Here is a 69,800-nt window from a genome sequence, read left to right as displayed (position 1 = left end):
GTCCCCTGTGATGAAAAGAACATCTTTTTTGGGTGTTAGTTCTAGAAGGTCTTGTAGGTCATCATAGAAACATTCAGCTTCAGCTTCTTCAGCAATAGTGGTTGGAGCATAGGGTTGGATTTCTGTGATACTGAATGGCTTGCCTTGGAAACAAATCGAGATCATTCTGTCATTTTTGAGATTGCACCCAAGTACTTAATTTTGGACTCTTTTGTTGATTATGAGGGCTAGTCCATTTCCTCTAAGGGATTCTTGCCCACAGTAGTAGATATAATGGTCATCTGAATTAAATTCACCCAATCCAGTCTACTTTAGTTCACTGATTCCTAAAATGTCGATGTTCACTCTTGCTATCACCTGTTCAACCACTTTCAATTTGCCTTGATTCGTGGACACAACATTCCAGTTTCCTGTGCAATATTGCTCTTTACCGCATTGGACTTCACCTTCACCACCAGACACATCCACAGCTGGGTGCTGTTTCTGCTTTGGCTCAGCCCCTTCGTTCTTTCTGGAGCTATTGCTCTGCTCTACTCCAACAGCATATTGGGCACCTACTGGCCTGGGGAGTTCATCTTTCATTGTCATATCGTTTTGCCTTTCCATACTGTTCATGGGGTTCTCAAGGCAAGACTACTGAAGCGGTGGATCATTCCCTTCTCCAGTGGACCATGTTTTGTCAGAACACTCCACCATGACCCGTCCGACTTGTGTGGCCCTACATGGCACGGCTCATAGTTTCACTGAGTTAGACAAGGCTGTGATCCTTGTGATCAGTTTGGTTAGTTTCCTGTGGTTTTAGAATACCACTCAGTCATAAAAAAGAATGACATAATGCAGCTTGTAGCAACAAGGATGGAGCTAGAGGTTTGTGCACCAAGTGAAGCAAGTCAGAAGGAGACAGACAAATATGATATCACTTATCCATGGAATCTGAAATACAATGCAGTAAACTTATCTATGAAACAGAAGCAGACTCACAGACAGAGAACAGACTGGTGGTTGCCAAGGGGGAGAGATATGGGGAGGGATGAGTCAGAGGTTTGGGGTTAGCAGATGCAAACAGTTACATGTAGAATGGAAAGAATCAGGTCCTACTGTAGAGCACAGGGAGCTATACTCAATATCCTGTGAAAAACCACAATGGCAAAATGATACAAAAAAGCATGTACGTATGCCTGAATCACTCTGCCGTACAACAGTGATTAGCACAGCATTATAAATCAACGATACTTCAATGAAAAAAAAAAAAAAAAAACCCAGGCTGAGACTCATTGTGAAGACTTCCCACAGAAGCTAATTCCAGGGCCTTGGCGATGGCACAGGACAAACTTAAGGAGGCCTGTAAATTAACAAACTTTCTTACTGCACCTATATAAATAATCAGGTCAAACTGAATGAGGCCATAGTTTTGTGATCAAGAGGAGCTGGGGGTGATGATTATGGTCCTAGAGGAGAAGACAAGACCATTTAAAAAATTGCCAGAAACTTTGTTGCACAAAGAAATAATTACTGATGGAATTATGGGTGTCTGCTTGTAAGGGGTACATGCCTGTGACTGACTGTGGCTGCTGTTCTGGGGAGACTGAGTCAGCTTGTGCTTGACAAACAGAGATACATGTGATTCCTGGTCCCAGGGCATGAGAATTTTGTCCAGGAGAGACTGAATCTCTGTGAATTTAGTGCCCATTGAAGCTACCTGGTAGCATCTCACCAGTTCCTTATTAACTGATTACATAAACTGCGTTGCTTTTTATTTGTTTGATATGAAGAGCTGACTCATTGGAAAAGACTCTGATGCTGGCAGGGATCGGGGGCAGGAGGAGAAGGGGACGACAGAGGATGAGACGGCTGGATGCCATCACGGACTCAATGGACGTGAGTCTGAGTGAACTCCAGGAGTTGGTGATGGACAGGGAGGCCTGGCGTGCTGCGATTTATGGGGTCACAAAGAGTCGGACACGACTGAGTGACTGAACTGAACTGAACTGATATGATTTTACCTCTTAAAAAATATTCTATAACACTTCTTATTTCATGCAACAATTCTGCCAATTAAGCATCGTCATCACTATTTCACAGGAAACAATCTGAGGCCCAAGGCGATGTCCTTCCATCAAGGCCACGGGCTTGGAGCCCAGAGCCAGGCTGGGAGCAGCCTGGCACCAGCTTGTGGGGGCCTGAATGCCGCCCAAACACCTGCCTTGTCAATGCCCTGGGCCCCTGCCCCTTCTGGAACCACCCTTTCCTTTGCTCCCAAGTGGAATGGCCCTCTGCTCCTTCCTACATATTTTGAACATTTCAGACCCTGCCTCACCTTCACAGGGCTGAGGACTTGAGGGGAGAGGGCCCTTTCCTCCAAGCGCTGTTCTCAGGATCTCTTGCACCTGGATTTCCTCAAAGCAGACTCGACACCCAAAAGGTTCAGAATGAAAGGCAGGATTTTCAGCCCAGCACACAGAACTAGAAGGGCTTCCAAAGTGGCTCAGTGGTAAAGAATCTGCAGGATGCTTGGGGCTGGTGCACTGGGGTAACCTAGAGGGATGGTATGGGGAGGGAGGTGGGAGGGGGGTTCAGGAGTGGGAACTTAAGTACACCCGTGGCGGATTCATGTTGATGTACGGCAAAACCAATACAGTATTGTAAAAAAAAAAAAAAAAAAGACCCCACGCAGCTAAACGAATAGCTATGTACTTTAAAGTAAAAAAATTTAAAAAAATAAAAATAAAAAAAGAATCTGCCTGCCAATGCAGAAGGCAAAGGAGATGCCGGTTTGATTCCTGGATCAGGAAGACCCCCTAAAGGAGGAAACGCCAACCCATTCCAGTGTTCCTGCTTGGGAAATTCCATGGACCGAGGAGCTGCAGTCCATTGGGGTGGCAAGAGCAGACGCGACTGAGAGCGCACGCAGAGTTAGAAACAAACAGAATGCCAGTTTCCAGTGTCACAGACGCAGGATTCGCTGCCAAGAATGTTCTTGCCGCTGGTTCTTGGGCCTGACTGCCCTCCGTCCTCAGGCCCCTCTCCCTGCACGCCCCTCCCCACCCCTCTCTCCACCATCCCCTCCTGAAGGGCCCACCCCCTCCCCTCCCCCACAAGCAGAGGAAAAGTACTCCCTTGTGCAGAACAATTCACCTCTTTGTCTCTTTCCTTCAGCCTGTGAGTGAGGGGAGAAACCGTGGTTAGACCCAAGCAAACCAAACAGGATCTAAAGATGCTTTTTCCAACAAGGGACCTTATTCCTCATTCGGAGGAACGTTTTGCTTTCTCTTAGTTGAATCCTTTCCAATTGCTGACTGTAGACGACTTTTCTGCTGGAAACTGTCTTCTCCCTATCACACAAAACCCGAAATTCCCCAACAGAAGAGGACCGTCTTCCAACACAGAAAACTTCCATTCACACTGCTGTGGTCTGAACACGCTCCCCGGGAGGAAATCCTAGAACGTGCTGAACAAGTGTAGTCTTTTGTTGGAATAAGGACCATACACCAAATACGCTGGTGTTTTTTCACTGCGGTTGTCCGCAATGTGCGTGAGTTTCTACTGTACAGCAGTGGTTCATTATACATATATACGTTACTTTCTACATTATTTTCCTTCATGGTTTACCACAGAATACTGAATATAGCTCCCTGTGCTCTACAGTAGGACCTTGTTGTGGATCTTTTCTATATATTATAGCTTGCATCTGCTAATCCCAACCTCCCAATCCATCCTTCCTCCCCCTCCCCCTTGGCAAAACCACAGGTCTGTTCTCTGCATCCGTGAGTCTGATTGATTCTGCAAAACGCCCTATTTTCAAAGATAAATGTTCACTTGGATGAACTGTTGGCTGAAAAAATTATGGACACTTAAAGTCAATCTTTGCCTAAGGATCTCATGAGCTCTCAAGAAATCCTTGTGAACAAAATAGAGAAAGATTAGCAGATGAAAGGGGGGTGTCAAAGAGGGGAAGCCAGCCTTCCAGAGGAGACCTGGAGCCACGCTTCCTGAGGAGCGTGGAGCTCTGCAGGTGGCTGGCTTTGTTTTTGCTGTTGGTCATTTGTTAAGTTGGTCTGACTTTCTGTGACCTCATGGACTGCAGCACGCCAGGCTTCCCTGTCCTTCACCAACTCCCGGAGCTTGCTCAAACTCATGCCCTTTGAGTGGGTGATGCCATCCAACCATCTCATCCTCTGTCATCCCCTTCTCCTGCCTTCAATCTTTCCCAGCATCAGGGTCTTTTCCAATGAGTCAGTTCTTTACATCAGGTGGCCAAAGTATTGGAGCTTCAGCTTCAGCATCAGTCCTTCCAGTGAATATTCAGGGTTGATTTCTTTGAGGATGGACTGGTGGGGTTCAGAAATTTTATTACAATCTCCTAACTTAAATACGGAGAAGCTGGCTTCAAAGCCTTTAAGCAGACGAGGGGAGGTCCCCTGAGGGGTCTGAGCAGATCGGGAGTTGCTTCCATCGCCCCAGGTGCCAGGCATCACTCACATTAGGACACAGGCTGACATGGACAAAAGTCAGCCGTGGCTAGGTCAGAGCCCACTGAGCGCTGAGACGCCTCAGGCAGGGTGACCGAGGCCACGGGGAAGTGTGGCCAAGAGGATCACCAGCCTGCTCTAGAGTTTTAAAAACCACAGATCAAAACAGGCAAAAATGAAGCAGGTGGCCGGGCCAGGAGGGTGAGAGTATGGCTCATCCATTCTGGGTTTACTAAACAATGAGCTGTGGCTTCTGCAATAGCAGACCTGGCAGGCGCTTGGCAGGCACTGAGCCGAGCGTGGGGAAGCCCAGCACTCTGAACGCCCCAGCCTAGACTTCAGGCGAAGCCTCGGGCAGAGGAGCGGACAGTTCCACCCCTACTCGTGGTGCAAGCGCCAAGGGTCCTGACAGACAGATGGACCGGCGGGGGGGGGGGGGGGGGGGGGGGGGGGGGGGGGGGGGGCGAAGCTCAGAGGAGGCAGCCAGCACCTAGGACTAGACACGCAGATGCTGCAGGCTCGGTGGCAGTGGAGGGGGACAGCACATCCCTGCAGGACACTAGGGCACAGCAGAGCGGGGCGGAGTCAACAGCCGGAGAGGCCAGGCAGTTTCCCTGTGTTCCAGGGACAGCAAATTCAAAGCAGGGAGCTGGAGAAGATGGGGTGGAGAGATAGCCAGGAACCAGACCCTTAGGGCCTGGGTGAGGGATTGGCTATGTGGGAAAAGCGGAGACCACCAGGGACTTTAAACAGGAGAGTGATTTGATCAGAAACGAGCTCCTGAAAAATCGCACTGGCAGCCCTGGTCTGTTTCAGGCATCAACTAAAGGCAGCAAGGTGGGCCAGGATGCTACGTGTCACATTCCTGCAGGAGGAGGCGACAGGCCTGAACTGGGGGCAGGGTAGGGAGGAATGGGGTTTAGGGCTCTTTAAGATGCCTGCAGAGGACTTGGTCACAGACATAGGAGCACCAAGCCACCAACACCATTCTAGTAACAGAAACCCCACCAACGTGATGGGCTTGCTTCATTCCAAGCAAGGAGAGAGGCAAGGGCCCTTCTTTAATTTTTTTTTTTTTTTTTTGGCTGTGCCTATAGCTTGCAGGACCCTCATTCCCTGACCAGGGATTGAGCCCAGTAAGATTGCCAAATTCTAACCACTGGCCCACCAGGGAATTCCCAAGCGTCCTTCTCTTAAGAAGGCTTTGACTTTGGGGAGAAAAGATGCCCTCCCTCATCTCGTTGGCCAAAACTATGTTGAAAGGCCACCCATAGCTGTGAGGAACACTTGAGTGACTTCAGGGGAGTTGACTGGTACCCTGAACACAATCAGAGTTCAGCTGGGGAGGAAGAGCAGCTGAGTATCTGGGGAGGACCCCGCAGCGTCTGGGGTTGGCCCAGCCCAGTTTAGAGATGCATGGCCATCGAGAAGATGGGCAGTTAGACATCCGCACCTGAAGTTTGGGTACGGAGTTGGGTTTGCCAGCTCACAGTGAAGGATGACTTTCTATAAGCTTCCCAGCCCATCCTGGCCTGTAGACCCACCAGAGTAAGAATCAGGCTATCATCCTATAGCCAGAGTAAGAATCATCCTATCAGGCTTCCAAAAGGGGAATCCCACTGCCTTGGCTCTCCGATGGTCTCTGTGCGTGAGCCTTGACCCGCCACAGGCTTATCACCTCCTTGTGGGAAGAGCTGGGCCCCTTTCCTCGTCACCCCAGCAGTTCACACAAGGCAAGGCACAGGGATGTGAGTTGACAGAGCCTCTGCCCACCCTGAGACTCCAAGGCCTGGCATCCACATCTGCCCAGGGTGAGCTGACCTTGGCCGGCCAGGTGCCAGGGAGGCCTCTCCCCACTTCTCCCTGCCAGCAGTCAGGATGTCCGTCTCTAATCAGGGGTGTCCAGGAAGGCGGCTTCCGGGCTCACTGTTAGTTACCCTTGCCAGTTTTACTGAGAAGGGCCTTCCTCAGTGATTGGAGTGTCTGCACAGCCAGAGCCAGGCCTGGAGAGGCAGCAGTGGCCCGCCTGTGCTCTCAGGCAGGCCCACAGCAGTCGCCCCCCGGGCCCCCAGGAATCCAAGGGCAGGCCAGGCCAGGCCAGCCCTCTTGCCTGCTCTTTCCATCGTCTCAGGCCTCACCAGCCACAAGCTTTCTTTTTAACTGGAGTAAAATTGCTTTACAATGTTGCATTAGTTTCTGCTGCACAAGGAAGCGAATCAGCCAGATGTATACACATATCCCCTCCCTCTAGCACCTCCCTCCCCCACATCCCCCTCATCCAGGTCATCCCAGAGCACCAAGCTGTGCTACACAGCACCTTCCCACTGTCTGTTCTACAGATAGTAGTGTATATATATGAAGGCAATGGCACCCCACTCCAGTACTCTTGCCTGGCAAACCCCATGGACGGAGGAGCCTGGTGGGCTGCAGCCCATGGGGTCGCTAAGAGTTGGACACGACTGAGCGACTTCACTTTCACTTTTCACTTTCATGCATTGGAGAAGGAAATGGCAACCCACTCCAGTGTTCTTGCCGGAGAATCCCAGGGACGGGGACGCCTGGTGGGCTGCCGTCTGTGGGGTCGCACAGGGTCGGACACGATTGAAGCGACTCAGCAGCAGCAGTGTATATGTCAATCCTAATCTCTCAATTCACCTCGCCCCCTCTTCCCCCCACCCCAAGTCCACAGGCCCACTCTACGTCTGCGTCTCTACTTCTGCCCTGCTAATAGGGACCTAGTTAAATTTAAGAGCTTCTGCACAGCAGAGGAAACCATAAACAAGACAAAAAGACAACCCTCAGAATGGGAGAAAATATTTGCAAATGAAGCAACTGACAAAGGATCAGTCTCTAAAATATACAAACAGCTCATGCAGCTCAGTATCAAAACAACAAATAGCCCCATCAAAAAAAAAAAGGGCATAAGACCTAAACAGGCATTCCTTCTTACAGGAAGGCATTTCCCAACTCCTCAGCATCCCACTCCCACACCTCCTCATCCCCCTCCACTGGGTGCTGTGGTTGGACCGCCCCGCCCCAGGGCTCACCCCTCTCCCAGGTGCCCTCTTCGCGTCCCTGGCCCATCTCCACCCCCTGCCCCTCAGTCTGGCCTCCCTCCTGGGCTCCAGGCCCCTCCAATCCCACTGACCTGACCCCCTAGACTCACCTACGCCTCCACCTGCTGCCGTCTGAAGTGGGCCTCAGGTGCCTCGGCTCCCAGGGACCTCCAACAAAGATGTCCCCTCCCACGTGAAGCCAGGTGGTGCAGACCCCCAGCCTCGTCTCCAAACGGCTGGCGAAGGTCTCAGTACACACTGTCTCCAGTGGTGGGACAGGTCCTATCTCTGGGGCTGCAGGGGAGGGTCGGGTGAACATTACACCTTAAATACGAAGAACAGCCTTTCATGGGTTGTTTGCCAGTCACATGCTGACCTCATTGAGATCAGCCCGAGACAGATTGGATGGGGTGAATAAAAGCCGGGATCTCCCAAGTGTCAATAACTCTCCCTCACACAAACACACACACACGTTCACACACACGCACACGTTCACACACACGCACATAGTCACACACAGATTTACACACACACACACATTCACACACACACACATAGCCACACACAGATTTACACACACACATACACACATTCACACACACAGAGTCACACACATTCACACACATACACATTCAGAGTCACACACATTCACACATACATACACACATTCACAACACTCACACGTACACTCACACACATTCTCACACACACATTCACACACACACAGAGTCACACAGATTTACACACATTCACACACACATTCTCACACACACACATTCACACACACACACCTGTGGCCTCCATCCAGGCACGTTTCCTGGGTCTCAGGGGAAGCCATCACAGAGCGCACAGTCAGTGGTTTGAGCTCCCCAAACCCATCCCTCTTCTTGGAAGCTATATCCAGATTTTTATTCAAGTGTCCTGTCTCCCCTAGCCCAGCCCCATTTCCATGTCCAGGCCATGGAAGTGGTCCACCCCAGAGGTCCCACCCCTGGTTCAGCACTGGGGACCTGACCCAATTCAGGCCAATGAGACAAAGGAGATTTGCTGGGGGCTTCAGGGAAGGAAGTTCCCCCAAGAGCATCTCAGAGGGCCTGAGCTGCAGCCCAAGTGCCACCCACCTCAGACACTGAAGACAGCCAGTCGAGGCTTGCTGAGCCAACAAACCCGAAGTTCGGTCACAACATCCCTGCATAGTTAGAGCCTGGTGTTAGTGGTGGGGGAGGCTTGAGGTGTGAATACTAAAAAGTTCCAGAGGGAGGGCCAAGGCTCTGCAGGCCACTGGAACCAAGGGGAGTAAGGCCAGTGTGGTTACCAAATCCAGCCAAGAATGAAGAGAAGGGGACCAGTAAGCTGGACAGTGTCCACGTCACTGCGGAAGGCCTGGGAGCTGGCTGGAGGGAAGTGTGGCTGGGGGAGGCCCTGAGATGGGCCAGGGGCATCTGCGGCCCTGGGAATGGAGAGAGAAGACCAACAAGTGTGGCCTGCAGACCTCTTAGCTCTCTCGGACTGACACACACCTGGAGATGCACCAGCTCCCAGACAGTGTAGCTCAGACCTCTAACCTGCTGCTCACTCAGTTGGGCGGGACCACCACACCAGGTCCTACCCCTGGAGCTCTCTCTGCAGAGCCGGCTCCCACCCTCCTCCCAGAAGAAGCTCCCCGCAGGCCCCACCTGACAGAGCAGGGCTCTTCCAGGCACAGTAGCCCACCAGCTGACACATCTTTGAATCTCATCTTGTGAGGAACCTAATGTGAATATTTCCTACTGAATAAAAATTTCTCATCACGACATAAAAGTGAAGACTCTCATGTTGGCACCTTGGAGGCAGATCCCCCACATACCCCAGGGCACGGCACCCCAGGTTTTTGGAAGCTCAGTGGAGATTGCTAGGTCCGGGCTTCAAGCTTGATTCCACCACCAATGAGCTGTGTGGCCTTGGGCAAGAAAATTACCCTGGCAACGTGGAAAGAAGGAAGGAAGGGAGGGAGGGAGGGAGGGAGGGAGGACGGGAAAAGCTAAGTTTTCTAACAGGGACACCTAGAAATGAGCTCCCCACGCCCCCTTTCCTCACTGCTCTGCTCCCAGGAATCCTGGCTGACAGTCAACACTGTCGGCCACAGGACAAGGCAGACCTCCAGCAGTGACAATGCTGCCACCCGAAACAAAGCTCAGGGGTTCTACCCAAAAATAAAACTAAGCTTCTGACAGGCATCCCCTTCACCTGCTTTTCCCATAGAACACATCTATGCAGACATAAATCCCTGCCACTGGAAGCCCAGGCTGGCCCCCAACTCCATGACCCCCAGAAAGGACCCAGGCCGCTGCTGTGTGTGTAGCCCAGGTGCCCCGATGGCGCTGGAGGCCCGGGCTACATGCAGCGCAGGCCCTGCTGCTGGAAAGGCAGGCAGGTGGGGAGAGAGGGAAGGCTGCCACCACGCCCAGGCCTCCTTGCGCCTGGGGGCCAACTGTCCAGGTTTACCCCCACCCCTCCTTGAGCCTGATACCACATCTGTGAAATGCAGTCCTGGGACTGCCTCCTGAGTTCTCCCTGTTAAATAATGTTACTAAGGACAGCACCCAACAGCCTCCTTGGCACCCTTATCTGCCCTTCCTGTCAGCTGGTCCCCATGCCCTGTACCCCAGCCAACCACCAGTGAAAACATCAGTGAATGGGGCCGAAGCCCAGGGGAACTCAAAAGGAAGTGGAGGTCACACGCCGGTTGGGGGCTGTGCAAGACAGGGCCTGCCGGGTGGGTGGGCCGTCCCAGGACAAAAGCACAGATAGTCACAGCTCCACTGCACAGCGGACGGAAAGTGAAAGTCGCTCAGTCGTGTCCGACTCTTTGTGACCCCCATGGACTATACAGTCCATGGAATTCTCTAGGCCAGAACACTGGAGTGGGTAGCCTTTCCCTTCTCCAGGGGATCTTCCCAACCCAGCGATCAAACCCAGGTCTCCCGCACTGCGGGTGGATTCTTTACCAGCTGAGCCACAAGGGAAGCCCAGGTGGTGGATGCCAATGGAGGGGAAAGAAAATAAACACACGCTTTCTGAGGGCTTCTGTCAGTTTCTGTTGGTTTCGTTTTGTTTTGAACACTAAGATTTATTTTCAAACAGCACACAGACACCTGTGGGGCTGGGCCGGGCCAGGCTGGTGACTGGGCCCGAAGTCTCTGGAGACCCTGCAACCCACCCACAGCAGCTGCCAGGAAAGGAGACCCTGGCCCAGGCAGCACGGCCCAAGCTTCAGGCAAGCGCGGTGGCGTGGTGCCCCCAGGCCCCGCCCCGTGGCCGGGTGCACACGCTGTGGCGGCCGTGACACCCCGTGGGCGAGGGCGGGGAGGCGGCCAGGAGCTCAACTAGGGAACACAGCAGCTTCAGGAACACTGGTGACTCTGCCGGACTCGCCGAAACCAGGCTCTTTGGAAAACAACCTCATCTTTGGGAGAACACCTCCTGGCTTAGGTCTCTCCTCTCAATTTCCCTTTACTTCTCAAATATTTAAAAACAAAAACAAAGAAAGAAAACACACGTTTTTCGGGAGAAGGTGCTGTTCTTCGCGCGCCCAGAGCTCCGCCAGCCGCGCTCTCACTGTACTCGCTCGGTGAAGTTCTCGGGGAAGACGCCCCGGCATTTCTCCAGCTCCTTGTGCTGGTTCCAGTCACTCTCCTTCACGCCCATGAGCCAGCCTTCATCCTAAGGGGGAGCGAGCAAGGTTGCATGGGGAGGAGGGCACTCACACCTACAGGCTGGGCCCTCCTTCAGCCGGCTCATTTCTCCTAGGCTGTCAGACCCGCCTTAGGACGCCTCTGCCAAGCAGCACTTCCTGCTTTTCCTCTCAGGACCCAAACTGACACCCCCTACCCCCAGGAGCCATCCCAGCCTTCAGCAGGCAGACTTAACCCTTTGTTGTTTGGTGAGTCCTCCTCACTGCAGAAAGATCGCTTGACTGTCGCACTGGTCCAAACACCTCTAAACAACTCCCTCAGTCCCCACCAAAGAGCTTCTCACTGGCTGGTGCCCACAGAGGACGGAGCGATCAGCTGTCCTCCCCGCCTTCTACAAACAGTGCATTGGCCGCTTAAAAGCTTCCAGAGTGACCTGAGTTGTTCCACCAAGCCCTCCAAGCTGAACCTGACCTTTGCCTTAATCCTGACCCCTCACAGGGATCATCCATTCAAGCCCTGACAAGCCTTGACCCTGGGCCTGCGGTGGCCACATACCCTGCCTGAAGCCAAGCCCATTGCTGCCCCTGGAGCTGGGCCATCCCTGGGACCTACGCACATGGTTACCTGCCTTGTCCTACACCCGACGTGGGTCCTATGTGAGCCGCGTCTACCCATCACAGACAGCTCTCGCTGTGTGCTGGGGGACCAGGACTCTGCTCTTGAGAACCCCACCCAGCCCAGGGCTGGCCCACCAGGGAGATCAGTGGAGACCTGGGGCTTTAGGAGAAGTAACTAATTCAGCACCAGGCCCAGGAAAGCCTTCTTATTCAAACCTCCCAGCCCAAGGTGGGCTCAAAAAGTACCCAGTAGCCTCAAGCTCCAGCCCAGGACGCCCCAGCCAGGTTGGCCTCACTCCACACCCGGCCCTCCTCCCCGACTCAGTCACTCTGATAACTAGATCACACAGACGTGTTGATGACTAAAAGCTCAGGAGTCCCGCCAGGTCTGCTCCGCACCATAGCTGCCACCTGGATATCCACATGGGCACCCCCACGCACCATCAATGCCCCACAATCAAGGGCTCCTGCTGAGGGGCCACGGCAATCTGAACTAAGCAGCCTGCCTGGAACCTAGCGGGGGCAATTCTGTCCCACGCTGAGCCTCCCAGGATCGCTGGGACCCACTCTGAGGACGTTCACTAACAAAGCAAGGCCGCAGGAGGAGAAGGGTCTGGGATGCTTCGGGGTGAGGACCAGCTGGGGACAGGGCCGGAGACTCAGGGGTCTCTCCCTGTGGGCAGGGACGTGTGCGGTCCTTGTGGACAGGGCAGGGGCAGCGGGAGGCTGCAGCGCAGGCTGGGCGGTGGGGGAGGCCCATGGAGAGGCAGCCAGGGGTCCTGTCCTGGAAGAGGGTGACCGCGGAGGGGCAGGGAAGGGAGACGATGACGAAGGAACTGAGATGCAGAGAGCCCAGAGGAAGGCAGACGGAGCCTGAGGAGAGGAGAAAGCAGGAGGCGAGAGACTGAGGTGGGAAGAGGGTCAACAGCCCAGGGGGGCTGGAAGGGAAGGAGATGCTCGGTGGTGGGCAGAGGCCACAGGTTGGCTGGCAGGGCTCTGCTGCCCCCTGCTGGCTGCCGTGCCTCCCGCAGAGCCAGCCTCACCTGCTCCTCTGGGTTCTGGAAGGGGATCACCAGCACCACATCCCCAGCCTTGAGCTGCAGCTCGTCCGTGTCAGTGGCCGTGTAGTCGTGCTGGGCCTGCACCTGCAGAGGGTGGGGGAGAGCTGACACCCCCTCCCTCGGCGACCTTTGTCCCCCCTGCAGTCCCATGGGCGCCGGGAGCAAGTGAACGCAGCAGGAACAGGGCTGGGGCACCACCTCACAACTGGGGAGCGGGGTGGCGGGGGGGGGGGGGGAGGCGTGGGATGGTTCTGGCCAGCCCCATAGCCGAGGGCCCAAGGAGATTGCAAGTCAGCAGGCCAGACTCACCTTGAACATGAACCCCGGGGGCAGGTCCAGACGTCCTGCCCCGCTGCCGCTCTCCACCGTGCCATTCACAGTTGCCGAGAAGGTCTCCACGACCACCGCAGGGAGAGAGCTCTGGCGGGGGAGGAGAGCAGGTCAGTGACAGCGGGGAGGGGGCCCCGGAGGGCGGGCCGCGCCGGCAGAGGAGGGGGGTGTCTGCGCCTGACGCCAGACCAGCGGGCCTCCAGGTTCCTCGACAGGAACTGTGACCTGGACCAGCACAGAGCAAGACACGGGCTAGGGAGCCGCGAGCGGCGGGGAGGAATCACAGGGCCTGGGTCCCTGGCATCTTACGGAGGCTGCTTCACTTGCGGTCGTCTCCCCGGGCTCCTGGGCTCCAGCCGCCTCCGAGGCCTCCGCTGGCTGCAACATAAATGCCACGTGGGGTCAGATGCAAGACAGGGCGAGCTGGCCAGAACAAGGAGACGTTGCAGAGGGCCAGTGCCTCTGTCCAGTACAGGGAGGCCCTGAAGGAAAGGCCCTGGGCATGGGAAGCAGCTGGAGAAGGCGCTGGCAGGCACACAGACCCCGGACCCCAAGTGACGAGCTGCTGAGAAGCCCAGCACAGGCCCCTGGGCCCCCTCACAGGCTCTGCCTTCTAAGCCCAAACCCTGGTCAAGCCTCGGCTTCCTTCTTCTCACCTGCCCAGCCCCACTGGCCCCTCACAGGTGGCCCCCATGGTGAAGGCCCAGGCAGGGCACCGTGGACGCTGCCTGGCTGCAGTCAGGCCGACCTGGGTCTGCCCTGAGACTCAGCCATGTCTGAGTTCTGGGAGCAATCACTCAACCCTCCTGGCCCCCAGGAGGAAATGTCTAGGTTAGGCTGAAGATTAAAGGAGAATTCTGTAAAGTGCCCACTGTAAACCAGGAGGCCATCTCAACATACCTCCTTCCCTCCGCGGGGGGCCTGAGCTAGGAGGCTGGTGCTGGCCAGCAGACGAGGGGCTGACCGGATCTGCACCCCTCCAGCACCAGTGACCGACAAGCCCTGTCCAGGGGCCTCCTCGCTAAAGGCTCACCCTCAGTCCCACCGTGGTCCCTCCTGTGCCCCTTCCTCCGGCCTCTTCCTCCATGCCACACCCCCAAGAGGCAGGGGAGGGGAGGCACGCTGACAAGGCACTTACTTGGGCAGGCCCCGGCTCGGCCGTCTGGCTGGGCCAGGCCACAGCAAAGGTGCCCTCGGCAGCGCTGGGCTCCTTGGAAGGCAGGCTGCCGGCTGGATTCTCTGTGGGCTAGTGCCGGGGCCAGCGGGGGGAACGGGGAGGGAGGGCCGGGGCCGGCAGGGGTGGCGGGTGTCAGGCGGGGTGGGAGACAAGAGAAGAAGGCGGTGAGCGGCCAGCGTGGGCCAGCTGAATGCCCAGAGGGCAGGGAGGTGTGGATGTGCCGCAGGAGCGCAGCCCCTGCCAGGCAAGCGGCACTGCCCGCCGGCACCAGACTTCCGCGGGCCTCCCCCAGCGAAGCTTCGCGAGCCCCGGGCCTGGGCTGCCGGCACCTTCACGCCAGCCCCTCCTGCTCCTGCAGGAGCTCCATCGCCGGCTGTGGGCATCCCCTGCCCCCCGAGCCTCCGTCCCTGAGCCCCCAGGTGACGGCGGGCCCCGTCCGGCCTCAGGCCGCCTGTCCTGCTCCTCGAGTTGCCTCCCCTCTCTCCTGTGTCCCACCAGCTCGCTAGTCCCACTGCCCTGTGGGGCCTCTGCGGACAGAAAACCCCTCCACCCCAAGACCCCCTGCACCCCAGACCTGGGCCCAGTACGGGGACACCCCATCCACCCTGGGGACCAGCTGGTGACTATCTAGGGCCATTCACAGCCCCTGAAAACTGGGCTGCACCCTGGGGAACTCTTCAGAGGCTGAACTGAGGGGCCCTTTCCCAAAGGGCCTGGCCGAAGGCGCAGGGTCCCTAAGGGCGGGCGGCGCGGCCGTGCGTGCACCTGTGAACAGTGCGGCACGAGGTGGCACGGGCCGCACACGGCGCAGCGGCTCCGCTGAGGGCGGGCACAGAGCCAGCACAGCTTACCTCCCAGAGGTCCCAGGGAATCGACTGAGCGCAGAGAGGGGAGAAGGACAGTTAGCATGGAGGTTAGAGACAGGCAGGCAAGCAGTCCCCGGGGGCCCCACCCCAGGCCCACCCCGGGGCCCTCGAGCCGGCAGGTGCGGGGCAGAGCAGCGCTAGGCTGAGGCCTCCGGAGGACCGAGGCCTCCAGAGGACCGAGGCCTGGACACCTTCAGGGAGACGGCGGCCACAGGCCAGGGCGCGCCCACACCCAGGGCTTGGACGGACTGTGTGAGCTGCTAGGCGGGTATGCAGCTGACCTCCTGAGGGGCCTCTTACTGACCTGTTGTCAGGACCAAGGGAGGTGACAAGAGCGGGGACCTCCAGGGGAAGACCTCCAGGGGAAGGGCAGTGAGTGGGAGGAGAGCCCAGGGACCCCAAAATCCCCAAAGGAGGTTGGTGGGCAGACGTGAACCCAGGCCCCGGTGCCCAGAGGCCAGCGGGCCCATGGGCGGTGGTGGGCTCGCACCAACCTGACCGGAGGGCGTGGGCGCTTTCACAGGGCTTGCCACAGGCGGGAGGGGGTCAAAGTCCAGGTCCAGCAGACTGGCCTGCTCCGAGAAAGGCCCCGGGGCCTCAAACTTGGCAGCAGCGGCAGAGAGGAAGGCAGTTAGTGACGGGCAGCAAGCGCTCAGCCGGGGCGCGCACAGCAGGCTCCTCTCCCAGACACACCCACCGACACACGGACAGGCCCGTCCCACACGCCTGGCACCAGCCCACCCTCACAAGGACACACCTGGGGCCAGCTCGCCCTCAGCTGGGCAGCTACCCCCAGACCAATGCCCACAGGCCGAGGAGATGTCCCAGTGCGCACGCCCAACAACTCCCCTGATCTCGTGCTCCTTCCAGAAGTGGCCCAGCCACACTCCGGCCTGGACAAGACCACGCAGCCCCTCTGGCTCAGAGGAGCTTTACACAGGCACGGGCTGTCCCAGATGGACAGGTGGTCCCCCAGTGACCCCTACCCCCAGCCCGTTCAGGGCCGACCGAGCCAGCACACAGTGCCCGGGAGCCCCATCGTAAACACGGGGGTCCCCAACACGGGAGCACCATGTTCACAGTGCAGGGCCCTCTCCAGCCACCCACAGTCCCTTCAGCAGGGCTGAGCACAGCCCAGGGATGTGCTTGGAGCAGGCACGGTCCCCAGGAGACCGCAGTGCGGTGGCACTACCCACACTGCGAGAAGCCAGCAGCTTAGTAAGCGGGGCCAGACGACCACGGAAGACGTCTTCCCAGAGCCGGCCCCAGTCCAGTGGACACACTGCCACCCTACGCGGATGGCTTGCTCAACTGCATCCCCGCCTCATACAAGGGGCTCCCGGGACCGGGAGTACTCTGCCTGCCCTGCCTTGGCCCAGGGTGCTATCCCTAAAGCAGAGCTGAGAGGGCCACAGCCCCACAAGCCCAGGGCAGCCAGCTCCCTCCCTACCCCCTTGATGGTGCCCAGAACTGATGGGACTCGCCCTCCAGCCCAAGGCACCCGAGATCCTCCATTTAGAAGGGCCCAAGACCTGGGAGCACGGGCAGGGCACTCCTGGAGGGCCTTCCCAGCTGAGCTGTGGCCTGTCCAGGGAGGCCAAGACCAGGGTCCTGAGAAGGACTGGAGTTGCCAACCCACAGCTCAGGGGACAAGGGGCTGAGCTCAGAAACCCCAGACCGAGCGGACTCACTCCCGCCCTGTGGTCACCCCCAGCCACAGACTCCCCTTTAGGTCAAGCCCTGTCCAGTGAGCCCGGGAGGAAGGTCAACACTGTCTCTCTGGCATCAGTCCAGGACTGTGGAGGCTGAGCTCTGAGTGCCCTCCAGCCAGGGACAGGTAGCATTTCTCTCCCCAAGGTCGCCCCACCGCACACCCTCTCTCAGAAGTCAGCCAAGCCCAGACAGATGGCCCCTCAGATTCCGAGTGGACAGGGTCACCAGGCCGAGGGCAGGCTGCGTCCTCTGCCCCACCTCCCAGCAGTTCAGCCTCCCCCCACTCAGGCCGGGAGCTGTCCCCTGAGCGTAAGGACACAGGCTACTCAGCCCTGGCCAGCAGAGCAGCCCCATCAGCACAGCGTCATGGACGGACCAGTCCACCCCCGCCCCAGGTAACAGAACCCATGGGGGCACTGCCCAACCCACCAGGCAGGGCCTCAGCTCCCAGGAGTGGGCAGAGAGACAGCAGGAGAGGCATGCAGGGAGCAGGGCAGGGCAGACCGCCTGGCTGCAGCTGAGGCCCGCAGTTCCTCACCAGTTCAGTGGGAACAACCCCTCCCAGGGAGGACTGAACACTGAGCCGGGCCAGAGGGTCAGCGGCTGGCTGCACTCCCCGTGCAGCGTCTACCAGCCCTTACGTGCCCCTGAGGCGGAGGCGGGCTCCAGGCAGTGAGCACCCCAGCTGCAGTCTGCCCGCAGGTCGTGGTTTCCCCAAGAGCCCAGGAGCACCTTGAGCCAGCCTCAGCTACGCTCTGCAGAGGGGCTCCCTCCCAGGTCCCCAAGCCAGGGCATCACCCGCCTGCCCCCAGCCATCTGTACCGAAAGTTCCAAGCTTAATCCGAAGCCCTCCTGCGGGGGCTTGAAGCCCACTCAGCCACGGCCCCTTATAGCAGGAAACGCTGTCCTGTGCTCCCAAAGGCCTCTTTGGCCACATGCACACACTCCAGTCCTGCCCCTCCCCTCCAGGCCTCTGAGCTTGTGCAGAGGAAGACCCCTGGCAGGGAAGGCCCACAGGAGCACCGCAACATGGGGCCCAGCGCAGCTTGGGACTGGCTGGCCTACACAAAAGGTGAGCGCGGCATAGACAGGGAGGCCTGGAAGCCAGGCTCAGAGAGGTCGGCGCACTGCGGCCTCTGTGAGCTGATCTGACCGCGGGCAGCCCACCTCCTCTGCCACCACAGCGACCTTCCCTGCTCCGCCCTCCCTTTGCCTTCTGGGAATGCACGTTGCACGCCTCCGAGGGCGGCTACAGCAGCCTCCCTGCTCTGTGACCCGGCCACCGCTGCACCCCTGTGCGGTGACGGCACTTCTGGAAGCTGGAGTCTTGGTGCCTTGGAGGGCTCCCGAGCTGTGCACTGGTCCGGTGGCCTCCTCACCTGACGCTGACCTCATGCCCTTCCTGAGCCTGCCTCCCACCCCTCCCAGCCTACATACGAGCGGCCACCTCTGGCTACACACTGCGTCTGCTCATAGCCACTTGGCAAACTTCACTTGCTCCAGGAAGTCTTCCCTGATTGGCCCAGGTCCTCTGAGCCGCCCACCCCTCTGGGCCACAATGTCAACGGACACTGGAGGCCACTGTTGAGTCAGCCATCTCTATAAGGATCATTTGCCCATGTCCCTCCGTTAGCCACATGCTCAGAGAGAAATGAAGAATGATGGGCGGGGGAGTGGGCGGATGTGCGAGAAGGAGGCTCAGAACCAATCCCTGCAGTCGGCCTCCTGGCTTCTGAGGCAGAGGCACAGGGCATGGGATGGAGGGGAAGGCCATGCACACCCCGAAAGAGCAAGAGAAGGTGGAGAGCTGGGCCGCGGTGGCCGCGGCTGACCTGGGAAGGGGTGGTCACGCTGATCTCGGGGACAAACGTGTCGTCAAACAAGCTGAGGATCTGCTCCTGCTTGACCTCCTTGGACGGGGTGTGTTTGGGAGGCGGAGGGACTGGTGGGCCTTTCCGAAGCTGTGGGTCGGCAGCAGGTGAGGGGGCCGCGTGGAAAGGCGCAGCGGAGCGTGGGAGTGGGGGAGACAGACAGAGACAAAGCCACCGTTAGTCAGCTCCCGGCCACGGCCCCGCCAGCAACCGAGGAACACGGACGAGGAAAGTCACTGCCCCCAGAACTCCGACACAGAGACCAAAAGGGCCCCGGGAGCAGCTGAGGCCCGGCGGTCAGGAAGCCTGCAGAGAGAGAGGAGGGTCGGAGGGCAAGGCAGTGAACAACAGGAGAAAGGGAGAGAGCAAGGCAGAAAAGAAGGCAGGACGGGCCTGCCAGGCTGCCAGGGGCTGCGTCGGAGGGTCTGGCTCTCGCTGCTCTTGGTGGGGAAGCCGAGGAGAGAAATGGGCGCTGCGAGAGAGCTGGCACCCAGGCCCCCTGCCCTCTGCCCAGCCTCCTGCCCCCGCCCCCGGAGGAGCTGAAGTCCAGACTCGGGAGGCCGCCGTGGAGGCAGCATGCAGCCAGGGCCCCGCCGAGGGCCACACACCTGCCCACCAAGCCTGGGTTTCCTCACTCGTCAAGTTGAGGCGATAAGAGTATCCACCTCACAGGCTAGTGTGAGGACAATGAATGAAGATACAGAAAGGCTGGCGCGGGGTGCGGCCCAGAGTAAGTGTCTGAGTGTGGGCTCTCATCACCCTCTCAGCATCGCTCTCCTAATCAGCTGTGAAGCCTGCAACCGGCAGAGCTGCGGCCGGGAGCCTAGTGGCTGGTTGCAGGTTGGGGGCTGGGGGTGGCAGTCAGCCCGTCAGGGCTCAGATGGGGCTGCACAGTGGACCCCACTCCTCCTTTCTCCCTTTCCGGCTCCTGGGGACGCTGCAGAAACCTGGAAGAAACTGGGTTAGGGGAGGGCCCTCACCGAGCCCCTCCTCTCGCCGGCCCTTTCAGGGTCCTGGGTGCCCCCTACCCCCGCAGGAAAGGAGGTGAAGCAGAGGAAGAGGCAGACCCGGATGCTCTGGGGGCTGAGGGCCCTGGAGCCTGTGTCTCCGCAAGAAAGAAAGATGGAGAGAGTTCAGCAGCCCAGAGGCCAGGGAGAGGGAAGAAGGGGAGCTGCAGCAGGGTGGGGGCGTCAGACTGTCACAGAGGCCCCTGGGAGGGGCCGGGACCACAGAGAGGAGCCTGGGCCCACAGGGACAGGGACTGGAAGGAGCGGGATGACGGCAGAGCAGGAAGAAGCAAGGGAGGGGACAGGCCACCAAGACAGGTACCTACCTGAGACGGGGACTTGGGGAGGGCAGCCCCGGGGGTGGCTGCGCCAGCCGGCTCGGGCTCATGGTTGACTCTGATCTCGGGCGTGGCAGCAGGGGAGCCGTCGGGCGGCGGCGAGGGGCTCTTGTTCCCTTTTGCAGGCGCACTGTCACTGCAGAGAGAGAGGAGGGAGAGCGAGCCCGATGGAGGGAGGTGGAGGTGTCCGAGAGAGAGCGGAAGCGTGTGTGTGTGTGGCAGGCTGTGTGCACCCACCGATGCCCCGGGGACCCGCGCGTGGAAATGTGCGCGCACGTGTGTGTGTCCATGTAGATCCTGGGAGACTGAGGGTGCTCGTGTGTCCACAGACTCACTGTGAAAATATGACGCCCGTGTGTGCTTGAGTGCGTGTCCCCACGCATCCATGTGTGAATGCGCAAGAGAGCAGGTGGAAATGAGGCACACAGGCATGAGCACTGGGGACACGCAGGCGTCTGCAGCAGGGCCTGCCCTGGACACAGTGACAACCCCACCCCAGCTGGAGGAGCAGGGCGGGTCCCCGGGAGGCATCGCCAGGCGGGATCCCCAGCCTCGTGCAGGGGCGCTGAGCCCACAGCAGGAGAAAGCCAAACATCGTAGAAGCAAAGAGAGTATCATCTGACACGGCACGCAGCAGCCCCTGTGCTCAGGGCGAGCCTGCTCCTCAGCCTGGCCCCAGGGGCCTCTGGGCCGGGCTGCCTGCCATCCGCCCCTCACCCCAGCCAGCCCCACCTCCAGGGCCCGGCTGCCCACCACACCAGAGGGGCTGGCTCCGAGCTTTTGCTCCTGCGGGTCCTCCCAGGTATCCTGGGTGACCAGCAGAGGCCACAGGCAGAGGGGCTAGATAAAGGGGGTGTCTCAGGGCCTGGATGAAGAGGGAGAAGCCATGTCAAGTCTCAGTACTGACAAGGACAAACGGCATGCACAGCCCACCACTTGGGCGCAAAGCGGGCCGAAATAAAAACGTATGTCGTGCTTGCCTGGAGAGACTCTAGAACAGTGCTGACCGAGACTGACCTACAGGGGGCTGCTTACATTGATGTTTGAAAAGTGAAAGCGAAAGTCGCTCAGCCGTGTCTGACTCTTTGCGACCCCATGCACTATACAGTCCATGGTATAGTCCATGGGATTCTCCAGGCCAGAATACAGGAGTGGGTAGCCTTTCTCTTCTCTAGAGGATCTTTCCAACCCAGGGGTCGAACCCAGATCTTCTGCATTGCAGGCAGATTCTTTACCAGCTGAGCCACAAGGGAAGCCCAAGAATACTGGAGTCGGTAGCCTATCCCTTCTCCAGGAGATCTTCCCAACCCAGGAATCGAACCGGGGCCTCCTGCATTGCAGGTGGATTCTTTACCACCTGAGCTGTCAGGGAAGCCCATATTTTATGTTTCTATGAAATAAAAATGCAGCTCCTCGGTCACACAGGCTACATTTTAAGTGCTCCCCGGACACATGGGGCGGACGGACACAGTGTTGGATGGGGCAAGTCCAGAAGGACAGACAGAAACTAGGAACCCTGTCGCCTGCCTGGGGGGTCTTTGCCTCCTTAATGACTGCATATACATCCAGTATATGAACACGCACACAGGCACAGATTATATGAACACGCACACACCCACACGGAATTCCTACAACTTGGCATGCTGCAGCGACTCTCTCCCCGAGCCTCCCAGGCCTCCCTTCCGGCGGATCCTGCACTCCTGTTCGGGCTGCAGCCCGAGAGGAACGTGCTCAGGTGGTCTGCCCACCCTCCCCGCCACCCCCGATGCCCACCGACACCTCTCTGCCTTCTGCCACCCCAACACACACCACACGAGGGAAGGCGGGTTAGGGGTTAGTGGCGCCCTCGGCTGGGCCAGGCACATGCATGGGGGGTCTGGGGGCTGTCCTCAGAGGCCCCCACAGCACGGCACTCCCTACTGGTACCTGTTCTTCTTTCTGCGCAGCCGGGAGAACAGTTTAGTTTTCTTTCTGTGGGGGTGGATGGGACGTGGAGGCCTTCATTTCGGGGAATGAGGATGTGGGACTGGCCTGATCCCTTCCCTCGCTGGCAGCCCCTCTGTGCTCGGAGGAGGACTAAGGGCTGAAGCACCCCCGACTCCCTGGGGGTGAAGAGGCCCCAAGCCTGCCCACGATCCCTGCTGTCCAGGGCCAAGGCGTTGGCATCTGGCCAGGCGCCCCGAGGTGATGTTGGCAGAACGAGCAGCAGATGTCCCCTGAACAGAACCTGGTGGGTGGCTCTTGGCGGGACAGCGCCAGCAGCCCTCCCTGCCCGGGGTCCAGCCACAGGAGCTCAGGACCCGGGAAGGAGCCGGGTCAGCGGACCAGCACGGGGCCCTGGGAAAAGGCCACTGGGCTGCCCTGGGGGCCACTCTGGAGTAAAGGAGGCTCACGAGCCTCCTCCGCAGCTTGTCCTTTCCTCTCAGACCAGCTGTTTCCCAAGGGCAGCCCGGCCCCCACTGCCTGCACGGCCCCCCTCCTCAGCCACCCTGTGTGTGCCGCCTTGATCTCCAGGCAGGAAGGTGACCTGTGAAACCGACGCCCTGGGGCCTTCATTTCCTGCAGGGCAGCCTGTGGGCTGCTCCCGCACTATTTTCAGGGAGAAGTGGGGCAGTGGCAGTCACGGAATACTGACTGCCTTCCTCCTCCCCAGTTACCCCAAGAACCCGATGCAACCACCCTGCGTGGCCGATAAGGAGAGCGAGGCGCACCGCAGCTCCACCCCATGCTGCGACGCACGGCACCTCAAGGACAGAGATGAAGGGAAGCCCCAGGCTCGCTGTGGTTTCCCGGGGGCTGCGGGCCAGGCGCATCCCCTCCTCCCTCGAGGTTTACCCCTCAGGAAGCAGGGCTCTCCTCTGTGCAGTGAGTGGTGGAAGGGGGCTCCCCGCTCCGAGGATCCCCTGAATCCTTCAGTCCCAGCCCTGCCTGCAAAGCAGTGGAGGCACCGCTTCTGGGCTCCACAGCGGAGGAAGCCAGGCTTGCACTGGGGGAGCCACAGACTGCCCAGGGTCGCTCCTTCTCAGATGGGGCACAGCCAAGGAGAAGGGGCGCCTTCGCCTGCTCCCCTGAGCACAGGGAGGCCAAGCCAGAAAGGCCCAACCCACAGGGGACTGCAGGAAGACGCCTTGCCCCAGCCGTCCGACACCTCCCTCAGCCCCCCAGCGCCCTCAGGGGACTCACACACCTCGGCTGGGCCTTGACTGTGAACGTGTTGCTCCCATGCTGCTTCTCCAGACTGACGAGCACATCGTTGAGGTTCTGGTTGAGCTGCAGGAGGGGCAGCAAGCAGGTTGGGTGGGGGCCGCCAGCCAGCCCCACCTCCCAGCGACCTCCCTGCTTCTCTTCTAGCCTAGCCCTGCCCTGTGCCTCTGCCTGGACCAGAACAGGCTCGTCTCTCTCCATCAGTGGGAGCTGGGAGCCAGCACACCAACCCCAGAAAGAAAACCAAGGAGGAAGTGGGCTGCGCTGCTGAGCAGTCACGGTCTCCGGGGACCCTCTTTCTCTTCTTTCTGCTCATAGGCACTTCCTAAAATGCCACATAAAGCTTGTACTGTGGCGTTTTGCTTGTTGTTTTTTTTTTTCCAACTTTGCAAATGAACTGTGGATCCTAACTGCTGAAGGCATTTGCCAAGATGCTTTTAGGCCACGTTACAGCTGACAGAGATTTCACCAAAAGCACCAGCAAGATGAGGGACTGACCCCGTGCATCTTGTGGTTCTGCTTACTGAAAATACTTCCCTCTCCTTCAGCCACTAGGAAGCCCAGAGCTGAATTTTCCTCCTGACTTTACAAATATTTTCTTCCCAAAACACATCTCTGCTTTTTTCTTTTAATTTTTCACAAGTTGTCTCATACTGAAGGGAAGAAGGAAAAGGGGACACAGGAAAAATCAGGCAGAAAACAATGCTCAGGGTGGTCCCTCAGGACAGGCCCCAAGGTGGCCAAAGCTCATTTCCTGTCCTGGGCCTGGAATCCCCCATGGTCTATAGCCTCATTCTTCTGGGCCCTGGGGACAGTCAGGCCCACCCACGGCACAGGGAAGGAGGAAGTTGCCAACATGAAGTTTTTACACCTCAGCTTTGCAGTTTAACTGCCATTTTCATCAAAATGAAAATACAACAACATAGGAATTTAAGCTAATCTGACCCCGTCTTACATCAGATTCCTGTAGGTAAGGCAAATCTGCTTTCATGTCTTAAGGAATATTTAAAATTTTTTTAATTGGAAAAGTTTTACTAATTTATTTATCTTCAGCCTACAAATTGGGAAACCACCACCGTTTTCTAACACTGAGCTCCTTGGGCCAAGGCTGCCTGAGAACATTTCTCCAGTGTGAGGGCCACTGGCCCTGCCCAAGCAATGAGAAGAGAACTGGGAACAGGGCAGGGGCTAGGGCTAGACCCGTGGGCTGGCTTGCAGCCTCCCAGTACACCCAGCAGCTCCTACTGGGCCCTGACCCTGTTCCTCAAGGGCAGGGGCTCAGAGAGGGGGCGCTGCGGTAGCCTGCGTCTCTAACCCCGGCAGGGAAGAGGGAGCCGGGCCACCCTGTGCCTCTGACCCTGACCCTCGGCAGGTGTAGCATGGCCCAGGGTGAGGGGGTGGGGTCTGCAGGGGAGGAAAGGGACCTACCTTACTCATTTCCTTGTGGAAGTTTTCCTCCAGGCCCGCAATGCTCTGAAATGTGTTGACATAGAAACCCACACGGCTGCAGGCCAGAGGGAAGAAGGGCCAGGTGGATTGCAGGTCAGGGTGGACAGCCCGGGAGAGCCACGCGGGCGGCCGCGCCTCCACCCTCACCAGCCCCAGCCCCGGGAGGGCGTGGAGCAGAGCAGCGCAGCCCCGCAGCCTCCGGAGGGTGGCCGAGGCTCTGCCCGCCCCCTCCAGCCCCTCACCTGTTCCACAGGGATGGCAGCTCCTCTTGAAGATCCACATTCATCTCCTCAAACACCTTCTGGGCTTTGATGAGCTCCTCCTCGGCCTGGGGGGTGGGATGGGTCACTCCCCTCTGCGGGGCCTGAGTCCCAGCCAGCCCAGGCTAGGCCAGGCCCCCACCAAGACCTACTCTCCCCAGCGCACTGGAACCAGGGCTCCAGGCAAGACAGGCTGAACCTGCCGTGGACGCCTGGGCAGACCTCCCCGAGCTCCTCCCCCGCACCCTGGGGGCGCGCTGGGCAGGGGCCGGTCAGCAGCCACGGCCAAGGAGAGAACCCCCATCTGGTCCAGGTGCCCCAGGGGGGACCCGAGGAAGGAATGGAGCACACGAGAAGGCGCCAGCCAAGGGGACAAGGGGGCTGAGGTCCAGGCCGGCCACGAGGCCAAGACCCAGCCAGCTGGGACCCTGTCCCCTCACACTGGAGCCCCTCTCAGGCTAAGGGTCTGCCTGCTACCCAGCTCTCTGGCCCTGGCCCATGCTGGCCCTCTGACTTCCCCTTCCCCTTTCTCAGGGCCAGCCTCCACCCCCAGGCTGACTTCACCTCCATGGGAGAAGCTTTCCGACCCTCTCCTCTGGCCCCTCTCTCCTCTGACCCCTCTCTCCTCTGACACTTCCCCAACAGAGGCAGGAGCTTGGGGACATGCGGAGAGCAGGGGAGAGGGCAGGCGAGGAGGGGGCTGGGCTGCTGGGCAGGGCGCCTGTGCCCCCTCCCGGGCCGGCCCGCGCCCTCCATGCCTGCACACACACCAGTTGGTGGCACTAAGGCCCCATGGCAGAATCCTAGAAAGGCAGGAGCCGGGCGGAGGGCGGAGGTGAGTCACAGACCCCGGCCCCAGAAAGGGCTCTGCTGGCTTATTCTGGAGAGCGCTGCAGGAAACGGTGACTCAGGGGGGTGACTTGGATTCGGGGTCTGAGTCACAGCCCAGGAACGTGGTGGCCTCGCCCAGGAGAAAACTTCCCTCCAGCAGCCTCGTGTTCTCAGGCCAGCTGGCCTGAACGCCAAACTGCTGCAGAGCACACCAGAGCTGCCCGTCCCACTTAAGCCCACCCAGCTGTCCACGCAGCTTCAGGCACCAGGATCAGCCCAAGTCACATCCTATTCTTTCTGTGTCTGGCCCAGCCAGGATGACTAGGGAACTGGAGGGGAGAGGGGCCACTAGGCTCCTGACTCCATCACCTTCAGGTTGTTGGAACTTGCTAGACGGAGCATGAGCATCTCATCTAACTTTTTTAAAATCTCATTTAAAAGTTAAAGGGAGTATAAGAAATCAAAGAAATGTCTCTAAATATGCATGCCTCCGGCCACACCTAGAATGGATCAGACCTGGGGTGCCCTTCAGGCCAGGAGCCAGATTATCCCTGCCTTAATTCTCTGAGAACCCCCGTGCCTGATGGAGGCTACCACCCTCAAAGCAGTGACTCCCACACTTCCAAACGCCAGAGCCTCACACGTCACGTGCACTTCCCATTCAAGTGCCTGCTGGCTGGTTCAAGTCCCACCTCCTCCAGGACACTGACCTCCCTGGCTTCCGTACCCACAGAGACCACCCCTCTGGTCCCCACGATGCTGGTCCCAACTCCCCGAGTGGACAAGCATGGCTAAGACGGTGCGGACGGCACAGCAGTTCATAGCTGGACACCAAGCCCTGTTCACAGAGCTCAGCAATGCTACAAAGGGTAGGGTGGCTTCGCTTGAGAGTTCCTAGAAGTCAGGGCCTGTCCTTTATTTCCTTTGAGTCACATGCTTCATATTCTGGCTCTTTCAGAAACACTAGGGGCGGCAAGAGGCGGGGGGAGAGCTGCCCCTTGCTGGGGAGACCTTGCAGCCTCCGTGGCTCCACCACACGCCTCCGCACACGGAGAGCAGCGAGACAGTGACGCCCTTGCCATGCAGCCTGTCACCAGAGTCCTGCAGGCAGCTTTGAGGAGAACATGACGTGTGGAGAGCAGCTTGGAACCAGACCAGGGAACACCCAGAGCTGGCCAGCTCAGGAGAACACAGGCTCCGGAGCTGGTGCTGTCCCTCCAAAGTCAAGTCAGCCAGCAAGGGCGGCACAGGGCCCCATGTACCCCAGCTCCCTGCCAGCCAGTGGCCTGAAGGCTCCCCAGCCCCCAGCCAGGGGTGAGGCAGGGTGAGGAAGAGAGAAGAGACGCTCAGATGAAAACTGGATCCAAATGGGAATGTCAATTTGGCCAAAAGGCAAAACATCTGCCGTCCAACATCCAGAGACGAGATCCCTTGGCCTCTCCTGCCAATCCCCCAGGGTGGGGGGTGAAGGGGGGGGATGGGACCCTCCCAGCTGGATCCCCAACCACACCCATCCCAGGAGCCCCAAATCAGCCACAGCCACCACCCCTGGCCCCACAGTCTCCCAGGAGCTTATCCCACTGGACTAAAATGGGCATCCTCCCAAACCCATTTCAGGGAACATTATGCAGAAATCCTGGCCCTGGGTCAGTGGCCCCATTATTCCCCCTCCAGCCCGAAGTCCTGAACTCTACAGGCGGGCCAGGCCAGTCTCCCGCAGGCTGACCTAATCCAAGCCATCTCCCCCAGAACCAAAAGAGGTGGAGCTGTCACTCAGAGCCTCTAAAGTCAGCCCACAGCTCTGGCCTAAGAGAAATCAGGCAGCAGGGTGAATAAGAAATTGGGCCACGAGCCCATGCTAAACCCAGCGCTCTCCACATCACAGGTATTCAATACGTGTGAGTTGAAGATGATGAAATCAGAAGTGGCCCAGAAAACATGGGGCAGCTACCCGGATAGAAACCCAACCTCCTGAGTGGGGCCTGTCTCCTGCCCCCTCCCAGGACCACAAAGTGTCGCTATAGTCAAGTCAGTGTCACTGACTGAGAACCATGAGGCTACCTCTCCCAGGACACTGCTTCATGGTGCTTACCAGGACCTAGCCCACTCCCAAGTATTGCCAGGATAGTAGCATCACTTTTGTGCAAAGGGCCTCCTCCAGGAAGCCCTCCGGGACCACTGTGATATAGACTGTTTGCCCTCCGTGGAATTCCTAAAGAGCAAGTCCTTTCGGCCCCAGGTCTCAGTATCCCAGCCAGACTGAAGAGCCCTCTCAGCATCCCCCCAGGGGCACCCTGGGGCCTATAGGTCCAAGGGTCACCATGACTCTGGCCAACTGTGGCAGGACCACCCACTGGGACCCCCAGTCCAGGGAGCTAGGAGAATGACCCAGGGCTTGAGGTGGGTGAGCCCCAACTCAGTCACTAAACGACTCTGGGAACTGGGCAGGGGATTCTGCCTCTCTGAACGGGTTTGTCTCCTCAGCAAACCCAGGTTAACCTCACAGTTCTTATGAGGTTTGAAGGACAACGCGTTAAAGACACCACACCTGTCCCTGCAAGAGCCCTCACAGAGGACAAACAGTCTGAGGCTTTCCTGGGCTCCTGGAGGCTAGGATTTCAGAGTTGGAGCCGGGATGACCAGAGGTCCAGGCGCTAGGACAGAGAGGGGCCATCCCTGGTTAACCAGAGCCCCTGCCCCCATCCGCATCCTCCTTTCGACCTCAGCTCGAAGCAGGAGGTCTCCCAGCACAGACATTTGAAAACAGCCCTGCCTCCCAACTGGGGAAAGAGTCGAGCCCTCCCCCACCCCACCGTGGGGCTGGGCAGACGGGCACCCAGCACCACCCAGCACCAAGGGCAGGACAACAGACCAGAAGGCGCCAGCACGTGCAAGGTTAGAAGCCAGTGTCACCTGATTTCGGAGCAGGTTAGTTTGAGCTACGAGATGAGCCTGCAGTTTGCCTTGGCACCACTGGGGGGCGGCTTTCTCAAGCAGCGAGACAGGCTAGGGGTGGGGAGGGGAGGTCAAGGCCAAGGAGAGTAGAGAGAGAGGAGGGAGACGGGGAGAGAGAAACGACACAGACATTAAACACCACATCCAAACGTCTCCAGGGCAGTGACAGAGCCCTGCCACCCTCCAGAGGGCCAGCCCCCCACAGCAGGTAAAGGCCCCTGAGGCTGAGAGAATTAAGGGGAGCCCGGAGGAAGTGGGTGAACTCCAGCTGCAAAGCAGAATATGAAAATCGTTAGCAAGGGCAGACGGACTCAGCAAGCAGGTCCTGCCCTGGGGGCGCTCACTGCGGTGGAAATGTGGGTGCACCCCCCCACCCCCACCCGACCCGGCTTGTTCCAGCTGAGACAGGTTCATGTTGGATCCGGTGATGGAATTCCACCCGGAGCACACCAGGCCAGGAGGGGCTGGGCCAGTGAAACCCAAGCCAGGCCTGCTCTCATCCTGGAAAGCGGCCTCAGGACAGGCGGAGGGGCCAGGGGACGGGCCAGGCGGGGGCCCCACCCATCAGGCCCAAGAGGGCTCCCACTCACTCGCCCTGTGACCTGTGACTCGGAACTAGTCACCGGCTGTGAATCCCGCTGCAAAGGGGGCCGAGGACCCCTGCCCGCCAGGGAGCAGTGACAAGCCTGCAGAGGGGGTGGTGGACCAGCACAGGAGGAAGGCCCCCTGCGGAGACTCCCAAAGATTCTCCCCCAGCAGCCACCACGGCCAGCCCTACCTTAGCAATTTTGGCTTCATCCTTCTTTTTGGCGGTTTGAAGGGACTCGTAATGGTGCCGGGCACTGTCGTAGTCCACCAGCTTCCGCCCGCGCTTGGCGATACGCGACTGAAGTATGGAAGGAGGAGGCGGCTGAACAGGGCCTGGAGCCCATGCTGAGATGCTGACCCAGGCAAGGGGGCCTGGATGAACCCGGAGGGCTCAGGGCCGCCGACCCCTGAGCTGACCCCTGAGCCGACCCCAGGCTCAGCAAGTCTGTCTCACAGATGCCCGAGACACTCATGCGAACATTTCTGGCAGCAAAGAGCTCACCCCTTCAAGGCTTCTCTCCTCCTGAGCCACCCCACCAGCCTCCCTTCTGCACTCCCTGTAAAACTCCTTCAGGAGCCTTTGCACTGTGTGGCCAGGGGCCAGCATGGAGAGTGGCCCCTCCAGAGGATGGGGCCCAGCACCACAGTCACTACCTGAGCTCTAGAGAGCTCTGCCTGTGTGTCGGGAGCACCTGGGGTCCCAGCTGCCTCCGTGGAGATCCTGACACACCGACCAGTCCTAACTCACCTGGGCCCGGCAAGGGCAGCTGGCGTTTTGAACACACGCAGTCACACAGATACATCCAGATAAGAGGCAACACACACAATGATACACACCTTCCCTTCCAAGCACACAGAGTCTCATACAGGGCATACAACGCCCAGGCCTTCCAGCCCCTTAATACACTTCATCAGCCCCAGAGTCACTCCACAGTTACACGGCCCCACACGCACATGCTCCACGAGGTCTCTTTCCATAGTCCAGAGACCCACAGGTACAGGATTTCCAGCTCAGAAAGGCCCAGGCCTGGGGACTGGAAGGCTAGCCTCAGAGGGAGCAGCTCCGGAGGATGAACGGGGAGGCGAAGGGGAGGCCTGCCTCTAGCCCTGGGCTGCCCACACACCCCTGCACCCCTCTCCCACTCCCGCCCCCCGACACAGGCTGCCAGGCCGCAGCAGGGCGGAGGGCCAGAGCACCGCTCACCTTGATGTCAGGGAACTGGCCCAGGTATGTGTCCATGGTCAGCAGCGCCTGGTCCACCAGCTTCTGGTGGTAATCCATCCAGAGCAGGTCATTGTTCTGCAGAAGGCAAGAGCACAGGCTGCAGAGCCAGCTCCCCCTCCTGGGGGCCCAGGGGCCGTCGCCCCACAGCTGGGTGGCGCCTCAGAACCTCAGACTGGTGGTAGCGGTGGTGGCTTAGTTGCTAAGTCATGTGAGACTCTTGCAACCCCATGGACTATAGCCTGCCAGGCTCCCCTGTCCATGGGATCCTCCAGGCAAAAATACTGGAGTGGGTAGCCATTCCCTTCCCTGGGGGGTCTTCCCGACCCAGGAATCGAACCCGGGTCTCCTGCATCGCAGGCAGATTCTTTACCAACTGAGTGATGAGGGAAGCCCAACCTCATCTATAAAACGGGGTCACAAGTCCTGCCTTTTCACAAGGTGACCTTGAGGATGAGATATGCCCAGGGCTGGTGGCGCCAGGGAGGGAGGCTTCCTGAGCCAGGCAGTACCACTCAGAGAGGAGAGATGCCTCCAGACACCACAGGAAACGCATCTCAGCCTGACGGTGTGTCAGAGGAGAAAATGACCCCCAGAGAGGGGAGGAGACTTGCCCAAGAGCACCCGGCACGTGGGAACCGGAAGGGCTGTTCCCAGAGGGTGCAGGGTGCGACGGGCTGCCAGTTGAGGCCAGAGGCCCCTCAGGGCAAGGACCAAGGCCGCTGGGCCCACACTCACCTCAGCGATTTTGCTTGCTTCATCCCTGCCAGGCCAGTCGGGCTCGTACACCTCCTGCAGACACTCGTTCAGCTTCTTGGAGGCCTCATGCATGGCTAGTGGGCAGACAGGCCACACTGCAGGCAGGGCTGGTGGCGGGGGGTGGGGGGGCGGGGGTACCCTTGCCCCCACCCCTGAAGGCCCGGGAGGTATGTGGACATACCTGGCAGCCCTGCTCCCCTTCCCAGCTCTGCACCCATCAGCTTCCTGTGTCCCAGGAAGCCCACCCGGCCAGGCCGGGTCTGCCCCTTACCTTTGACCGAGGCCAGGTAAGTCCGGAGGTCCTTCTGCAGGCGGGTGCCCTCGGTCTACAAAGAGAAAGAGGAGGAGAAGGGGAGGGCCTGGAGCACAGCCCACACCTGCCCTCTGCCTCCCACACCCTGGGGACACCTGCCACGGAGGGGCTGCCCACTGCAAAGCATCAGGGGCCTACAGGAGACCACATAGGAAAACACCGTGGGTTTGGGGTACAGCGGCTACTGCCTCTCTGGCCACAGACACACACTGAGCTCCCACCCGGGGAGCCCTGTGCCTGAAGGGACATTCACCTTCTCTCCCAGGCACTATTCTCAGCCCTGGAAGGAAGGCAGCAAGACAGGGACCCTCCACCCTGGATGAGACACTGGAGCACAGCCTGTGTGTATGATGGGACCGGCGGGTGGCAAGCCTGCCCTCGGGCAACCATGAGCACAGGAAGATGATGGGGGTACAGGGACCACCCAAGCTTGGGTTCTGCCTGAGGCCAGTTGGCTTCCAGCGCATCCCACCAGAGACGGGGGGCCGGGGGGCAGGCCTTTACAGGGTCAGGAGGGTTCTGATGGACAGAGGACGACCCAGTGGGGAGAGGAGAGATCCAGAAGGGGAGGCCTTTGAAAGGAGTGCAGAGAAGGGTGGGGTCGTGTCCAGGCCTCGCAGGACACCAGCCCTGTTGAGAGGGAAGATGCAGGGGAAAGGGGAGAGGGGGGAGTGGCCCAGGGAGTGAAGCCCTCGGAGCTGGGAGGGCAGCCCCAGGGGCTTCCTGGAGCAGTGGGGCCAGCAGAGTGGAGAAACCACAGGCGCAGCCCCGACTCCCTCTGGCATCAGCGCGAGGCCGGAGCAGGAAAGCTGAGCTCCAGGTGTGAGGACAGCTGAGCTGGTCGAGGCCAGCAAGGAAAGTCTGAGACTCCCGCCAGGGAGATGCTGAAGTTTCCAGAAGCCGTGTGGAATGCAGGAGAAAGCACACACAGGCTGCGGGGCCGTGGAGACCCAGCTCTGTCCCTTACTAGCCACATGTGTGTTCAGGCACTTCAGTCGCGTCCAACTCTGTGCGACTCCATGGACTGTAGCCCGCCAGGCTCCTCTGCCAATGGAATTCTCCAGGCAAGAATACTGGAGTGGGTTGCCATTTCCTTCTACATACTAGACATGTAACCCTAAGAAAGTTCCTGAACCCCTCAGAGCCTCAGTCTCCTCATCTGTCAACCAGGTCAAATGACCCTGGCCTGGGAGACCGCAGGCACGTGTGCACGGAGCAGCTGCAGGGCGCCCGGCACATCGCAGGCGCCGGAAGTGGCTTCACTGTGGCCATGAAGAGCAGCCTTGGGGGGTGGGCTCTACACTGGGCACCATGATGGGTGCAGAGGGGCACACAAGGGAGCCAGCCCTCTGGAGGGCTGTGAATGGCTGAGCCTGGGGCTGACCTCCCGGGCCCCCGCCAGCCCATGCCTCAGGGACACCTTGTTTGGAAGTCCCGCTCTCTGAGGGAGGCCTAAACAGACCACGGCAGCAAGCCGTAGTCCCAGGAGACCTGCGCCCCTACAGAGCTCCACCTGCCAGCCTAGAGCTCCTGCCTGAGACAAAAGTGGTCTCCAGCCCGGTCAGTGAAACAATGCCCCTGCCGAGAGCAGGCCAGGATGCGGGCCCCAGGCATGGGCCCACCGCAGTACCCTCAAATCTCTCCTGTCCCCCTGCAAACAGGGTCCCTCCTCCTGGCCAGAGCCCTCTCCTGCCCTGAAGTCCTCAGAATTGGGGCAACAGTTCCTCACTGGGGCCAGAACATCCCACACATAGCCTCTCGATACCAGGCGCCACCTGAAGAAAAGGAAGCTGAGAGGCTCCGAGACTTGCCCAGGGGCACACTGGCGCAGGCAGAGCTGGTGAGGACCTCCAAGGCCCGGGCACGTGGGCCGCAGTTTGCTGAATCGGTCTTGACAGGGCCAGGAACACAGGCAGCTGCCTATTCGTTACAACGAATGCAGCCATGGGACACCACACAGAGAGGGTTGCAGGGCATCACACGAAAAACGGAGACCCTCTCCCAAACTCCTTCAGTCCCCATGGAGTATACAACGCTGGCCACGTAGAATCTCCCGAACGTCCTTGTTCAATGCTGATTAGAGTAGGAAATCAAGGCCAGCCTCCCTGGAAGCACTCACACCTCCCTGGAAGCCCATCGGGGTCACGCGTGGGCCCGAGACGGGGGCAAGAGGAAGGGTCTACCCCACTCCCTAGGTAGCCTCCCCAGTCTTAGCAATTAAGTGCTGTGGTGGTAGAGACGAGGATTTAAGTGTACCTATGATGCGATGCTCTTGTATTCATCCGATGTCAGAATCTTCCAGACCCAGCTTCTCTTCCCACCAAGCCTCATCAGCTTGCTCCCCTCCCCACTGTCCCCCAACATCTGTCTACAAGGCACCCAGAGAAAGGGGTCACCCACAGGGCGGGTTGCTGTGCTTGCCCAGGCTTCAGGCTGTACCAGGGCCCCTTGTGCTTCCCAAACAAGGCCACGCTGTGAGCAGGCACACTGGGCACAGATGTGCAAGGGACGCCCGCAGCCCTGCCTCCCCTGTGCCAACTGCAGCTGGTCCCTAATGTCGACGTCCCCCCCGCCGGGGCCCCCAGCCAGCTGCTCCCTCAGGCGGCCCTGCCGGCAGGCTGCCCTCCACCCTGGCTCTGAGAAACATCTCTCCGGAGATCCCTGAGCTCTAACCATATGCCTTGCAGAGCAGCTGGGGGAAGGAGAAAGTTCTGGAGCCACTGCCCTCAGCCTGCTCTCCTGGCAGCCCAGGACTAACACCAGGTGTGGCCTCACAAGCCGGCCAGCAGGCACTCCACACCCCCCACACCTCCCTCCAAAGGCTGTCCCCCAACTCCCTGACATCAGCTCCCATCTTCCAGGGAAGCGCTCCCTGCATGGACCCCTCTGGCTCCAGCTGGACTCCGGCACCTCCGTAGTCAGTGCCGGAGGATCTCCACGTGAGAGCCGGGGATGCCTACTTGGAGGAGAGCCCTGGGTGGGCCCTGAAGAATGAGAAGGAACCAGACCTGCCCTATCTCATTGACAAATAGCAACTCTGAGCCCTGGGGAGCCAGGTCCAGGCGGTCCCCTAGGAGGATGAGGCTGGGCCATCTGGAGGACCCAGAATGGCTCCCAAGAATCTGAGCTGGATTTAAAGCACTTGAGTAGGTGAGAGTGTGAGTGAGCCCTCCAGGGCTTCACAGAGAGGACAGGGCCAGGGATGCTAGACCTGAAGTTGAGTGGGCTCAGAGGGGCCATGTAAACTGGGTCCCTGTGAAAGCAGGCAACAGCAAGGCGACCCACCTCCTCTCCTAGGGCCCACCCCCAGAAGAAGGGCTGGGGGACGCATGTCCTTGAAGCCCAAACTCCCGCCATCCCTGGCCCCGACTCGCACTGGCCCACTAGGCTTGGGGTTTCCAGATGAAGAGCAGGGCTCCTCATGCCCAAGCTCACCTCGCCTCTCCCAGGGCTCCCCATGCCCCGCAGCTTTCTGAAATTCACTTCCCTGAGAAGAGTGATCCTCACTTAGCAATCCTTTCTAAATCCTGAACCTCACCCCAGGTCCTAGACACCCCCACACACCAACCAAATCCAGAACTGTCCAGTTGCCCTAACTCCTAAGGGAGGGTTACCCTGAACCTCAAACGAGACCTCATATTTGCCCACTCCTGCTTCTGCCCTCGGCCCCTGAGAAGCTGACCACACCACCCAGAGCACCAGCTCAAATGACCACCGTATCCACAGCCAGCGAGCCCAAAGCACTGGCTATCTTTAGCCCTAGCTTCACTCCCCAGCTGCTCTGGGCAAGGATCAGTGACTGCCTGCCAAAAGCCAGGGAGCCGGAGGGGACTTCAGTGTTCTTCTTCAAGCCTCCACTTTGAAGGTGAGAAAACTGAGGCCCAAGGGGCGAGCGGTCACCCAGAGCCAAACAAGCAGTCTCTGCTACGGGCTTTGAAACACCTCCCATTACTGGCCTCGGGGGACAAGTAGCCATAGGGGCTTCCAACCCTGCTCTGAGGAACCCCTCAGTTGAGCTTCTCTGGCAGGTGAGGGCAACTTGGCCCTGGGCCCTCTCCCAGCATGTTCCCCTACCCTCTCCCAGCACGCACACTTGCCCTATCCCAGCATGCCCTCTGATCCTCTCCCAGTAGGCTCCCCGGCCCTCTCCCAGCATGCTCCCCGGCCCTCTCCCAGCATGCTCCCCAGCCCTCTCCTAGCATGCTCCCCGGCCTTCTCCTAGCATGCTCCCCAGCCTTCCTACCATCATGCTCTCCGGCCCTCTCCCAGCTGCCCCCAGCCACGGGCCAGTGGGCTGTCAGAGTTTTCCAAAGGAGGCCCTTTCTCCCAGGGGTTCCCTTCCAGCCACAGAAGCATTGGTGGGTATCTTCTGTGCTTTCTGAGGCCTCAGATGTGGACCAGGAGTAGGAAGAGGTCTGGTCCCTCCCAGCACCCAGTGTAGGCCCACCAGCCCCTTTCCTAGCAAAGCTTAGATCTTGACCTCACTGCCAACACCCATGCCCATTCCTGTGGCCTCTTCTGACCTCCATTCCTGTCTTTCACTCACTGGGACTGGTCTTCAGAAGCCACAGAGCCGTGGCCCAGCTCTCTGTCCCTGCTGCCTTGGCCTTTCCCCGGGAGGAGAGAATCACCAGAGTCATTTCACTCCCAATTTCTACTGTCTTCAGATACAGTCAGCAAAATGGCTTACTCTAGACTTAGCACATCTGAGGGGGGAATGTCTCAGGTACAACCAGTCAAGGTATTTAGGGCCCTCCGGGGTCAGGATGTCCTCCCTTGGATATAACCACTGCCCCCAGGCTATCCACATAATTAAGGCCCTTCTGTCACCAGCCCTTCGTCTATAAAAGGAAATGCTAAGGATGCTGCTTAACTCACTTGCAGTTTTTAGAACCAGAGAAGTATGAGTCTGAATCCACTCCCAAAGCTGCAAGGCCTTGGGCAGATTAACCAACTTCTCTAAGCCTCAACTGCTTCATCTACGAAAGGGAAACAGTGGTGCCAGTTGCCTTACAGGGGTGTCAGAGGGATCCGCAAGCCATCTACAAATGGCCCGGCCTGGAGCCTGCCACTCGGCCAAGCACAGTCGACACTCAGCGGGTGCCCAATGAAACCCAGTCTGCTCCGCTCCCGTGTTAAACCTTGCAGATGCCACTCTCCTCACAGGACACTTCGAGAGAGCCCACCTGCCTGGACATTCAAGGTTGTCCAGAATCTGGCCATGATCTGACGCTCGCTCCCACTCCCACCCCGTCCCAACCTTACATCTTACCTAAAGTAAACCCCCACACTCCCCCCCTTCCCCTAGTCCATAGCCAGCGCCAGTGCCCCCTCCTCCAAGAAGTCTTCCATGACTCACCAGCCCGCACTGATCCCCTCTCAAGCTCCTCTACTCCACAAATTCATCTCTTGACATGTCCCACCTGGCAGCCACAGTTCCATCTTCACAAGCTCCCGAAGGCCAAGGGCCACCCATACTCACCAGCTGCTTGTTGAAATTCTGGACACACTGCTCAAACTGCTCATCCTTCGTCTCATCCGCCTTCCCCAGTTTCTGGAGGACCTTCCAAGGCAGAGGGAGAAGGGAAGAATGTTACACTGAGAAGGAAAGTGGCCAAACCAAGAGCACCAGGTCACCAACACCACCGACTCCTCTCCACCCCAGCGGGGTTCTGGGGGGCCCACCGCAGGATCGCCCAGCCCAGGCCACTGGGACTACCAGAGGGCTTGTGGTTGCTGTGACCCCCAAGGGCAGCACTGAGATCTCTCCCTCCTCTCCTCAGGGCTCACCCATCTGTTAAGAGGGGGCGCGCAGGACAGGCTTGCTGTAGTGACGGAAACCAGGAGTACGAGGGGTTGGGTGCCCCTCCCAGCTGGTAACACACCACAGCCCTGGCTGCTACACTCCAACCTGGCAACTGAAAAGTGAGCCAAACACCAGGGGGCCGGCAGGGGTGGCCCCACCTCCCCACACGACTCCATTTCTTGGGCCCACTGCTAGCGAATCCCAGAGGGAGGTCATCACTCCAGGACCAGGAGGGGCGGGAGGGCTGGCGGAGGGTCACTAGCAGTCAGCTTCCAATCCGCCTAGATTTCCAGTTGAGACCCATTCTAGCCCGTATCTAGACGCCCTCCCACCCCCCGGCACTCACACCAGCACACACACATTCACGCACACAGAGGCACCCAAGAGCACGTACACACGGGCTCACAGACACACACCCTATTCCCGACATCTCAGAGGCTGACTCTCCCCTCGGTGAGTCACGGCTGTCCCTTCTTGGCGGGGTCAAAGAGAGGACGTGGCAGGCACAGGTGGGAGATGAGTGGGTGAAGGCAGAGAGAGACCCAGAGTCTGGAGAGGGAGAAAGCTCTAGAAAAAGAAGAAGGTGGACCAGGAGCCTGAAAGCCCCGAGCAAAAGGGCTGGCCCACCAGGTTCTCCCAGACTCCCAGCTCCCAGCTCCGCTGCCTCCAACTCCAGAGTTCTCTATGGTCAGAGAGAGAGGGAATGCAAGAGGCAAGGATGGGTGAGGGCAACAGGGGGAGAGCAGAGAAAAATAAGAGGTGGGGCACAGATTAGGCAGGGAGAGGGTGAAGCGTGCAGGGAGAGAGGGGGGCAGAGGCTCCCCTCCGCAGGCCTGGGCAGGCACGTCCGCAGGAAGCAAAAGGGACAACATGGAGATGAAGGTCGGCACAGAGTGACCCAACCAGCAAGAGCAGGAAGGAAGCAGGTGGCTCTGGTCAGGGGCGGCAGGGGGAGGAGAGAAACAGGTGAGCCCCCAGCAGGGGTGAGCTCAGACGGGGTGGGAACGCCAGGTCAGGATCCTGGACCGAGGAATGCCCAGTCTCAGAACAGAGCCGGGACCCTCCCGAACCCCGACTGACCCTAGGATGGCCTGCGCTGCTCTGCTCCCCTTCCCGCACCCGCCCAGGAGCCACAGTGGGCCAGTCAGCTCTCTGACCCTCTCTCTCATCATGTAATGAATTCGGCCATCTCTCGCCAGGCACTTGCTCTGTGCCCTGGGCATCTCTGCTGGGGAAGCAGATCAATCAGACAAGGGTCCATTCCCAAGACAGAGGGAAGTACATGAGATCGTATCCAGCCTGGGTAATCAAGGAAAACTTCCTGGGAGAAGTGGCAGCTCAGACTGAGAGGAGCGCGGGCCGCAGGAGGACCAGAAGGATGAGGTCCATCGTCAGGGAATTTCAAGATGCTCAGGGTGGCCAGAGGTCGCAAAGGATGGAGAGGAAAGGCGGTGGAGCGGCGCACACTGGGGAGCGGCCCCCAGTAACTCTGCCAGGACACTGTCCATCAGGCAAGGGCAACCGGATGCCAAGTGCGACAGTGAGCTGAGGGGAAAAGCAAAACCAAACCACGAGCAAGAAGACGGGCCCTTCCCTCAATCCAGGCTCCCCCTTCCCTTGGCAGCCCCATGGGAACAGGGTGGAGCTTCGGGGGTGCCTGGCCCACTTGACCCTGAGCACGGGCAGGTGGCTCACCCCCATCCACGCCAAGGAGAGAAATGGACCGCCAGGTGGGAAAGAAAGAACTTCCAAAAGCCAGCACGGCCCACCGGAGCAAACCAGAAGCTCCTAGGGAGCAGGACCAGAGCCTGGCCGGCCCTCAGGCAGGAGGACTGGGGGGTGACGCTATCTACCCACTGCCCCTCCTCCCTGCAGAGATGCTCGTGATCAGAGGAACTGCCAGTCCCCTCCCCGCCGTCGGGGTCCCGAGGAGGCCAAGGCCCCAGGTGTCCACACCCGGCTCCAGGCATCAGACACAGCCGCGTGGTTCACCAGCCAGCTGTAGCCACCAGTGAGACCTTCAGGCCTCGAGAAAGAGGCCAGCCACGGTGACAGGCAGTTAGAAGAACCCTGAGAAAAGGGACTCTTACCGTCTCTCTGAATCTCAAGCATCTTGTCAAGAAACAGAACATTAGCACCCACCTTAAAGCTCACGTGAAACACGTCTCCATATCTAGCCTATAACAGGTACTCAAGTACAGGGCTTTCAGAGCTGTCTCTACACAGCTGAGTGCTGGGCCTGACATGAACCCACCCTCCTAGTCCAGACGGATGGCACCCCAAGATGCCAGACAGAAGGCAAGTACGCACACTCTGTACTCAAATACTCAGGCAGGCAGGTGCACAGAGCCGACTCCTGCTCATCCTTCAACACCTCGCTCAGGCGACACGTCCTCTGCGAAGCTGCCCTCCCCCTCCTCCCCCCACTCTACCACTTAGGGCCTGGGTCCAGCTCTCCTCATTGCCTGGGGGTCTGCCTCTGGCCCCACCCAAGCCTGCACAGCCTGAGGTCGAGGCCAGTGTCCAGCCTTCCTGCGTCCCCAGCTCACCAACAGGGCTGACCCCGGGGCCGACACACAACACGTCCTCATCTGAGCTGTGAACTTTGAGGTCAGAGTCACAACCTAGAACAAAAGAGCCCGTCTCTCAGTTTCCTGTTACGTAAAATGAGAGGGTCTATATGGAGAACACTCGACCTGACACGCAGAGAGCTCACCACGAAGGTAGCCATTAGGATTAGGGGCTAGACCTGGCATTCACAGGAATCTGAGGCCTGGTCTCGAGGAATCAGTTGGCTCCAGCGGGTCCCACTGGGCCTGCAGGACGCTGCAGATGGGGGTGACCAGCACAGCTCTGCGTGAGCTCCAGCCAGCTGCTCCCCTCGCCTCTGATAGCTCAGTGCCCGCCTGTGACACGGGGGTGACAACTGCGCCCACGGCACGGGGAGGCTCAGCGCGTGTGTCTTGTTTTCTCCTCACTGTACCTGCCTCGCGCCACAGAAAGGAGGAGGAGGGCACACACCCTGCGGCCCTGTCCTCGGGGAAGCTCCCAGTGCGGCTGCGGGGAGAAACAAGCTGGGCACCACCCACCCCAGGACAGAGGCTGGGACTAACCTTGGTGCAGTGAAGCCCCACAGCCCCGACGGCTGCGTGCTTCCCACCCTCAGAGCGCGGCTCCTGCTGCACCTCAGACGCTGGGAAAGAGGCCTTTCCCACTGGCCCCGGGGGCACCCAGACCACACCCTATCCTGCCCTGCCACCTAACAGCTGCTGGGCCCTGCGCGATCTGTCCCCACACTCACAGACCCTAGGGCAGCTCTGACCAGCCGCCACCGGGGCCCTCACCTGGGACACACACACACGCTCAGAGCCCTCGCCACGCCAAGAGGGGAGCCCTGGCCATAGGCCTGGGGGACACAGAGGCCATGCTCTGTGCATGCGGCCACCCTGTGTGGGGCTCGGCCAGCCACTGCAGGCAGCGGGCGGGCCGCCGGGGCTCAGGGGATGCCTGGCGGCTGAGCCAGGTATCGGAGGCCGGGCAGGAGTCAGGTGAGGAGGGGCCTGGAGGCAGTAGGCTTCCTGATCCCTGCCTGAGGCTACAGAGATCCGTGGGGGCGAGGCAAACACCCCTAAGTCACACTAGTCTCGCTTGTCTCCCTCGTAATAAACAAAGGGACAGTGTGACAGGGGACGGGTCACAGCCCCACCACACCGAGGTGGGAGCTGCTCAGCCCCAGCCCAGTGCAGTCCAGGAAGCCTTATTGGTGGCCCTGTTCCTCTCAACACATCTTCAGTGCAACCACGGCCGAGAGGGCCTGAAAACCTCGGTATGACCAATCCCCAGCGGCGCCGAGTGAGGGGAGCTGGTGGCAGAATGAGCCTCCTCCTGACAACATCTGCGGGCCGGCCTGTCAGAGGCTGGGCTGTGACTCAGGGCCGGGGGGCCTTCCCGGGGCAGGGCAGGAGGCCCACAGGACACGGCTGAGCACCTCTGAGTACCAGGGCTCAGGGACAGCTTCCTGCGTGCCCCTCCCCAGCCTCTCCCACAGCCCACAGGCCTCGGCTGCGGGGTCTTTCCAGGCCTGCTCCTCTGCTCCTGGCCAGCCAGTGAGCCAGAGGAAGGCCACCCATGGGAACAGCTTCCACACAGCTGTGCTGCGCATCCGGCCACCAAACCCAGAAAGGGCGCCCAGGGCTAGTGTCCTTCGAAACAGGGGCAAGTTATCACTCACTGCTCACCCAGCCAGCACTTTACAGACCACACACACCCCTCCTCCCAGCTACGGTCTCTACCTTCGTGGGACAGGCAACAGGCAAATCAGGACACCTAGGGCCTCTCACTCAGGAGCAGGCAAAGGGCTTCTCCCAAGCTCCAGACTGGAAGAAGGGCACCCAAACTGGAGGTGGGGGGGGCACCCAGCAGACCTGGCCCTCTCCACGCCACCCCAGCTGGGCCAGCAAGGGCAGGGGAGTACGCCCACAGGCCCTCAACCCTAGGCTGACCCCAGGAGCCCTCTGGGACCCCTCTTTGCCCCCAGAGCATGGCCAGCCCCCTACCTGTGTGGGAACACATGCCCACATTTGGGCATGCGGCACAAGGTAAGAATAAGCACTTTCTAGAAGCCAAGGTGGGGGAAAAGAGCTGAGCCTGGAGGCCCAAGAGGGGAGCCCCGGTCCCCAGGCTCTGGGCCAGACAGGAAAAGCTCTTCTAGCGACCAGCAGAGATGAAGGACCACCCCCCATCCAGAGCATCCCCAGCACCCCCGTTCACACTCTATCTCACACACACACAGACAGCTCCCCCGGCACCCACCACCCAGCGGCTGAGACCCCAGGGGGCCTTCACCTTCCTCATCATCTCCAGGCACTCCAAGGCCAAGGCCTCAGTCGAGGTTGATCGCAGAATGAGCTGTGCCGGGCGGCTGGGCGTCTCTATTGTACTTCCTCCTCCCCCGCCGACAGAGCCTGCGGTCGGGACCACAGCAACAGGATGCACGCCCTCACAGGCTCACAGAGGCTCCCAGGTGGGCAGGGGCGCATGGACAGACACACAGCCTGTCTGGGTGATGGGTGGGCAGGTGGAAGGCTAGCCTTTCCCATGGGTCACACAGCTGGGATCCATTTGGAGGGAGACACCTCAAGAGGCAAGAGGGGGCCATGAGAATCGGACCAAAGGCCACCTGGTGACTGGAGCTGTCCCCCCCCCCCGGTAGACATGCCAGGGTAAGACACTCCGCCCCAAGTGCCCACGGCCTCAGGGTCTCTGGCTCACTCCCTGACATCTGAGGGGTCCCCGTCTCCTGCCCACCTGCTCGACCCTCCCGCCCACACACAGAGTATCAGCCTTGCCCAAGAGCTATGCTCACAACTGGCCTCACGGTCCTCCTGCCCAGATGGTGCCCAGGCACCTGGCCCCCGTGACGGACACTCAGTCCCACACTCCTCCCAGCTTCCCAACAACCCAGGAGCCAATCGGGCAGGGCCTCAGCAGGGCCAGGAGAGAGTAGGGAGCGGTAAGCCCCAGCCCACCAGGTACTGCCACATTGCATAGGCCCCCTCCCCAACTTCTAGTCTCAAATTTAAACCCTATAAACCGCAAAAGAAGTTGGAAGAACAGTACGATAGACTGCCATCTGTCCTGCCCTCAACTCACCAACTGTCACCAGGAGGCCACCTTTACTTTCTCTCTATTTAAATAGTCTGGTTCGTTTGTTTATATGTGAGCCCAACCCCTGGAAAGGAGCTGCAGACATCATGACCTTTAACCCAGTCCTTCACGCCTAACTACTCTGGCACATTTCCAAAGAATAAGAATATTCTCCTAAACCCCCGTAATACCAGAGAACACCCAGTATTTACTCTTGTTACTATTATCCAGCACACGTCCACGTGCAAACACGCCTGCTTGTCCCCTACATCTCCCTTATGTTTGCGTTATTTGTTTTTTCATCTGGGATCCAAATGTGGTTCACACACTGCTTTTTGAATTGAAATATAGTTGATTCAATCCTAAAGGAAATCAATCCTGGATTTTCATTTGAAAGACTGATGCTGAAGCTGTAGCTCCAATACTTTGGCCACCTGATGCAAAGAGCCGACTCATTAGAAAAGACTCTGATGCTGGGAGAGATTGAAGGGAGAAGGAGGAGGAGACGACAGAGGACGAGATGGTTGGATGGCGTCACTGATTCAACGCACATGAGTTTGAACAAGCTCCGGGAGATGGTGAAGGCCAGGAGCCTGGCGTGCTGCAGTCCATAGGGTTGCAAAGAGTTGGACAGGACTGAGCTACTGAACAAGAATGGTTGATTTACAATGCTGAGTTAGTTTCTGCTGTAAAGTGATTCAGTTACACATATATATATGATTCAGTGTATATATATATATATATATGATTCGGAACCCACCCACGCATTCCTTTTCATCCTCTTTTCCATCACGGTCTATCACGACATATTGTGTAGAGCTCCTTGTGCTATACGTGCACGGATGCATGACCAGTCTCTTCAGTCGTGTCTGCCTCTGTGCGACCCCGTGGACTGTAGCCCACCAGGCTCCTCCATCCATGGGATTCTCCAGGCAAGAATACTGGAGTAGGTTGCCATGTCCTTCTCCAGGCAATCGTCCCAACCCAGGGATACACCTGCGTCTTTCGTGGCTCCTCCGTGACAGGCAGATTCTCCACCCACTGAGGGATGGCCCTCCGCTATACAGTAGGACCTTATTGTTTACTTAGAGTTGGTCTGCTAACCCGGAACTCCCGATGGCCCGCCGCCTCGTGCCCTCGCCCTCGGCAGCCTCGAGTTTGTTCTCTGAGCCTGCTTCTGTTTCACAGGTGGGCTCGTTTGTGCCGTACTTCAAATCCCATGTGGGTGATGTCACACGGCATTCACCTTTCTCTTTCTGACTTCCTTCACTCAGCATACACACTGCACTGGGTTGTCGTCGTGTCTCCTGTCTCCTTCAATCCAGAATACTTCCCCACACCTATTCACTGTGCATTTTGGTTCTCTTTCGTTGTGTCGACAGTGTTTTACTGGAGCAAAGTTGACTTACAATGTTGCGTTAGTTTCAGCTGTACAGCAAAGTGATTCAGTTGTAAGATATACATATATACTCTTTCTCAGATTCTTTTCCTTGTAGGTTATTACAAAATACTGAGCATCGGACCCTGTGCCAAACAGACATTTTTTTAAGCATGCAAACCAGTCCCGTGGAGCATGACCTACACTCTAGGTTCATCTGCTCACTTCCTCGTGATTGAGTCCAGATTAAACATTGTTTTGGCAAGCATACTACAGAGGCAACGTGTCCTTCAACAGCATCACCTCGGGGCGTCTCCGGCTTCCGGCGCTGATCTTGACCACATGCACAGGTTGGGCAGCGTTTGCCAGACCTCTGGTGTGACTAAGGTGACTTTCCTCTAGGTAATTAACTAGTCATCTGAGGGTCAATACATCATCCCTGCATGAATGTTTACAGCCAGTAACTTTTTACCTGATGCCTTTATGTCCATTTAATACTCTACTACTCAAAGTGGGGTCCATGAACCAACAGCATCACAGCCCTTTGGTCATCTGGCAGAAATGCAGAATTTCAGGCTCTGTTCTGGAACTGTTGGATTTGACAATGCGTTTTGACAAGACCCCTTATGCCCTGTGTGCAAATGAAAGTCTGAGAGGCTCCGCATCTCTCATCTCTGCCGGGACTAACTGTTATCGAGGGCCTCTACCCTCCTCTGTATTACCTGGTGTTTATACAGGTCATGTCTTTATAGGGACATCATTACGGACTCTTGCCTCCATTTTGCATTCAATGTTTTATAGCCTATTACTATCATTATTCATTTTGATGTTCAAACTGTCCTAAATTTGGCCAGTGGGAGCCTGAGGACGTGCCTCCACTAGTCTTTGGGCATGCCCTTGTTTCCTGACACTGCGAGATGTTCCAGGCTCAGGGGGGTATGTCCCTGCCCTGGGCCTACAATCAGCCCTTTCCCAAAGAAGCTCAGGTTCCCTTCAAGGAGAGGTGTGCTCACTGCTTCTGGGCATCCCAGTCCTAGTCCTTTCTTGCCATTTTTATGCCCGGCCTCCTCTAAGTATTCTCACCCCTACTTTAGAGATGAGAAAAGGAAGGAATTTGGCCACCGCTCGACCCCAGGAGAGTCTGGTAGCTTTGTGGTCGCCGACCAAGTGTGGCTCAGATCTCGTCTGCTGTGGCAAGTGGGCTGGACTCAGGGCCCTAGCAGCTGCCCGCTGGGTCCGTCGCTGGGTCCGTCACTGGGTCACGGTTGAGGCCACACCGCCCGCTGACTGATCCCTGGGGATGCAGAGGCGCCTCTGGCCCAGGCAGCTGGCCTGGCTGACCCCATCTGGGCACTAAGCTGCAGTCTGGGTCCCTGGGCCTCTTCCTCCAGCAGGCCTTGGCACCCCCATTTCGAGTGAAGAGGCTGTGGACAGGCCAGGACTGGGCCCAGGGCTCCTGGCTCCGAGGCCCTTTTCACTGAATGCCACTCTTGGGGTACAGCTGTTGCCCGCAGCCTGGCTAGTCACTGCACCGGGGGCCAGCTTCACCTTGTCATCCAGCAAGGAAAACTCTGCCTCTCCCTCTGAGGGCCCATGAGCTCACGCACACGGACATGCTGGACGTCTCTGCCACCAGAGACACAGTACTTACGCCTGAGACTGGCGATCTGCTGGCCAGGGGGACACAGTTTGCAGCCTGGGAGCTGTCGCTGTGCCCTGGCGTTGAGAGGGGACGGGGCAGAGAGGGGCTAGATTGAGGGGCCTGGCCTCCCTGGCCCAGTTGTGAACAACAGTGGGGAGAAGCAGCTCAGGCTTCTTCTGCCCGGGAGCAGAGCCCAGAACACAGGGCTTCCAGAAGGCACAGCAAGAGGCCTGGCCGATAAGACTCCTCAGCCCTCCTGCGGTGCCAGACTCAGCCTGTCGACTTCCCAAAAGGGCAGTGACTTTTTAAGAAAGATAAATGTTAAAATGCTGGCCTTGGGCAAAAGCCAGGAACAGCATTCCACCCCCAGGAGGCAAGAATGTCCCCCAAACTAGGCCCCCCAAGTGGGCCTGTCTGCACCCTCACGTGTCCACACGCTGGTGCTCACCAACTTGTCTGCACAGACACACACACGCTCCCTGACACGGCTCCTGCCCATGACCCTTCGGTCGACTCCAGGCACAGTGGGAAGGTGGCAGGAACCATCCAGAAGCCACAGAGCCAGGCAAGAAGCTGAGTAGGGGCCAGGAGACATTGTGGAAGAAGAATCCAGAATGCAGAAGGGAGCTGGAGAGAAAACCAGAGAAAGAGAAAGCAACAGGCTCCCAGGGGAACCAGCCGGGCTCAAGGCCCGGGAAGGGCCGGCTCTGGGCAAGAGCATCTCAGAGGAGACGGGAACCTTCTGACTCAGATCCTTCTCCCTAATCCAGTACACACACAAGGCTGTCCCCAAGAGAGAGACCCCTCCCCTGATTCCTCTGCACCCCCATCCTTGGACCTCCATCTTCCCAGGCTGGTGATGTCATCCCACCTTCCTCTTGGGGAAGTGCTCTGAGCTCCGCTCACACTCTTGAGGGGACCTCTCATCATGAGATGTCACCTCTCAGCCACCCACCTGCCAGGGAAATCTCCCCTTGAATTGCAGCTGCTCCTCCTTCAAAGCTCCACAAAAAACCACACCTCAAGGATTCACCTTGAGGGGGCTCAGCACCCTTGACACTCCCTTACAGGCGGGCTCATATCACCAGGACATCCAAAGGTGTGACTTTGGGTCTTATTTTACAGATGAAAAAACAGGTTCAGAGAGATCGCTCAGCTAAAGAGCGGCCGAACAAGGACCCCAGGCAGGATGGATTTCAACGCCCAGACCCGACTGATGATTCTTTTTTTCTGCCAGGGGCTGCAGCTCGCAGTTTGTGGTATCTTAGTTCCCTAACCGGAGATCAAACCAAGCCCCTCAGAGCAGTGACAGTCTTAACCACGGGAGTGCCAGGGAATTCCCTCGACTTTTGATTCTTAAACGGGGATGACAGGCAGCATGTCTGCCCACTCAAACATTCCTGCCCCACCTGTGTTCCAAAGATTTAACTGGTGAAGAAACCACTTTTGTGCCATAAGCAACAAAGACTGTGTATCAGAATGCAAAGTTTGCAAGGATTTTTGCAATGAAATATAAAACAAAAAAAAAATGTTTCCAAGTCCCACCCACCCTGAATCTCCAAGGCCTCATCCCACAGTAATCTTTTTTTTTTTTTTTTCACAAGTCCTCGTGTTCTGGAAGTCGTTGTCCCCTGACACCAGTCCACAGAGATTCATCATCCTTTCCCGTGGGCCCCTGGTTGAGAACGGCTGACCTACTGAGGAAGCCAAAGGGCCTTTCTTGGGAGACTGTCACTCTAAAATTATCTCCTTCCTCTTTTAGTGATTTTCCCTTTCCTTTTGAAATACTGGTGAGAGTAAAAAGTGACGTTTGGTGTTCTTTTTTTACGTCCTTAACTGGTACATAAAGACTTGGCTGCCGTGTATGTCAGTCCCACAACAAGGGCTTGAAATACAACTGTCTGGTCAAAACCAGCCTCTCCCAGCCTCCCAGCTAGGCCCCTGGGAAAGGTAGGGACTGGGTGGGGGTGGTGATGGGGGTCTCCTCCTGCGCACCCACTGCCAGGTGGAAGGGAAGGGCTCTGACCCCAGGTAAGAAGTTTCCAAATGATTCCAGCTGAGAAACCCTGCCCTCCTCTCCTTTCTCCCCCCTCCCCTTCCCAGGAAGCCTGACATTCCAGCCTATTCAGCAGATAAGCTAGTGGCCAGCAACCAGAGCAAGGCCACCCAGACCCCAGAGGAAGCTAGGGTGGGCTGCGGTGGGTGGGGGAGGCTGGAACAGCTGAGAACAGAGGCAGGGGAGCAGAGGGGCAGGGGCCAAAGTGAGGAAGGGGTTGGGAGTTCCAGGAGGGGGCTGGGCTGGGCCAGTGGGGTGAGGTGGCACCCACAAGGCAGAAGTAGTCGTTAATCCACAGGCATCCCCAGAGGCTGCCAAGCATTCTCTAAGAGAGGGAGGTGTTCAGATGAGGAAACTTGAGCCTAACATCCCTGGTCCCGGGGTAAGTAAACAGGATCTAGAATCTGAACACAGCCATCGGTCCCCAAACCCCCTGGCGCAGAAGGAGCCCCCTTCCATGCGTGGGAGCCTGGGGAGGGGAGTCAGGCCACAAAGGGTGCCCTAGAGCCCCAAGAGGGTGCAGGAGCGGCCCAGGCTTGGCCATGACTAGCCTCCTCCCCTCAGGACCACCCATCAGGCTGAGTGCATTCCTAGATGTCAACAGACCCAGAACCTCCAGGAGAGGCCTCCATGAGGATAGGAGGGCTTCTGGAAGGGCCAGGGCCACCCAGAGGGGAAAGCCACCTCCTTCAGCACTCAGGCACCACCCCGCCATCCAGACCCCACCCTTCCAGCCTTCACCCCACCTGACCCACACTCCAGGGCAACAAAGAAACTTTTCACCAACTTCTCGGGGTGGGCCCAGGCTGCCCGCTCCTCACTGCCCGCTCACCCCACACCATCCCCCATGGGTCTGGCCCTCACAGAGAAGGGGAAGTGGACTTGGCCCCTAGGCGCCGAGGGCTGGGACTGGAGCTGAGGCTTGGTGGTCTGCGACGCCCTCCCCCAGCTTCCCAGCTGTGCTCTACAGTGAGCAGAGTAAGATCTCTGCCCTGGAGGGGTCAGTGCTCCAATGGAGGCATGTCCAGTGGCAATCGAACAAAAACAGCGCAGGGCACGGAGAGGGTGGGGCTCAGGAAAGTGACCTGATGAAGGAGAGAGAGCATGCTAGGCAGGGGCCACAGCATGCGCAAAGGCCCTGGGGTGGGAAGAGCAAGGCTAGAGTGTGAAAGAGGACAGGAGGGTGGGCGGAGGAGGAAGATGCCCTGGAACGCAGGAGTTGAGGCCTTTGCACGATTCCTCAAGCAATCCCCTCTATAACCTCACAAAGCAAGTACTACTATTACCCCACTTTGCAGATGTGGAAACTGAGGCACTGCCTTAAAAACTCCACGGGGTCACACAGCCAGGGAGCCTGGCTGCAGAGGCTGTAAGCACTGTATGAACTGCCTTGCAGCCAGGGCAGGGCCATGGAGCTTTGAGACTCCAGCGGGGAGGAGGAAGTCTGGAGAGCTGTGCTCTGACTCACAGTTCTAAAGTCCCAGGCTGCCCAGACCTCAGAGCAGGCTGGAGCAAGGTGAGGAGGGGTGAAGGATGGGGTGACAGGGAGAAAAGAGAGGGGGACAGCGGGAGTGAGCGACGAGAGGAAAGGAACCTGCGGGTCACTGTGAGCTGGATGTCCCCAGAGATGCTGGGGAGGGAGGTGGGGACGGGAGGCCAAGGCAGGCCCACTGCTGGGCTCTTGAGGCCCCCCTCCTCACCCACGGCCCCCCAGGGGCTCCCACCCCTGGCAACCAGCTCCAAGTCTGGTCTGGCCGGTGACCAAGAGAAAGGAAAGAAAGGAGGACCCTTGGGACCCCTGCTGATGGGGAGAGTCGAAGGCGGGGCAGGAGAGATAGGGAGCAGGTCCAGGCTGTGCATCCCTGCGCAAGGAATTCCATCTTTCAGAGCCCTGAGTCTCATCAGTAAAACTGAGCCAAGACCTCTCCCTCAAGGAAGTGTGAGGATGAACTAGGGCTGTGTAGGTCAGAGGGTCTAGCACAGAGCGCGGCACTGGCCTCCCCCGACCCCCCGCCGCCCCTTGACCCCTGCTGACCTAGGACTGTGCCCACCCAAGCCAGTCCGCTCTCCCTAACCCCTGTCCCTCCCCAGCCCAGCCCACACATGCCTTTCTGCGCTGGTGCCTGGTGCCCCGAGCTCCCCATGACTCACCCAGGCTTACAAGGAGACAACTCGCCCCACCACGCCCTACCTCCCGCTCCTGGCCCCACCTCCCTCAGCAGACTCCCCCCGACACCCCCCCCACCCGGCTCTGCAGGGACCCTGCCAGCAGCCCCACCACTATGACCCTGCTCCTGAGCCCAAACAGCAGCTGGAAGTTCTGGCCTCCGAGGCCCTGCAGCAGCCACCACGCGCGGCCCTGGGGCGCCCTGATCCCTAACCTCCCACGCTGAGCCCGGACACAGCCCACGCTACAGAGGAGCCAGGGAGGGCTCCCAGCCAGGGCGCCCCGGATAGCAGTGCCACAAGCCCACCCGCTGGCCCTTGAGGAGGGGCTGGGTGGGGCTGGGTGAGGACACCGCAGCCCTGCCCTGGGCCCAGCCCTCCAGGCCACCTGTTCAGAGATGTCAGCACCGCGCCCCCCCCACCAGAGCCACCGCCCGCCCACCTGTCCCCTCCATGCAAGTGTGGGTGCTATTCTCAGCTCCAGGCAGGCGCCAGGACGCCGGCCATCAGCAGAGGGATGGAATCCGCCCCTCGAGCCCGGCCACCTCCCACCACCCCTCATCAGCTGCTTCCTGGGCTGGGTGAGGGGCAGCCCTTGTGGAGCAGCAGCAAAGCAGGAGCCCACCCCCAGCTCAACAGAGCACAGAGCCAGAGCCCGGGGAGGGCAGTGGAAGGTCCTGCCTCCATGCACCCCCCTGGGGCCAAGTCTGACCCAGGAGGGACCACGGGCACCCCCGCAATATTCATTAAGAAATCTCTTCCCCACTGATGCCAGGCCAAGTCACCTCCTCCATGTCACCTCCTCCAGGCAGCCTTTCCTGATCTCACCTCAGGTACATGAACTCACTCAGTCCTGTAAATGCCCTCAGCCCTTTGCCTATGTCTGTTCAACCTAATGTGCGACCAGGCTATTCCTTCATTTTACCACTCGGAATCGTCCATAGCCACATCTGTGAACCGGGAATGGTTAACAAGTACCTAAAGGACATAAGCCGTGGTATTTTTTCCCCAACACAGTATTGCTTTTGCTTATTATTGTCATTCACAGGAGCTGATGCCCAGAGTCAGCTTTAAATAGTTCCACCCGGTCCTGCCAAGCAAAAGCGCAGGCACACACCCCGCCCACAACACTGCAGTGGGGAGGGCCTCCACCCCTCCCCACCCTCAGTCCCGCGGTCACTCCCAGGCCCCCGGCTGCCCAGGGGGCAGCCCCAGGGGCTCCCCTACCTCTGCCCCTGGACTGATTCCAAGTCCCCAGCACCTGTGAGGACGCTCCACTTCGCAGATATGGTGGATCAAAGGGTGGGGACTCACAGGTTCTCACCGGTTCAGAACAAGGTGGTCCTCTCCCAGCCCAGGCCCAGGCCCACTGCTTTCCCCTGGTTGGGGGTGGAGGAGCTGGAAGAAGGCTGGGAGGGGGCTGGGAGGGAGCACAGACCAAGCGAGGGTGAAGGTGAGCACGGGAAACAAGAGTGGCCAAGAAGAGATGGGAAGCTGGGCGGCAGTCACCCCGGCAGATGCGGTGACTGTTCAGGACACCAGGAGGGCTTTCCCAGGCTCTCTCCTGCTAAGCCTGCACCGCTATTCTTGGGCTGGGGCGGAGCAGAGAAACAGGGTGGGCAAGGCGAGGCCTGAGGGGAAGGTCCTGGTCCTCCCAGCCCAGCAGACGCAGGAAATCAGGAGCTGGGGCCTTCCTTCCCAGCCTGAGACCACAAGGGACAATGAGGGGGCTGCTAGAAGCCTGGGCAGTCACCACTCAGGGTCCCATCTCTACCCTCCAAGTGGAGAGGTGAGGATCAGGTGGACGCAAAGGGCCCCTACATCTCTGACTTATCAGGACACAGGCCGAGCATCAGCCCTGGAGTCTATCTTGCAGTCTAGAGAAGTCCTCGGGGTGAGACCACATCCCTCCCTGAGAGGAGCTGAGGCAGCTTACCTGGCCCTTTCCTCCCCAAGGGCCCTCCTTCCCGAAAGAAACGCGATTCAACAGGAAGGGAAAGCTGAGCTGCAAGAGTCACCAATTTAAAAAAAAAAGACAAAATCACAGGAAAGTGTCAAAGAACAGAAAGGAGTGGAGCAGGGCATGGCTTGAGGTGAACACCCAGGGGCAGATCCCTAGCCAGCCCATGGTATGACTCTGGACACTTACGGAGCAGCTGAGAGCTGCAAGGGACTCCTGCTACCTACAAGGAGCCTGGGTCGGGGTGGGGGGGAGGCGCTGAGCACGACGGGAAGGGGTCCAGGTGTCACCTGGCCCCTGCCAGGGCCCCTCTGGCCCTCCCTCTCTCTTCTTCCCCCACGGCCTCACCATCTGGATCCCAAGCTGAGCCAGCACACCTCCGCCACTGCTGGGCCAAGGCTGGTCCGGACTCGGGCAGGAATGTCCAACAGGACCCGCAAGCAGAACGCCCCATGCCCGCTAAGGCACCTTACACCCCCACCCCAAACTGCAGTGTCCTACAGCATGAAATGGAGGCACGTGTCCCCCATTAAACCCTCACACACAAGAGCACCGAGGCTCAGAGCGGACAGGTAACTTGCCCAAGGTCAAGGCCTTGGGAGGAGCAGAGCTGGGATCTGAACGTGGGCTTTCCACCCGCCACACTGTGAGAGATACTCTGCTAAAACTTTCCCGTTCCTGGGGCACATAAGCCCCTCACCCCAACTGACTGCGCTAAGGGCCTACTATGCACACTCGGGTGCAGGGTCACAGACTCCACCGTCCAAGGCTTGGGCCTAGCAGGGGGCACTGTCACCCTGTTTTATGGAGAAGCAAATTGAAATGAGGTCAAGTAAGTGACCCAAGTCCCCAGAGGAGGGGAGAGGAGGGGATCAGAAGCGACTTGCGCTGAGAGCCGCCTCACACCCCGGCCCCTCACCAACCACCGGGCTCCGAAGAGCCCTGCGCTGGCTGCAGGCTGTGGGGAGGCCTGCCCTGGTCTCTCAGCGCACACAGCAGGACAGGGTGACCTGAGACTGCAGTGACTCAAGTCAGGGCGCAGGCACCGGCTTCTGCCCGCTGCTGACCACGGGCTTCCTGCAGGGCTGACTCAGCTCTCCCGCAGGCCAGGCAGCCCAGCACCCACACCTCGGGGCAGCGCCCCTGCTCTGGTACCAGGCCGGCCCCCAGCTGGCCCACCAGCTCCAAGGCAGCACCACCCCCAGCCCACAGGAAGGGCCCTGACCCCTCTCAGCGGTGGCCCACTCCAGGCCCACGGCCCCCTCCAGCAGGAGGCCTGGGCTGGTAAACCTGGGAAGACAGTGACATTCCAGCTCAGCCAGGCCCACTTCCAGAGCAGAGTGCTCCACAGAGCCCATGGTGGGGATACACGCACACAGAGGCACACACACACCGGCACACACACACACACACACACCCTCCTGGCTTAAGTTATATTTCAGGAAAACATTTTCATCTTGTCCCAGGTTCAGCAAATGCAGCCAATTAGTTGCGGATTCCGTCTCTCAGTTTAGATCAAGATTCAACTTGTATTTCTGACCATTAATTCCTCTTCAAGTGTCCCTACCCACCCCCACCCCGCACCCTGGGCCCCCAGCCCCACTCCCGCACCCTCCCCAACTGTTTCCCCACCCCCACACACATCCCCCTCTCCCCGCACAGCGCTGGCATCTGGGACTCTTTCTACTGAGGCCCCCTAAGGAGCGCTGTGTCAGGCCAGCCCTGCCTACATCTGACATCGACCTTCTGGGGTCCCCGTGACTCCTCTGTGACGCCAGGTTCCCCCACCACCATGGTGGAGCCAGAGGAGAACCAGGGGCCATGTGAAAAGCTCCAAGGTGGCTTTTCTGCAGGGTCACCTTCTCCTCCAGCGTGTCAGCCTCCTCCCCAACCTCCTCCCCCCCCACCCCACACACCCCCCTTCCCCCAGGTGTTTGCCCCACAAAGGCAGTCCGCACACGCTGGCTTTCATTTGAAAACACTTAGGCATTCATATTTGCACTACAACAGTCTATTTCCAGCACCACCCAACCACCTTCTCCCCCATTCAGGGATGGGGGTGGTAGCTCCCAGGAAAGGCCAGCCTGCGGCCAAGTCGGAGAACAGGGGGCGGGGGGGTCCCAGGGCTTCCTTGAGCTCCAGCGTTCTCATCTCCCCAGTGGTACCATAATCCAGTCGTGCCGACCACACTGGTCAATGAGAAGAACACACAAAAAATGGCAGGTGGGAGGGCTCTGAGTAAACCCACGAAATGCCACAGAGATGCTCACCTGTCCTCCCTTCCAGAATCATCCAAACCCAGCTGGACCCAGTAGAACTCTGTTCTGCCAGGGGAATTTCATGCTTCCTCATTCCCAGATGAGCAACTGAGGCTCAGCGGCCAAGCCAGGCTTCCACCCAGGTCTCTAAGCTCCGGTTCTCCTTTAGCTGCACCTCCAACTCCTCAAATGAATGAGTGAATGAGGGATGGGAGACCCCTCAACCCAGCCCACCTGGAACCATTTGCCCTCCCCTGCCCCAACCCACTCAATCAAGCTCTGGTTCAGGGGGCGCTTTGACTTCCCTCCTGTGGGAAATGATACCACCCTTCCCAATTTAGCGTTTTCAGACTATACAGGGAAAAAGAGAACAGAAACTGCACTGCAGTTCAACTTCAAGAATCTGGTCATCAGCAAAGAGAAACAGCTCAAAACACAAAAGCCAGAACAGTCCCTACCTGTGGGTTCCCAGGGGTTCCCCAAGATGTTCCCTGGAACAGAACCTGCGTTTCCCCCCCAGCAGGCCCTGATCATATCACCTCCTCCTGGACTCTCGCCACAAGTCCATGGGCAGGAACCCCCGTTCCCATTTACAGAGGAGGAAAGGCGGGCTCAGAGAAGGCATGACTTGCCCAGGACCCCAGAGCAGGCGGGTAGTTCCTGCGATCAACCTCCTTCTTCCTCTTTCCTTGTTCAATCTCTCTCCCTGACTCTTGCCCACATGCCAGGGGCCCAACCCAGGTCACCATCTTCGTCCACCTTATCACCTACATCTGGTCCCAAGGTAGTTGTTGATAGGCTGGACGACATGCCTTGAGAGAGGTGGTGCTGCCTCAGAACAGATAAGGGGATGGGGGGCCACATGGGGGCGGAGAGGGAGCAACAGGGGTCCCCTAGAGGCGTCTCTGCAGCCCTGCCCCCTGGGGCCAGGTCTGACCTCAGTGCCCAGTGCCAGGCCTCGGCCCGCCCAGGGCTCCAGTGTGTTGGCTGCAGTCCTGGGGAGAGGCTGAGCTGAGCAAGGGTCCAAAGAAAGTAGCAGCAGCTGTTGGAAAAAGGGCTGGCAAGGCTCTCCGCTCACTCCAGCCCCCTTCCGGCTCCACAGTCTCTGCAAAGCTCCTCAGGCACAGGCCTGGGTGGGAACCCAGACCCCTCACCAGCCAGCCGCTCGCCCTGAGCCTCGTCCACTCCTCACCCGGCCATCTGCGCTCAGAGCCAGGATCCCAACCAGCTGGCATGACCCCTCACCCTCTGAGGACCCAGCCCGGCTCTGATCCAGGACCAAGGGGGCCTCCACTTGGCCATCTGCTCTGGTCTCAAAAGGCGAGTGCAACAGGGTGCCTGGCCCCGGGGGTGAGCTGACCCACTGACCCCTCGCAGCTGTCCAGCTCTGCCAGCTTAGCAGCGTCATCCCCTCCACGGTGCCACCCTGGGGCCTTGAAACACAGAAGGGCAGGCCTGCATGCAGTGGGAGGGGATGCAGGATGCACAGCAGCCTTCCGGGAAGGCCACGACCCCAGCCCTGACGTAGAGGACTCCAGGACGCCAGCCCTGCCTTCCTGGGCACAGCTGGATTCTGGCCGCCTCAGGAGGGCAGGCCACTTCCTCCAAGCAGTCTTTCCTGACGGCCCAGGCCTTATGGAAGGTGCCGGTGCCCTTCCCCCAGCTCTCCCCAGTGCTGCGATGGGCACGGAGTGTGGGGCTGGGAGCTCCTTGAGGGCAGGGCCCGTTCTCCTCCTCTGAGTGCCCTCAGCAGCAGAGAATGGCAAGGGGAAGAGAGGCGACAGGATGCCAGGAGCTGGAGCAAGGAGCAGCCCGAGTATCCCTAGGAAGGTGCCCGGGGGCTCCAGGATCGGGGGGCAGCCTGCAGGGGCCCTGAGAGCCCCAGCCCAGCCCGGCAGTGACAACAGTGGCGAGTCCCTGCCCCCAGCACTGCGGCGGCGGGTGGCTGCTGCCTGCCGCCGGCTGCCACCCACTCACTCCCCAGCCGCTGGGGCTCAGCTCCCACCCTGCTGCAGCCTTCACACTGCACAGGCAGGCGCGTCTCCAACTCGCCACCCATCCACCGAGCCCCTCGTCCACTGAGCGGGGCCAGCAGCAGGGACCCAGCCCATCACCACAGGCTTGGGCACAGCATATGGCAGTCAGTCAGTCGTGCCCAACTCTTTGCAGCCCCATGGACTGTAGCCCACCAGGCTCCTTAGTCCATAGGATTCTCCAGGCAGAAATACTTGAGTGAGTTGCCACGCCCTTCTCCAGGGGATTGTCCCAACCCAGGGATCAAACCTGGGTCTCCCGCATTGCAGGCAGATCCGCTGCTGTCTGAGCCACCAGGAAAGCCCCTGGGCACAGCATAGGGGGACACACATGCCCCCGCCCAAGGGCACCGTGCGCAGCACCAAGGTCAAACCCCAGCACCAGGCTCCAACCCCCACCGTCCATCCAAGCTGTGGGCTCGCTCCTATCCCATCTGGGGTGGCCCTGGGCCCTGGGTCACAGCCTGGGCCTGAAGGTGAGGTCCAGGAGGCCGAGGGGTCTGAGTGCGGCCGTGAGTCTTGGGGCTGGCAAATTACAGAGACCCTCAGGTCAGTAAGCCCCAAGACCCAGTCACCCCAAAGCTTTCTCATATCGGAAGAGATGACCCAGGCCAACGTCTCTTTGGCAACTGGTGCAAAGCCAAGGAGGGCTCCCCAGCAGAGCCCAGCCCACTCCTAAGAAGGCCAGCATCTAGGCCCAAGCCCTGCAACCTGTGGCTCAGGTCAGCATCATCACAGCCCTGAGACTACCGTGGGAGGAACTTCTGAGTGTGGTGCCCAGGCCCCTGGGGATGGCCTGTGCCAGGGCCATCATACACCCACCCACCCCCGAAACTGACCCCAAGACCTGGGCTCTGACACCCCTTGTGCTCGCTGGAGGCGTGAAATCCTGCAGCCACACTGCCCCTACCCCTCCCAACCCACACCCGGAACCCACGACCTCCAGGACCTCTGCCAGCCATCTGCCTTTCTCCATCCCCCTGAAGAATCCAGGCATCAGGCAACACGGATGCACTGAGCGCCTACTGTGCGCACAGCTGGGGGCACCGTAGTGACTGCAGCAGACAGCACCCAGCCGCGTGGAGCAGATGTTCCAGGGGCTTGCCGAGCCACCACCGAACTTCAGCGCGGACCAGGAGAACAGCCAACCCACCCCAACTCCTGGCGGCCAGTTCACAGGGTAGGCAGCAAACTGCCCCAGGGCAGGAGGCCCCCAGACATTTAGATTCCACACCAGGAAAATCTTCTCAGCTTGGGGGGGCAGGGATCAACACTGTGACTATTTCCTCCCCAAGAACATAGGAAACAGCTAGTAGTACCATCATTTCTTGAGAGAAACACGGCTGCAAAAATATCAACAAAAGTAGGTGCAACCTCAGGATAAAGTGCGCTCCTTTATATTGAGCAAAGCAGACAGCCTTCATATCTGGGAACACACACACACCCCCCCATTTGTCCCCCTTGCAGGAACTCCTGTCCCTAGACTTGCCCCACGAAACCCCAGGCTGTCCCCTCACCTTGTCCATCTGCCCTGAGTCCCCTTAGTCATATCCGACTCCTCGTGACCCTGTGGACCATAGCCCGCCAGGCTCCTCTGTCCATGGGACTCTCCAGGCAGGAAATCTGGAGTGGGTTGCCATTTCCTTCTCCAGGGGATCTTCCTGAATCAGGGATCAAACCCATGTCTCTTATGTCTGGCAGGCAGATTCTCCACCACTAGCACCCAAGGCCTACCAAATACGTCCAAACAGAAAGACCACACTCTGAAGTATAACCTTAGACGCCAGGTGGGGACCCGGGGACACACAAGCAGCCTCAGACCTCATTTAACGGGGGAGAAGGTCTTGGGACCCAAATTTATCAGCTGACACTGCTCGCGCCGCCTCCTGGGTGGAGACCCACATCTTATTTGCAGTGCGTGTCTCGGGCGTTCCCCCAGCCTGAGGGCCTAGTCACCAAGGGAGACGCAACCTCCCAGACAATGGACCAGAACAGCCCATGGGCAAGCGACACCACTGCTCTGAGCCTCAGTTTCTTCATCTGCCAAGTGGGAGTCATGATGACCTCCCAGGCTGCAGGGGGGATGAGAATTCTCACCAAGCACCTGGCACTCAGCAGGTCTGCAACAAAATCAGGCTATTTTTAAGTTAATATTTGACAAAGGCTTCCCTCGGAGCAGGAAGAGCCTGTCTTTCTCCTCTCAATTCCCCAGCCCTGACCCCTGCCAGCCCTTGGCACTGAGCCAGCTTCACTGCCTCTCTGGGAGCTGGCAACCTCTCTGGGGAGGCCCCAGGAGCCCAGGGTGCCAGCCAGCTCCCGGCACAGGAACCACCAGCCCTGCCCCTCGCTTGTGTGTCCAGTTAGTCTCACAGCATCCTCTGCGGCTCACTCCACTGACTTCAGGTGAGGAAAGTGAGGCTCAGAGCGCTCAGCGCAACCTGCCCAGGGAGGTAACTGGTGGAGCGGGATTCAAGCCCAGCTCTCTAGAAACCAAATGGTTGTCACTACCTTGCATCACTACCTCGCGTTGCTGCTTGATGTGGAAATTTTGCAAACGGTCCTCCACAGGCTGGGCCGTCTTCAGTGCCTGCCCCTTCCCTTTTATTGTCCCCTCCTACCTCCCTTCTTACAACCACCAAGCTGCCCTGGCCTGCACCGTCAATGCCCTGCAGGGTGGTTTCAGCATGAGTGCCCTTTTCTTTGCCTTTTAATCCCAAAGGGAGACTTGCCAAAAAAGGAGCTTACGTATGGGTGACCTACCAGGGTGACATCCAACAGGAAGCCCTGGTCCCCCAGGTGCTCTCTCACCTGGAGACCAGAAGCTTTGGCCCAGCTTCTCCAGGACCAGAGGCTGCCCTGGTGGCTCAGCGGCAAAGAATCTGCCTGCAATGCAGCAGCTGCAGGAGACGCAGGTTCAAATCCCGAGTCAGGAAGATTCCCTGGAGGAGGGCACTGCAACCCATTCCAGTATTCTTGCCTGGAGAAACCCATGAACAGACGCGCCTAGTGCTATAGTCCATGGGGTCACAGAGAGTCAGACATGAGTGAAGCGGCTTAGCACACACCCACACACCCGCACGCACACACACCCTCACCAATCCCTTACACCATGTGAGCACTGGCCCTGGCATCCTCGGGAAAGACTGCCCTGAACCATCAAATTCCACTATGGAAAGGCTACCCTGCCCTGTATCTACCTGCCACCATACGTTTCGTTTCTAGACTGCCTACCCCCTGGGAGGAGGGGAGAGCACCAGCTCCAGGTGGTGAGGACTTGGCTTTGCTCAGCCCTGTATCCCCCTCGCCACATAGCGCCTAGCGCACAGTGGGTGTTTAGTATTTGTTTTCGGAGTAAATGAAGACGTAAACCCTGTGGTTACTTTACTGATGGTCAGAGGGAAGCCTGGGGGCGGGGGGGAACACTTACCCAGGGCCACAGGATTTACCACGTACATGAGTTCAGATTCCCACTCCCACCCCGACCCGGAAAACTGTGCGATGCCCTTCCCCATCACATGCTGCCCCTCTGCACATACACACACAGACACGGGCACCCACACATGCACACACTCCACCCTGGGCTGATCCATCCAGTGCTCAGCAGGGATTAGCTGTCTGCAGGGCCCTGTAATGGACACTGCAGGGAGAAGGGCAAGGAGGAGGGCCGGGGGAAGGCAGGCCTCTGGGCCACGGTGCGGCTCGGGCCACGGTGTGGCTCTGCCCACTGAGACTTGGTCTGTGGCTGACTGTTGTCCAAGGCCCTCCTCTCCACAACAGGTGTGGGGAGGGGACCATTGTTATCACCTTCTCACACAGAAGAAACCGGCCTCAGGAGGGTCCTGAAACTTGCCCAAGGTCCCAGCTCGTCGGAGGAGCCCAGAGCCCTGCGCCACTGCTGCCTGCCTACCCAGCCCATGCCTGGGCTCTGCCTCGGACATACCCACCCCAAGACCCAGGGGGGAAGGACACAGAGGTTCTAGAACCTCAGGGAAAAAGTACAGGCAAGGCCAGGCTAAGGCAGGCAGGAGGATCAGAGGCACAAGTTGTGCGGGCCAAGCTGAGCGGAGGGCCAGGAGCCTGGGCAACGCCAGAGAGGGCAGGTTAGAAGGGGACCCAGCGGGGTCATCTGAGAAGACAGAGGTGAAGAGTCGAGGCCTCAGCCTCTCTGAGAAGCCATGGAATTCACAGATCCCACCGGCGTTCAAGATTCAAGCAAAGCCAGCCCAAATCTACCCCCCAGCCACCTCCTGACACACCCCATACCTTCCATTAGTGACCAGCGGCTCACTCTCCCACTCCACACACACTCCCTGGCCCACAGCTGTCCCCCCCCCCCCCCCCCCCCCCCCCCCCCACCCCATCCCCAGGCCCCAGGCAGCCCCATGAGCCAAACTGGGCAAAACAGCCTCTGCCTGCTTTGGGCCCTGCATGAACCAGCAGCGTCGACAGAGGAGGGCCTCAGCTCTGCCTGGGCTCAGCCCAACCCAGCCTGCTGGGGCCCAGGAAGTTTGGAGGCCATGCTTGCAACTTCCCCACACCCACGGACCTCAGCCAAGTGTCCACTGAGCCCCCAGAAACACCCCACCCAGAGATGACGCCTGGCTGGAGAGCCTTCCCTCCAGCACTGGCAAGAGGAACCAACAACGTAAATAACTCGGGTTCAGAGAGAAGCTGATCCGAGCCTGGAGAGGTGCAGAAAAGCGTGTGCAGGATCAGAGCAAAGAGACAAGAGCAGCGAGGCAGAGAGATGGAGGCAAAGCCGATGTGGGGGTGGACAGGAGAGAGGACACTCGGGGGTGAGAGAGAGGCACCCCGACGGGGAGAGCAGTGGGGAATCTGAGGGGAAGAGAGTCACTGACTGCAGCCTGGGGCCTCAGACCCGGGCGGGCTCCCTGCCCCCCACCCTTCCGTGTGGCCTGGCTCCTCTCAAGGCCACTCTGAGCATAAGGCCTGGTTGCAAAGGCCTGGCTCCTACTGAGGAGGTCCGTGGCTACAGCGTGGGAGACCTTGGCCATCCAAATGAGCGTGGCACCGTCACAGCCACGTGTTGGGTTCCTACAGATAACTGCCACTGCACCTTCCCTCTAGGGAGCATCAGCTGTGACCCGCCAGCGCTATTCTGTCCACAGACAGCCCTGGGCCCTAAGCCTCCAAGCTGGTCCTCCCCACTCTCAGCAATTCAGGGCTGGCAGTGAGGGGTGGCGCGGTGCAGAGTCTCCTTTCCTGCACCCTTCATGGGTCTGGCTCCTCGAGCACAGGCTGGCCTCCCTCGCACACGCCCCATGAGGACTTCTGAGCAGTGGAACTCAGGGGCAAGCGGGCCAGATTCTACCCCCACCCCAGCTGTCCCTTTTCCCCAACTGTCCCATCCCGTCCCCACCAAGACCCAGCCGGCCAATCCCTAATCCTCTCTGTCATCTGACCCAGGCTCCACCCCAACTTGACTCTGCCCAGCCACCTACTGAGGCCCAAAAATGGAGAGAGTCATTTATAGAGGGTCCGACAAGCCAAATGCACGAAGGGAAGATGACCTCAGGGTACTGAGCACCCTGCGGGCAGCTGGGGGCTGGGAGGTGAGCCGTGACAGTGCCATGCTGGGCTGCAGACCCCAGGGAGACCCCCAGTGTAGTCTTGTGAGCGCTTCACACCAGGGCCGGAGGCCACAGGCCCTTACAGCAACAAGTAGGTCCCTGCTGGCCAGAGCCACGTGCACCCCGCTCCCCTTGGCACCCCGGACCCAGTCAGGCCCAGGCACTCCACACAAGTCCTGGTGGGATTTGCTGAATGAGGGAAGGCTGAGGAGCACTCTGGTCAAATCACCCACCCAGCATCAGGGCTCCCACACCAAGCCCCCAAACACCGCTGTGTGTTCCTAACCATCGCTCAGCACTGGCTGGGCCAGGTGAATGTGGGGTACGCACACAGATCTGCCCAACCCCCAGGGAGCACCCAGACCAGCGGTGGAGGCTGGCAGGTGGAGGAGCAACGGCAAGCCCCCGGAGGGACTCACTGGACTGGGGGATAGGATAGCTGGTTCCAAAGGCGCCAGTGAGCAAGCTTTCCTCCCCCACTCAGTCCCCCTCTGAATCCTGGCGGACTGGGCTGAGAGGAGATGGGGCGAAATTGAGGGCAAGGAAAAGGAGAGATGGGGCCCTTCTTCCTACACGGATGTTGCCTAGGCCCTCCAGCCAAGCTCCTGCTTGTCCCTGGTCAGGAAATACCCCGACATGGCAACAGGACAACTGGAATTGCCCAAGGCAAGGTGGGGGGGGGGGGGGGGGCTGCCCATGAGACCACTGACAATGTGAGTTACATGTGGCCCTGAAGGCCGCCGGAAGATGCTGAGGAGGCAGCCAGGCCAGCCGCCGCCAGGCTTCGACACAGACTGAGCAGACTGAGCCGCTGAAGGGCAGAGGGGAGGGACTGGTGCGGGTCGAGGCACCCGGCTTCCTGGATCAACGGGGGAGGCGACTCTTCCAGACTCAGCCAGGTGGCCTGTGCTGCCGCTCTGGCTTCTGGAGGGGAGGGTCTCCCCAGCCAGAGCCCACGGGGCAGAGAACAGCCACCGCGCTAAGCAACTCCAGTCCCACCAGGCCCAGGCTCGGGCAGGGCCAGCCCTTGGCCAAGGCCAGTATCTACAGCTGAGCAGCTGTCAGCCAGCGGCCCAAGGCCACAGAACAGAGGCTAAAGACGGAGGGGCGGCAGCTCAGGGGAGTCAGTGGGAACATGTCACCACACACCCGCAAGGGATGTGGACGGCCCAGGCCTGCCACCCCTGAGATCCCTGAAAGATGCTGCTGCAGAAACAAGGCAAGCAGGGCAAGGGGGACACAGCAAGAGCAAAGGGAAGGCTGGGACATCACTGGAACGGAGGCGAGGAAATGGCCTCAGCCATTCATCTTCCTCAGCCCCTTAGGTGCAGGAAGCAGGCTTAGACCCAGGCACCTAAACGGATTAGCCAGTCATGGGGGGGGGGGGGGGGTGGGAAGGAGGGAGCAAGAGCAGCCGCATCTGCCCCAACCCCCCAATCTGGGCAACTGAAGCCGTCCCAGCCTCCAGCCAGCTATCTGTGGGGCTCTAATCCCTCCGCCCGCCCTGGGGAGGGGAGGAGGACAGCTGGGGCAGGCCAGATCTGGAGTCTGGTTGAGGGCCCTTCCCTCTACTCGACCCACCACCTCCTTAGTCCGGGACCACGGGGATGAGAGGCAGACTCTGAGGGAAGCGCAGGGGAAGCTCCAGCGGCCGCCGCCGCCCCCCACCCACGACGATCACGTGGCTGCATCCTTAGGGAGCCCGCAGGTCTCAGCCTCAAAAGTCATTGTTTATAAACAGCCACAGCCCGGAGGGGGGAGGCCGGCCGGTCTCCGGGTTCCCACCGGCCGTGCGTCGGGCGGGAGAGGGGACAGACCCGGCCGGGGGTTGCTGAGGGGGGGGCCACCCTGGTAGGATCACAGATTCTGCGATCTCAGATTTCAGAGTCGGAGTCGGCAGGGGAAGTGGCGTCAGCAACTGGCGCGATCCAATTCAATAAACCAGAGGCGGCTGGGGATGGAAAGCCGGCGCGCGCGGACCCCCGCCCCCAAGCCCTGCATTTCCTGCACAGTCAGGATGCCACGGGAAGCCCCGGCTCCATCCCCCAGCCTACGACCAGGGGCTCTCCCGGCCGAGGGGTCGTGTTTCCTGCGGCGGCCTGCCGCGCCTTCTCCGCTCCGGCTGGCTCCTCACCCGGCCGCGGGCTCCCAAAGCCAAAGCCGACACCCTCACCGCGGGCGCCGGAAATGCGAAGCCCCTTCTCGGGCGAGGGCACTTCCCCAGGGGCCCGCAGCTCTGCCCTCCCGCGGGAGCCGGACCGGAGCTTCCCGGCCGCGGGCACCCCTGGTGAAAGGAAACCTGGCCGCTCCCTCAGCCCGCGGGGACAGGAGGTGGAGAGGCGGGTGGAGAGGAGGGCACGGCGGGCGCAGGAAGCGCTCCGAGGCCTGGAGCCGCCGCGCCGGCACTCGCGAGCAGAGGCACAGTCTCGGGAATCCCGGATCCCAGCGGCCCTGGGGACGAGGGCCCGACACCCGCCCGGCTAGCGCCGGCCGCGCCCGCAGGGAGGGCCAGGAGCGCCACCGCGCCTCCCAGCCGCCCGGCCTCGGCCTCCAGGCGGAGTTAGCCCGGACCTCGCGCCCCGAGAGCCGGGGCCGCCTCTCCGCTGCAGACAAGCAAAGCAGCAAAGATACAAGCGGCGGGAGCGGCGGGGGGAGGGGAGGGGGGGGAGAGACAGCTGCGCCCTCTCCTGCCCCCGCCGGGGGTGAAGAGACGGGGGCGCGGACGCGGGGGGACACCCAGAGCGCCGCGGGGCGCAGCCTGTGGACCCCCAAGGTCCTCGGCAGCCCTCGTCTGGAGGTGACAGCGCCCGGGCGCGGACGAGGACCAGCCCCCGGCGCGGGGGCAGGGGACAGGTGTCCAGGCGGCGCGGGGGCAGGGCTCGCGCTCCCTCACCTTCTCCTGCGCCCGGGTGAGCTTCTTCTGCACGTTGCTGGCGATCTTCCCCGCCGTCACCCCCTTGCTGCCCATCTCAGCCATTGCGGCTCCGGCTCGCCGGGTGGCGGGGCGGATCTCCCAGCCCGCAGCCCCGGCCCCGGGCTCCCGCGCCGCGCCGCGCACTAGACCGCCGAGCCGACTGGCGGAGGCGGAGCGTGCGCCCGGCGAGCGAGCGAGCGACGCGGGGGCCGAGGGAGGGCCGGCCGGCCGGAGGGAGGCGCAGGGAGAGAGGAGGGGCCGGGCCTCGGGTGCCGGTCAGCGCCCCCCGCCCGCCCCCGCCGGCCGAGACCCTGCCTTTTAAAGGGCCACCGCGGACGCCGGACCCGGTCCGCCGGCGCCGCGGCTGCAGCGGCTGGCGGGACTCCCAGGACACTTCGCTGGCACCGCCCCGGGGCGGGAACTAGTACCACCGCCCCGGGTCCGCCGCCGCCGCGAGCCCTTCTTTCAACCCAGGAGATACCTCCCGCGGCCCAGGAAAAGAGGCCAGATGGAGGAGAAAAGTCCTTTCACAAACCGAAGATAAAGCGGGTGGCGATTGCTGAGCGCCCCGGGAATCCGGGAGCCTGCGCAGGAGCGCGCTCACCGAGGGTCCCCTTCTTGACGCTCGGCCTCTTCTTGGCCTCTAGGTTCACCCTTCTCGACCGGGGTTCTCGGGACGCCACCGGGGAACTGTTCCTCTTGCCTAGTCATTTGCTAACCAGACGCTGGGTCTTCTAATCTGCGGATAATTATTATGATAACAACAGCCGAACGGTACTGAGCGCTGAGGAGTGCCTGGCACTCTGTTAAGTGCCCCCTTGGCAACAGCCCTATGAAGTAGAGCTATTATTTTTCACCTTTTACAAGTGAGACACAGAGGCCTGGAACCAGACCTCTGACTCCACACCCCAGGCTTTCCAAACACTCTATCCTGGGTGGTCGGTCTCCTATTCCGTGCTAGAAGAAGGATGAATGGTCATTATTCAAAGGAAAGAAGGTTAACCTACCAATGACAACTGTGCCAACAGACCAATGACACTTATTCGAAATTAATAAATATGCATTGGGTTTACTGATCCCACCCCCACGGCTCCCCAGAGTCATGCCAGGGGCTTGGAAGGATGCTACAGCATTTTGTTGCCCCGGAGGCCAGTGCCTGTCCCAGGGATGTAGGCTGAACTGAGTAGAGAGAGGAGTTCTGGAAGCCCTCCTGAGGAGGCCTGGACACATCCAGCACCCCACAGGAGCCAGGGTAGGGGGCACTGGCAAGCTTCCAGGAAGAGTAGCAAAGGCTTTTGCAGATCACCCACCAAGCTGAGACCCAGCAATAGAAGGTTCCTCCTGGGCTCCCTGGGAACAAGTTCCTCTCTAGAGCCTGGCTTCTCCACTTTTTCCTGCAAGACTGCTCGGCACTTTTTCCTGCAAGACTGCTCGGCACCTCAGTCCTCCCAGCCTATTCTTATTCCTATTTTGCAGACAGACAGGCTGAGGAACTGCAGCTGCTGAAGGTCAAAGAGATAAGCAGAGATTCAGACCTAGACCCTCCTGCACCAGAGCCCTCAGCTAGTACATGGACCTGCTTTCGAGGAAAAGCACCAAGCACACAGGAGCAGAAAGCATTTTGTCAAAATTATTATTGTAAATTCGTGCTTGATTCCTGAACTGCAAAAACAAAACCAAAGTAGTGCAGTTTCTCAGGCAGCTTTCTCCTAAATCCTCATCAGCTTTCACCTTATAGTCGTTCTTCTAATTTTATGCATGGCGCTTTTCTAACCATTCTCTAAAGAGCGATTTCTTCCAGCCCTCCTCTGACGAGAGGAGAAAATGTGCAAAAGTCAAATCAGATTACAGTCAGCCCCCAGGGAAAGTGGGAGATTCTGCTTCGCTGGACTTGGGTCACTTGACAGAAAAATCGGAAGCAACTTGAATGGTTATCGATAGGATAGGGTCAGCTAGACAGCAAAGCAACCAGAGACCATTAAGGGAATCATTTTAAACAATTAAGGGGACTGTGTAGCAACATGAAATAATGCTTAGCTATAATTATGAGTGAAAAGGAGAAGATAGGAAATTTCGCATGTACTGCCTTCGAAACCACATAAAAATAAATATAAACGCTCATGATCAAAGACTGGAACAAACCATGCACAAGGAAATAGATGTTTTAAGGTCAAGGCATCATGGCTGACTTTTTTCCCCTAGTGTGCTAAGTCGCTTCAGTCACGTCCAACTCTCTGCAACCCCATTGACTAGCCCACCAGGCTCCTTTGTCCATGGGGCTTTCCAGGCAAAATTACTGGTGTGGGTTGCCCTTCCCTTTTCCAGGGGATCTCCCCAACCCAGGGATTGAACCCATGTCTCCTGCCTTGGCAGGCAGGTTCTTTACCACCAGTGCCACCTGGGAAGCCTTTTTCCCCTTAACTTCCTAAATATTCTATAATACGCTATGTTGCCTTCAGAAACACACATGACTTTTATCTTTAAAGAAGACAATTCTTTGATCTGATCTCTAGTTTGGAAATACTTTTTTAAGCACAAAACCATTGGAGGAAGTTTTGAAATAAAAAATCCTTGTTTGGGGGTATGTAAAAATTCAATTTTTTTAAACCTCAACAAGTACCATTGACTCATAGGACAAAATTTGGAAGGAAATGCTCCCAAGATGTTATTATAAGTCCAAAGGCTAGGAATATAGGGGATTTTTACTTTCTTTATGGTTTTCTATAGTGTCTGATTTTTTTTAGCAGGACAATCCATTGTTTTCACTATCAGGAAAAAAGATTATTTACATTTTGAAAAGAAAGTTGACATAAAAAATTAAAGTGTAAGAAGTTAGGGGAATATTTTTGAAAATAAAGCACTCATAATTCATAACAGAAACACTATGATTTTCACAAATAAATGGCCAAATGGTAAAAATGGACAGTTCACAAAATTGGAGATTCAAATGATCAATACATGAGTATTAAGAGTTCAGTCTTACCAGAAAAACAAAATTCCTTCTTAAATCAATGAGATACCATTCCTGCCCTCACTTTCATCAAATCAGCAAGTCATTTTTAAAATTATGTTATTTAAAACCAGAGAGGCAGACACATACTGCTTCTGTGAATATAACAGATACAGGGTTTCTGGAAAGCAATCTTGCAATATGTATTAAGAATTATCAAAATACTCTTCAATCTTAGAATCCCAAGTATAAGAAACATCTCAAAATTTTAGCAAAGTTTAATCACACAGATGTTCATCCCATTATAATAATACAAAATTGACAGTACGTTAGCTATTATTATTGTCCTTGTTACTACTATACTAATATACGTATTCCCCCACTCCTTCAGTCTCTTGACTTGCATTTCAGTTATATCTGACTCTTTGTGACCGTATGAGCTATAACCCACCAGGTTCCTCTGTCCATGGGATTCTCCAGGCAAGAATACTGGAGTGGGTTGCCATGCCCTCCTCCAGGGGGTCTTCCCAATCCAGGGATCGAACCAGCATCTCTTATATCTCCTGCATTGGCAGGCAGGTTCTTTACCAGTAATGTCACGTGGGAAGCCCCTGCTTACTGAGTACCAGTCCTGGGCTTAGCTCTGCCAGTGGTGCACGCAGTGAATCCCCTCCCTCAGGAACTCACTATGTGTGGGCTAGATGGGGCCCGGGAGGGCTGGGAGGCTCTCTGAGGGAGTGATGTTGACCACTGGAAGCACTGACAGGAGAACAGGGAGGGGAGCGTGCTGCCCAGCAAAGCCCTCCAGTGCGGAGGCAGGAATAAAGGGACAGACAAACAAGTGGCCGGCGTGTCACTGGTCTGCCTTTCCTCTGTCCTCTCAGCATCCAGGTCTCCCAGTCCCTGCGCCCCTCCAGCTCTCCACAACCCAACCCCAGGCCTCTGCACAAAGTCCCTTAACCAGATGTGATTAAGCTGCAGAACAGCCAAACGTGAAATGTTTACCAAAACAATAACACTCGTACATCTTTGTGATGGGGAAACGCTATAACGTGTTGTTAATAGAATAATGCAGGATATGAACATGTACACTGGTATGGTGCCAATGGATATTCAAATATGGCTGGTATCTCTGGGTGGAGTGGTAAAAAGGTGGGTTGGTCTTTTTTTTTCTCTCTCTCTTCTTCCTTTTTTATTTTGCAAATTTTGTTCATGTACTATTTTTGTAATCATCAAAATCATCAGGGATAGCTGATAACTCAGTTGGTAAATGAGTTACGTCCCTGCAAGGCAGGAGACCCTGGTTCGATTCCTGGGTCAGGAAAATCCGCTGGAGAAAGGATAGGCTACCCACTCCAGTATTCCTGGGCTTCCCTAGTGGCTCAGACAGTAAAGAATCTGCCTGCAATGTGGGAGACCTGGGTTCAATCCCTGGCTTGGGAAATCCCTTGGAGAAGGGAAAGGCTAGCCATTCCAGTATTCTGGCATGGAGAATTCAAGAGCTGCAGAGAATCAGACATGAATGAGCGACTTTCACAATCCTGAAGAAATGCTATTAAAAACACAAATTGAAATGAGGACAGTGTTCCCTGGTTGGGAAACCACAGTGTTGTGGAATGTGTTCCATGCCTGCTGGTCTG

At 58.7% G+C, this 69,800-nt stretch overlaps 1 protein-coding gene across 26 annotated transcripts; it reads right to left on the bottom strand.

The window, feature by feature from the left end:
- Window positions 1-10,589: 10,589 nt before the first annotated feature.
- On the bottom strand, window positions 10,590-65,372 carry BIN1 (bridging integrator 1). Of its 26 annotated transcripts, none has more exons than XM_027964681.3 (20): window positions 65,190-65,372; window positions 37,243-37,323; window positions 31,719-31,773; window positions 31,427-31,521; window positions 30,671-30,766; window positions 29,657-29,764; window positions 28,837-28,929; window positions 25,075-25,160; window positions 24,812-24,887; window positions 23,367-23,449; window positions 22,106-22,150; window positions 20,168-20,315; window positions 18,796-18,924; window positions 15,745-15,852; window positions 15,236-15,259; window positions 14,346-14,453; window positions 13,517-13,585; window positions 13,187-13,297; window positions 12,860-12,961; window positions 10,590-11,227 (listed from the first exon to the last, which is right to left on the bottom strand). In XM_027964681.3, exons 1-20 carry the CDS (start codon window positions 65,271-65,273, stop codon window positions 11,120-11,122), a joined length of 1,809 nt encoding a protein of 602 aa, XP_027820482.1. In that variant the 5' UTR covers window positions 65,274-65,372; the 3' UTR covers window positions 10,590-11,119. The 26 variants fall into 26 exon arrangements, with proteins under 26 accessions (XP_027820482.1, XP_060267063.1, XP_027820483.1 ...); XM_060411080.1 differs by lacking the exon at window positions 65,190-65,372 and adding an exon at window positions 42,412-46,925; XM_027964682.3 differs by lacking the exon at window positions 22,106-22,150.
- Between the last annotated feature and the right edge of the window lie 4,428 nt (window positions 65,373-69,800).

The sequence above is a fragment of the Ovis aries genome, chromosome 2, assembly GCF_016772045.2.
Source record: "Ovis aries strain OAR_USU_Benz2616 breed Rambouillet chromosome 2, ARS-UI_Ramb_v3.0, whole genome shotgun sequence".
NCBI lineage: Eukaryota > Metazoa > Chordata > Mammalia > Artiodactyla > Bovidae > Ovis > Ovis aries.
This window is presented reverse-complemented; position numbering and strand designations above follow the sequence as displayed.

Excerpts from the sequence above, each read along its gene's own strand:
- BIN1 (XM_027964681.3), bottom strand. The coding sequence starts at position 65,273 with ATGGCTGAGATGGGCAGCAAGGGGGTGACGGCGGGGAAGATCGCCAGC. Across the intron at positions 15,260-15,744 it reads CGCCCACGCCCTCCGGTCAG|TCGATTCCCTGGGACCTCTG; the intron begins GTTGGTGCGAGC and ends CTCTGCGCTCAG. Across the intron at positions 12,962-13,186 it reads CCCCGGGGTTCATGTTCAAG|GTGCAGGCCCAGCACGACTA; the intron begins GTGAGTCTGGCC and ends CACCCTCTGCAG.